General features: G+C 62.8%; 3 protein-coding genes across 3 annotated transcripts; 2 read left to right on the top strand and 1 right to left on the bottom strand.

Moving 5' to 3' along the window:
- Positions 1-5,824: 5,824 nt before the first annotated feature.
- On the top strand, positions 5,825-8,253 carry GPX4 (glutathione peroxidase 4). The gene is made up of 7 exons (XM_065873421.1): positions 5,825-5,923; positions 6,950-7,044; positions 7,123-7,267; positions 7,399-7,550; positions 7,665-7,689; positions 7,849-7,908; positions 7,981-8,253. The coding sequence occupies exons 1-7, from the start codon at positions 5,840-5,842 to the stop codon at positions 8,011-8,013; spliced, it is 594 nt and encodes a 197-aa protein (XP_065729493.1). The 5' UTR covers positions 5,825-5,839; the 3' UTR covers positions 8,014-8,253.
- A 1,795-nt stretch (positions 8,254-10,048) lies between these two features.
- SBNO2 (strawberry notch homolog 2) lies at positions 10,049-40,587 on the bottom strand. The gene is made up of 31 exons (XM_065873449.1): positions 40,468-40,587; positions 35,903-35,976; positions 35,217-35,325; positions 23,345-23,506; positions 22,097-22,180; positions 21,709-21,805; positions 21,231-21,385; positions 20,989-21,122; positions 20,818-20,908; positions 20,580-20,723; positions 18,957-19,074; positions 18,559-18,664; positions 17,987-18,140; positions 17,100-17,276; positions 16,516-16,613; positions 15,688-15,770; positions 14,591-14,782; positions 14,175-14,344; positions 13,495-13,626; positions 12,898-13,033; positions 12,711-12,823; positions 12,513-12,584; positions 12,293-12,401; positions 12,115-12,189; positions 11,881-12,024; positions 11,709-11,803; positions 11,544-11,636; positions 11,255-11,386; positions 10,961-11,037; positions 10,641-10,831; positions 10,049-10,527 (listed from the first exon to the last, which is right to left on the bottom strand). Exons 1-31 carry the CDS (start codon positions 40,585-40,587, stop codon positions 10,049-10,051), a joined length of 4,116 nt encoding a protein of 1,371 aa, XP_065729521.1.
- A 637-nt stretch (positions 40,588-41,224) lies between these two features.
- LOC136120468 (collagen, type I, alpha 1b-like) lies at positions 41,225-48,884 on the top strand. Its single transcript, XM_065873877.1, has 9 exons — positions 41,225-41,937; positions 43,238-43,385; positions 43,832-44,018; positions 44,843-45,472; positions 47,064-47,129; positions 47,744-47,867; positions 47,981-48,111; positions 48,208-48,345; positions 48,601-48,884. The coding sequence occupies exons 1-9, from the start codon at positions 41,225-41,227 to the stop codon at positions 48,882-48,884; spliced, it is 2,421 nt and encodes an 806-aa protein (XP_065729949.1).
- The last annotated feature ends 10,710 nt before the right edge of the window (positions 48,885-59,594 follow it).

The following is a 59,594-nucleotide window of genomic DNA, read 5'->3' as shown; positions in this document are numbered from 1 at the left end:
TGAGGCCTTGACTAGGTCAGGGGTCTGCTCAGCTCCCGGGGACCGTCGGGCGGCCTAAGAGGCGCTCCATGAGTGTTTGTGCGTCCAATTGTAGGGGGTTTTCTCAGTTGGCTCAGGGCTACGTACAACTTAATGCCCCCGAGCCTCAGTTTCCCCTCTGTACAATGGAAATAAAGTGTCCCCATTTTAGAGGGTTAGCTGGGGATCTAAGGAGATGGTCGTACTTGGGAGGAGCTTGGAATAGTTCCTGGTGCTTATGAAATGCTTCCACCTCTGTCTTCCCCCTCTCCTGTCCCGTGAGCCCCAGCCCAGCCCCTGCCTGGATACCCCAAAGCCCCCAAGACTGCATGTTTTTACAGTCCGCATCTGCCCCTGCCCCCGAGTTCGTACAGGAGGTTTGCCCACCCCTGCCGAGCCCAGTGCCTCTGCATTGGTAACTTCTCATTCAGTAATGCATTCATTCAATGATTCAATGTTTAATGAGCAACCACAGGGACAGTGAAAAAAACAGGCCAAGCACCCTTACATGCCAGGCAGAGACAGGACAGAAACAGTGAACATAATAAGTAAATAATAAAGTATGTTAGAAGGTGACAATGCTGTGGAAGAAGAAATATACCAGGCTGAGGGAGACGGGAGGTTTGCAGTCCCAAATGTGGTCAGGGAAGGGAATTCTCTGGCAGTCCAGTAGTTAGGACTCCGTGCTTTCAGTGCCGAGGGCCCAGGTTTAATCCCTGGTGGGGGAAACTAAGATCCCACAAGCCGCTCGGCCAGAAAAAAACAAGAAAAAAAAATGTGGTCAAGGAAGTTGCCAGCAAAAACCCAAAGGGTGAGAGGGTAGGAGCCGTGGGGATGTCTGGAGGAAAGTGTATCAGGCAGGGGTGCAGTGTGTGCAAAGGCCCTGAGGCTGGACCGTGCCTGGTTGTGTTGGCAGCAAGGAGGCCAGTGGTGGGGGAGGGGTGGGAGAAGAGGTCAGAGGTCAGGTGGGGCAGATCCTGGGAGGCCTTGCTGGTTGGGTTGAAAAGTTCAGGTTTGCAGCCATTTTCAGCATCTCCGCGGGGCAGAAGCAGGGAGACCAGGGAGGGGGCTGAGGAAGACCGTTCTGGCCAGAGATAGGTATGGCTCCAAGGGAAGGGTGAGCAGCAGGCAGGTCCAGGGTGTCCGGAGGGCAGTGCCCACAGGATCTGCAGGTGGACAGGATGTGGAGATGAGAGACGCAGAGGCGGGCAGAGGAGGGAGAGAGACTGGGGTGGGAAGGTGTGGGGCGGCTTGGGAGGGGGTCTTGGACATGGTCAGCTTGGGGTTCCCAGGGGACTCTAAGGGGAGACATCCAGGGGGCAGTGGGATACAAGTCTGGAACTCGGGATGAGCTTGGAGTGGAGACAGACGTGGGTGTTGTGGGTGTACAGCGGAGACAGGAGCTGGGAGCCTGGATGAGATCACTGAGCAGATCGAAGGCTAGGTGCGAGGCTTGCCTACTTTGTTCAGAGGCCAGGAGGAGGGGAGGAAAGAGCAGAAGGTAGAGTGGTGTGGCCACCTGGGCTCCAGTCCTGACTGTGTGACCCGGGCACATTACTTAACCTCTCTGTGCCTCGATGTCCCCCCCAACTTGTAGAACAGGGACAAGAACAGCACCCATGCATAGGTACGTGGCTGATGATTGCAGCGCTGGCAATACTTAAGTGCTTCTTAAATAGAATAGAGGGACTTCCCTGGCAGTGCAGCGGTTAAGAATCCGCCTGCCAACACAGGGACACAGGTTCGAGCAACTAAGCCCGTGCACCCCATCTGCTGAGCCTGAGCTCTAGAGCCCGTGAGCCACAAATACTGAAGCCTGTGCGTCTAGAGCCCATGCTCCGCAGCAAGAGAAGCCACCATGATGAGAAGCCCGCGCACTGCAACAAGAGTAGCCCCCGCTCGCTGCAACTAGAGAAAGCCCAGGCACAGCAACAAGACCCAACGCAACCAAATATAAATAAGTAAATAAACATTAAAAAAAAATAGAGGGTGGGTGGAAGCCAGGTGTCCAGGAGCCCAGTGAAGCAGCTGTTGGAAGGAGGAGGGACAGAGCAGCCGTCAAAGCAGATCTGAGGATTGAGCAGGGGATTGGCCAAGGGGACACTGTTTGTGACCGCAGAGGGCAGATCCAAGGATGGGGCCCGGCTGGGGAAGGCATTTATGAGAGGAAAGATATTGGAGATGTGGATGTAGCAAGGGGAACAGGGAGAGGGTCCAGAGTGGGTTTAAGACAGGACAAAGGGTGTCTGCCTAGGTGATGGGCAAGTCTGAGTGGGGGAGGGGGCAGAACTGCTGGAGGATCCAGAGGGTGGCCTAGATGGTAAGGGCGGAGGGCCCAGGTGCAAGTGACAGGGGACATTAGGTAGCCTTGCTGTTCTTGGGGGCAGGGAAGAGAGAGGAGAAAGAGCTCACAGTAGCAGGTGGGCCCAACCCCAAGGCCCATGACTCAGAATCCTGCCTGTGACCGTGTGGCCTCAGCAACAGCACATGGAGTGGCAACTTTATCCTTGGAACCTCGCCACCATGCAGCCCAACTGGAAGAGCCCAAGGTTCAGAAATCAGGCCACTGGGCTTCCCTGGTGGTGCAGTGGTTAAGAATCCCGCCAGTGCAGGGGACACAGGTTCGAGCCCTGGTCTGGGAAGATCCCACATGCCATGGAGCAACTAAGCCCGTGCGCCACAACTACTGAGCCTGCATGCTACAACTACTGAAGCCCGTGCCTAGAGCCCGTGCTCCGCAACAAGAGAAGCCACTGTACTGAGAAGCCCACACACCGCAACGAAGAGTAGCCCCTGCTCGCCACAACTAGAGAAAACCCGCGCACACCAACCAGGACCCAATGCAGCCATAAATAAATAAATAAAACAAATAACATTTTAAAAGAAGTTATATATGTATAACTGAATCACTTTGCTGTACAGCAGAAATTAACACAACTTTGTAAATCAACTATACTTCAATAAAATAAATGTTTAAACAAAAAAGAAATCAGAAAAAAGAAAGAAATCAGGCCACTACCCTCACACTCCTGAGTGGGGATGTGAGATGGACCAGTGGCTGTGGGAAAGTCTGGCAGATCCTCAGATAGTTACACAGAGTTACCATGTGACCCGGCAGTTCCACTCTGAGGTGCATACCCAGCAGAAATGAACACATATGCCCACACAAAAGCTTGTACAGCGTTACAAAGCCAAAAGGTGGAACAACCCATCAATGGACAAATGGATAAACGCAATATGGTCCATTCATATAATAGGATATTACTCCACATGAAAAGGAGAGAAGCACTGACTCACACTATAACGTGGATGAACCCTGAAAACATGATGTTCAGTGAGAGACATCAGACACAAGAGGCCACACAGTACATGATGTGAAACGTCTAGAACAGGCAAATCCACAAAGAGTGGATTCATGGTTGTCAGGGGCTGGGGGAGGGGGCTGGAGGAGACTGGTAATGGGGACAGGGGGTTACTTTTTGGGGTGCTGCATGATATAAGCCAGTCACAGAAAGTGAAGTACTGTCTGATTCCACTCATGTGAGGTCCCTAGAGAAGTCAAATTCATAGAGACAGGAGGTAGACGGTGGGGGCCGGGGGCTGGGGGGTTGACTACAAATGCGGATGGGGTTTCTTTCTGGGGTGATGAGAATGTTCTAGAATTAGATAGTGGTGATGGTTCCACAACGTTGTGAATATACTAGAAATGACTTAATTGTACACTTTGGTTAAAATGGTGAATTTATGTTATGTGGATTTTAACTCAATTAAAAAAATTTTTTATTCTAAAAAGAAATCAGGCCCTGGTTCCGGAAAGGCCTCTGGCTGGTAAGCAACTCAGTGTCCCCACTGGGGGACACAGGCACTTTGGTCACCACAGGGGAGCCTCACTGGAGCCTTGAGACTTCCCCAGGATTCCACTGCTCCTCTGTAAAGTGGGGAAAGTGTGGAAAAGCGGTGAAACCCAGGCACAAATCTCAGAGCAAGTGGGACCGCAGTGGGCAGCTCATCCTGCCCAGTTCTGCTCTTATTTTAACTGGCCTGAAGTCAGGAATGGGCTGAGGCCTTGCTCCATCTCTCCCCCTCGGTGGGCTCCAAGGGGAGGGAAGGTCGCCCTGAGCTGTTTTTCTGGAAACCCTCAAGTAATTAGCCAGCCGGTAGCCATCTTCACGACAAAGTTACAGATACCAGCTGAAGGGAAACTGGGAACAGCTGAGGCTTCCCAAGGGCCACTCAGACTCACCAGGGTGGCCTGACACCCAGTGCTGCCAGGGGGCAGAAGTGAGGGGAGGGGGTTTCCTGAGAAGTGAGGCACCCAGTTGAGATAATGGGAGCTCCCAGCCAAGAAACGACTTCAGAAGTCGTCGGCCCCTCGTGACGAGGCTGAGAGGGAGAAGCACGTGAAGGCTATTGGGCAAGGAAGGAATGTAGCAACCTGGTCCCAGGGATCCTGTCCCCTTTGCCACCAAACTCGGCCATCTAAGCCCTGGGTTGGCCTGGGTTGGGGCAGAGGGAGGGGGCTCATTTTCTCCCCCAAAGGACCCCAGCCCCGAAAGTCCTGCCCCCAAGGCCTCTGCAGAAACGTTCACCGGGAGGGTCCAAGAAGGAGAGAGAAGTTCACGGGCAGCACAACACCCTCCTGGCCGCAGGTCAACGTCCAGCCACGGCTGGGGGTGGGGGCAGCCAGGCCGGTGTGGAATTCTGTGACTCAGGTCCCAAGAATGGGGTGGGTCTGGGCGGTGGCCAAACGCCTAAGCCTCGAGTGGAAATGAGCTTGGAACCAAACCAGCGGGAGCCCCATCCAGAACCGCACGCTGTGTCACGTTGCAAATGACAACAGATCCCTCTGGGCTGGCGCTTTCCTTGCTAAGCACACACCTGCGCGTCCTCCAGGAGAAAGGGGGGCGGGACCACAGGGTAAACTGCTAACGGCCCTCCCCACGGCTCACGTGTCACTTATATAAGCAGCTAAGGCGGCGTTGTCCAAGGGCGGCGACACTCGGCTCTGTGCTGACGGCGCACCCTGCAGCAGGGACGCCGCCGTCCGGGGCTGTCGCCTTAGGTGACCCCCCAGGCCCTCGCAGCGACACCGCAGCCCCAGTGGGGAGGTCTCCGACACCCAGCGTGGTTTTATTTACATTAAAAACAAAAACCACGGGCTTCCCTGGTGGCGCAGCGGTTGAGAGTCAGCCTGCCGATGCAGGGGACACGGGTTCGTGCCCCGGTCCGGGAAGATCCCACGTGCCGCGGAGCGGCTGTGCCCGTGAGCCATGGCCGCTGAGCCTGCGCGTCCGGAGCCTGTTGCTCCGCAACGGGAGAGGGCACAACAGTGAGAGGCCCGCGTACCGCAAAAAAAACCCCCAAAATACCAAAACAAAAAAACAGTTTTCAATGAGCTGGGGCGAGTTTTCTGAGAGTTCGAGCCAGCCCACCCACCCCTCCCCCACCCCTCCTCCTCCCCCCCGCCACGGGTTTCCAGTAGTATCTCAAGTTGTCGGGCATCCCTCAGTGCAGATAACTGTTCGCAAGCCTTCACCGCACCGCTGGCGTCTACGTTGCCACCCGCCCGCCGATGAGCATGCGCAGTCACAGCGACGAAAACCGCCGTCGGGCCACGGACCCGCCCAGCCAGCCCCCCCCCCCACCCCGGCCCCGTATTGGCTGGCGCAGGCACGCGTATGCAGAGCCGACGCATCCAACCAATGAGGGCGCTGGAAGGCGTGGCCTAGGGCAGGGAAGCGAGGCGCGCCGGCGCGCGTCCATTGGTCGGCTCGGCGAGGGGAGGAGCGCTGCCTCCCGGGGAGCCCCCGCTGCCGCCGCGATGAGTTTCAACCGCCTGTGTCGTCTGCTGAAGCCGACGCTTCTTTGCGGGGCCCTGGCCGTGCCCGGCCTGGCCAGCACCATGGTGAGCGCGGCGCCACTGGCCGTTGGGCGGGCGCGCGGCCTGCCTTACGGCGCGCGGGGCCGCGGCGACCTTGGACGTGGGGCGCCGGCCTCGGGCGCGCGGACAGCGCTCGGCGCCCCGTCCGCGGCCGTCGGGGCCGTGGGTAGCGCGCGGGCCGGGGTCACGGTCCGAGTCTCGGTGGGGGGCGGGGGCCGCGTCCGGGGGAGCCTGGGACAGGGCTGGGCGGTCGGGACCCCCGGGTGGGCGCCCCAGACGCACAGAAGCTGCAGCGTCGGGACAGCTGGGGGAGGCGTCGTTGGCCACTGGAGCCCCGCCTGCGGCCCGGAGAGCGGGGGTGTCCGACGGGGTGGAAATCCGGGATCACGCGCCACGGGGCGTCACTGCCCCTCCCCCGCCCTGCACGCCCCGGGGCCCCTCGCGGTGGCGTCACAGAGGAGCGGCCCAGCGCCCTTGGCTACCGACCCTTTGTCCTCTGGGCGCGGCGCTCGGTGGCCACAGGTGCGGCCGGAGACTGGCGGGCATGGGACGCGCAGCCGCCGGCTCCCCGGGTCGTCGCAGGCAGCGACGCCGGTTGCTGGCCAGGCGGCGGCGCCGAGACCCCCGGAGGCGGAGGGCTCGAAAGTGCTGTCGCAGGAGGGCGCGCCCCCGGCTTCCGCCGACTCCCAAGAGCCCTGGGCAGGTGGGGGCCCGCGGCCGGGGAAAGAGGCAGCGGCAGCGAGTTCCAAGACCTGGTGCGCGCGGGGCCCCCACACCCGCGGGCGGCGTCCCCACCCGCTGGGGTGCCTGGCGGGGTTCCGAACACTTCCTGGGTCTCAGTGTCTACGGTCAAATGTGCCCTGCTGTGAAGGGGAGCGTGCGCCTTTGAGGAGGTGGAGCCTCCCCTTTTACTTGCCCCAGGACTCCGGTTTTCCTCCCTCGGCGAGCTGGGCGGGCGAGCTGGGCGGGCGAGCTGGGCGGGCGGGCCGGGCGGCCGCGGGCTCCAGGCCCCGAGGTCCGCCGGCCACTCGTTATGCCCTTGCCTTGCAGTGCGCGTCCCGCGATGACTGGCGCAGTGCTCGCTCCATGCACGAATTCTCAGCTAAGGACATCGACGGGCACATGGTTAACCTGGACAAGTACCGGTGGGTACCTGCCCACTTGGTGGAGGGAGCAAGGGGGAAGGTCGCGGCCATGACCTGACCGCCTTGTCCTGCCTCCAGGGGCTACGTGTGCATCATCACCAATGTGGCCTCGCAATGAGGCAAGACGGAGGTAAACTACACTCAGCTGGTCGACCTGCACGCCCGATTCGCTGAGCGTGGTTTACGGATCCTGGCCTTCCCTTGCAACCAGTTCGGGAAGCAGGTGCGTCATAGCTGGCCCTGGATGTCCCTGTGTCCCTGTGTGCAGGCGTGGGGAGAGAGACTCTCTGTGGAAGCGGGAGCCAAAGGGGTACAGGCTCCTCCCTACTCACCCCAGCACCCCTGTCTGCACAGGAGCCAGGGAGTAACGCCGAGATCAAAGAGTTCGCTGCTGGCCATAACGTCAAATTCGACATGTTCAGCAAGATCTGTGTGAATGGGGATGATGCCCACCCACTGTGGAAGTGGATGAAAGTCCAGCCCAAGGGGAGGGGCATGCTGGGAAAGTGAGTTGGGGGCCGAGGCGGGGAGCGGGGGGGGGGGTCAGGATGGCTCCCCAGGGGCAATGGGGGGTCTGCAGCTGCCACGGGGTTCCTCACGATCTCACGCTTCTTTTCTAGTGCCATCAAATGGAACTTCACCAAGGTAAGGCATGCTGGGGGCCTGGGGGACGGGGACAGACCCAGCCACAGCTGGGCTGCTTCGAGGGTCCCTGGCCCTGACCTAAATGGGGCGGCGCATGGGGACTGCTGGCTCGCCCCAGCCCCATGGTGGTCTCGGGTCCTGACACGGCCTCCCCCGCAGTTCCTCATTGACAAGAACGGCTGTGTGGTGAAGCGGTACGGTCCCATGGAAGAGCCCCTGGTAGGTGTCTGTTGGGGAGCCTGCCCGGGAGGGCCCTGGGAAGAGGCGGCCCTGACCCCCTTTCCCCCGCAGGTGATAGAGAAGGACCTGCCGTGCTACCTCTAGCTCCACAAGTGTGCTCCCCCGACCCGAGCCTGCCGCCTGTGCCCCTCGGAGCCTTCCACCCGGCGTCCATGATGGTCTGCCTGAAAACCAGCCCCTGGTGGGGCAGACCCGAGAACCCGGCGTGCACCCCTGCCGGAGGAAGGTTCCTCGGCCCGGCTCACGGCTCGGCAACCCCACCCCCTGCTGCCTTGTGGGAATAAAACACACAATACAAATTGACTTGCTTGTTGCTTTTGCTTACTTGGCGGGTGGGGGGTGTCTTGTCCCAGGCCCCTCTGGGCTCAGGTGCAGGTGTAGTCAGCTTCCCAGGCTGGGGGGCGGGGGATGTGGGAGGTGGAGTTCCCTCGTGGTTCAGAGGGCTGCACCTGCCCTGCTGCCCCAGCTGCTAATCTCCTCAGCCCAGCCAGGGCAGAGCTGATCCTGGCGGAGATGCCGCCTCCTGACTGGCCCACTGCTCTAGGCCCGCGGGGGGCCTCGGTCTCCTCCAGAGTACCCAGGTGGGAGGGTCAGGCGACCTGGGCCTTGTGGGCCTGCCTACTGGAGGCCCATTGCACCTGAGCTGGGCGTCGGGCCCAGCTGGGCACCAAGCCCGCCTCGCGGTGAGGACGCGGAGTCTGCACCAGGCCTGCCCACGGGCTTCACCTGGCAGAGGGAGCCCCCCCCAGGAGGACTGGTGGGCACAGCCTGCCTGCCTGCACCTCAGGAGAGCCATCCTGGTGAGAGTTGGGGGGGGCACAGCTGTAGAGTGGCTGAGCCGCTCTACCAGGGCCTGCTTCTACCAGGGCCTCCCGACTCCTACCCACCAGTCCGCCTCCTGGCTGGGGGCAGCCCCCTCCCACTTCCGGGCCAGAGGCCGGGCATGCTCCCCACAGCTTCCAGGAAGGGCCTGGCGTCCAGTCCTGCCTTCCCGACTGGGTCCAGCTCTTGGGCTCTCCTGTCCCCAGGCTGCCCCGCCTGCCTCAACCAACAAACACCCCGAGGAAGACCTGGAAAGAAACCAAGGCAGAGCCCGCAGTCCTGAACACGGGGTTCTGAACAACGAGCCCAGGCGGCTCACGTCTCGGTGGGCAGGAGGCAGCAGTGTCTGCTCCAAGACGCCTGGGGCCTGGTACGGCCAGTGCAGAGGCAGCTGGCCTGCTATCCTGGTGCCAGGACCATGCAGCGGACAAACAGCCTCCTGGGGCGGGTGTCTCCCCGAGCCTGGCCCCGGTCATCCAGAAGGCCAGGCGCTGTGGGTGGGGTGAGGCAGCAGAGGGAGCGCCAGCAGCCTCCCCAGACCACCGTACGGCCCCTCCCCGCCGTCCCTGCAGGCCAGAGCAGCAGACAGCCTGGGAAGTAGTGAAAAGGCACATATATTTAAAAAAGATCTCTTTACATATATACACTTGAATTCATTATAAATACACATAGAAACCAGGGGGCCACCCACCAGCTCCGCAGGAGATTCCAGGCCCTGGGAGAGGTGGCTGGGCAATAATTTAGGGCACAGAGAGCAGGGAGGGGGTTGCATATATTAATAGAAGATCTGCCCCACGGAGCCCCCCAGAGGCGGTGGGGCCCTGAGCACCTGGGGTTTCCTGAGTTTCCAGCTCTTGGGGCCACCCAGTTTTGTGGATTTCAGGGCTGACCGGGCCTGGTAAGGTGGGTGGGGTGGGAGCCCCAACCCCGGCCTGGAAGGGGGCAGCAGAGGACAGAGGCACAGAGGAGGCCCCCCACCCCCAGGCCCTGCCTGGCCCCTGAGTGTCCTGAGTGGGGCCTGCGCATGGCCACTGCCCACCAGGCAGGGCTTGGAGGGCACCCCCAGGGCCGGCAGCGTCTCGAGCGTCTGCCCAGGCACCGGTGGGAAGGCACTGCAGTGGAGGCCTCGGGAGGCCGGACGAAGGGACCCTGGCCCCGCCTCAAAGGGCTCCGGGCCCCGCCTGCTCCTCTCAGTAGTCCGCAGGGCTCTTGGCCCTGCTCACCACCTGCTTCCCCGGTGTAGACAGGGCGCCTATTATAGATAAATAAGTTTCGTGCGGGAAGGATGCCCCGGGGCCTAGGAGTTGGGGAAGGGGGGGCTGAACTGGATGACGCTCTGCCGCTCGGCGCCCCCGCTGCCCTCCGGCGCGCCTGCTGCCCCGCCGCCGGCGCCCAGCAGGCCGGGGGGCTCAGGGGGCGGCGCGGCATTGAGGGAGCGCAGCATATCCTCCAGCACCTCCTTGAAGTTGATGTCGCAACCCTGGTGCAGGAGCGCCGCGGGGTCAGCCGGGGCGTCGGGGACACCCAGCAGCAGGCCGCCGGGGCCGGGGGCCGGGGCCGGGAAGGCGAAGGGCGAGGGTGGCGGGAAGGCCTGAGCCGGTGGACTGTACGTGAGGTCCAGGACCTCGCCGGGGCCGCAGGGCAGCGCGAGCGGGCGTGGGGCAGGCGGCAGCGCGGGGAGACCCCGGGCGCGCGCCTGCTTGCGCTTCACATCGGCGTCCATGAGCTGCAGCTCCTGCAGGACGCGGCGCACACAGGCCTCGGGGATCTTGATGCCTGCGGGGTGGGGGCGGGGCCGGCGGTCAGGGCCCGAGGGGCGGGGCGGGGCGCGGCGCCCCCCTCCCGGCGGGACACCCCCCTCCCCCACCCCGCCTGCGCCCACCGCTCACCAACTTGCTTCTTCTTGTCCTTGGTCTTGAGGCGCACGATCTGCAGGTAGCTGCTGCTGGTGACGTCGGCCATGACGGCGGCGATGCGACCCCACACGCGCAGCAGGGCCCCGCACAGCATGTAGTGGTGTCGCAGCCTCAGGCCCTGCGCGCAGTCCTTGCCCTCCTGCACCAGCCGGCAGTGCCGGTTCCTGCGCGGGGACCACGGCTCAGACCAGCTGTGGCATGGGCGTGGGCGAGCCCCCCACAACACCCCCCCACTCCCCCCGAGCCCCCCCCAACACCCCCCCCACTCCCCCCAGGCTGCCCTGGGCCCTCACCATGTGGTGTGGCTGCAGTGAGTCAGCGAGAAGGTGTAGCTGCTCTCCCAGTGCTCTCTGGCCTCCTCCGCTGTCACCTGTGGACACAGCCGGTTGAGCCCCTGGACCGCGGCCTGTCCATGCCCCCCAGCGCGCAGGTGGGGAACAGGAGGTCCGAAGGCCCCAGGCCCGCTCATCCTGCACCTGGCGGCCAGGGCAGCGGAGCATGGAGGTGGAGGGCCAGCCTGGGGGCTGCAGAAGACGGGCGCACCGCGGGGCACAGTGGGGGCGCACTGCGGGGCCGTCGGGGCCTACCCGGTGAAACCTCCGGCACAGGCTGTCTAAGGTCTCCAGCTGGCTCTGCCTCCCGATGTTGGGCTTGTACACGGTGAAGAGCTTGCCGCGGTTCTGCTGGGCCAGCAGGCAGCTGGGCTTGTTGCCGCGGACCTGGGTGGGGGTGTGCGTGAGGCTGGGGCTGCGCCGCACGTGCTGGGCAGGGGTCCCCACGGTGTGCGGGCCCGCGCAGCCCGCCGCCCTCCCCTCCCGGCCCACCAGCCAGGGTCCTGCCCGTGGGGGTGCGCCGGGGGCTTGCTGGGGGGCCCACCTTGTAGGAGAGGTAGAAGCCGTCGTGGGTGCCCATCAGCTCCAGCGACCGGGCATAGGCCTCCTCCCACTTCAGGCCGCGGTCCACGCTGATCTGCGGACACGCAGGCATCAGGGGGGGTGGGGGTGAGGGGAGGGGGCGGGGCGGGCGGGTGCAGCCGCTCACCTTGTAGAAGACCACCTGCCCATCCTGCGGGTGCCCGGGGGCCAGGAACACCTGCTGGCTCTCCTCGTAGATCTCGTCAATGCCAGGGGCCAGGTCTGGGGAGGGCAAGCGGGGTCAGCGGCTGGTCTGGGGGCCCGGGCCCGGGGGGAAGGGCATCCCCAGCGGGGCTCACCCAGGATGCCCATGTCGTATTTGCCCTCCTTCTTGTCGGCGGCGATGAGGTGGTCGAAGGTGTCGGAGAAGTACTGGAAGAGCGTGTTCTGCTTGTGCACCTCCAGCCCCAGGATGCGGTTGAGGAACTTGCTGATGGAGCAGTCTGCTGGTGACAGGGTGCCTCAGGCTTCGTCCAGCCGGCCCTCCCTGTCCACCCACCCGGGAGGTGCGGGGCCGGGGGCGTGGGACTCACCCTTCTCCACGTCCAGGCAGCCGGACCGGGACTCGCGCCCGCCGATGCCGACAGACAGCAGCCCCTGCTTCATGTCTGTGGGGAGGGAGAGCCTCGCACACCTGCCCGCCCCAGCCCATGGGGCCTTCCCCTCATGACCCGTGTCCCCCTGCGGTGTGGGGAGAGTCCACCAACTCACCACGGAAGAAGGCGGCGTCCCCTCCAGGGTAGCCCTGGGGCAGCGGCACCTTGCTCTCTGTCTGGCTTAGGATGGTGGTGAGGACGCAGCTGAGCGCCCGGGCGCCGTACTGTGGGGAGGGGTGAGGGCCGCGGGCCGGGTCAGAGGCTGGGGCACCCCAGGTCTCGGGGTCCTGGCACCCCGAGGACCCTCCTCTCCTGGGCTCTCCCACCTCGGGTACCTTGTTCTCAAAGTTGTACTTGCTCAGGTCACGGGACTCGGTGGCTCGGCGGTCCCCGTGGGTCAGAGCCCCCTGCCCGGGATGGGGGAAGTGGTCACACGTTGCCCACGTGGTGCTCCTCCCTGCGCCCTCCGCCCTCCCCAGGGAGCCTCCCCACCCAGTCCCACACCCAGCCCCCGCCTCCGCCCACAGGCTCACCAGGCTCTCCAGCCTCTTGGCCACGATGGAGGCAAACCTGCGCTCCCCGGCCAGCTCTGAGATGAGGAAGATGTACTCGGGCGCGGAGACCTGGTTGGAGCGGTGGGTCCGGCCTGGAGGCAGAGAGGGCTTTTAGGGACCAGGCAGGCCCGGGGGTGGGGGCGGCCTGGGGCGGGGCGGGGCTCACCAAACTGCTGGATGGCCCGGTCGGCGCTCCAGGGCAGCTCCAGCGTCATGTGCACCCGGCGCCGCTGGTTCGGTACCCGGCGGTCGGCTTGGAGGGAGATGCCGGAGCTGGAGGCCTCCGAGATGATGGCCACAAGCTAGAGGGACGTGGACGGGGACAGGTCTGTGGGGCGGCAGGGCGGGCAGCCCGCTCCTCCTCGCCCCGCACCCCGCGTGCCCTGGCTCAACCGGCTGCACCTGGGGGGACCCACACAGGAAGTTCAGACGTGTGTGTCCGTGAAGGTGTCTCCGAAGGCTTAGAATGGAATCTGGACCATCCCGGGTCACCCCTGGAGGGTCTGCCTGCCCTGTGGACATCAGCTCCCACGGGGCAGCCCAGAGAAGCGGTGGGCCAGGCACCGACACCGGGCGCGTGGGACTCAGGCTGAAGGCGGGGCTGGCCGGGGGGCGCTGTGGGGGTCCCACACAGGCACAGGAGCACAGCACACACACCCACACACAGCTGGTGGTCCTCCAGCCAGCCGCTCGGGACCCCTGTGCCTCCCAGCCCATGCGCAGGTGCACAGGGGTGCCCTCCAGGCACAGCCCCGCACCCCACCTTCTCTCCGCTCATGAAGCGCTCCTTCTCCCTGAGGTTCACGTGGTCGATGGAGAGGCCCTGCTCCGCCCGGGACTCGAAGGCCACCGTCCCGTCGGACCTGGACACCACGCGGCCCTTCCTGCCAGTCATCTGTGGCCGTGGTGGGGGCGAGGGGACAGGCTGTCAGCCGCTGTGGTCGCCCAGGGGCTGGTCCCCGTGGGCCTCAGTTTCCCTGTCCCCCCACCTGGGACCCTGGCGCTCTTGGGTGTGTGTGGCAGGGGGCTGCCAGGACCCGGCCTCTTGCCAGGCTCGGGTGCCCACGGGGCCATCAGCAGGAATGTTAACTGCCATCTTCCTAAGATTTTTTATGGCAACCCAGCCACCTGAGCCAAGATGAAACTGAGGTGGCACCAGAGGGACGTCCCAGGAAAGAGCCACAGGAGCACAGGGGGAAAGAAGGACGGGAGCGGGGACAGGGTGGGGGATGGGGTCGGGGATCAGGCCTGGGAGCCCTGGCCCAGGGGGGCGTGCGGGGGAGGTGGGCGTGGGGGGAGGTGGGCATGGAGCTGGGCGGCAGTGGCTGAAGGGGTAGTGCAGGACACGGGACGCTGGACCCAGCAGCTGCAGCACCGCCCCCCCCCTCCACCCCGGTTCCACCGCCACCGCCAAGCTGGCCACCAGGGAGCACCAGAGCTCACCTCCGCCACGCACTCCGGACCCCCGAGCTGGTCAATGAGCTCGTCCAGGGTGTTGACGGGCAGCTCCCGGCCTAGCACCTGCACCTTGGCCAGCAGGTCCTGCTTCAGCCGCTCCACCCGCTCCAGGACACCGGGGCCGTGCAGGTCCCGCGGTGGGGGACACAGGGGGCCTGTGGGGTCAGACGGTCAAGGGGGACTGTCCAGGCTGCCTGCCCACGGCCCTGTTCCCAGCCCTGGCCCTTGAGGATGACGGGGGCCTCTGGGGAGCGGGGCTGAGCCAGGGGCCCAGAACCTTCTCCCTAAGCCCCACCAGCCCTTGCCAGCCGCGCGCCCCGACCCCCGCACTCGGAGCCTGAGAAGCAGGAACGTGGGGGGAGGACCTGGGGGGAGGGCATGGGGGTGGCCGCGGCCCTCACCGCGGTCATCGGCTGGGAGCCCGATGGCGTCCACGATGACCACGTCATCGTCCATCAGGGACTCGGGGGAGGAGTGGAAGTCGCTGTCCAGGCCGCCGTCCGACTCCGTGCTGCTGTCGTCACTGACGCGGATCACGCCCGCTGCGTCACACGCCAGCCTGGGCACCTTGGCCCCACGGCCCCGCGGCCGCCCTGCAGGAGAGCAGCCAGGGGTCACTGCCACCTGGCCCTGCGCCTTTGTCCTGGCGGCACGGTCTGGGGACAGGCCCGGGTACCAGGATGGTCAGGGCTCAGGGCCAGAGCCCCCTGCTCCATACACCTTTGGCAGGTCTGGGCTCTGCTGGTGGCCAGGGCACAGCGTAAAGGGGCACCTCTAACATCCCTGCCAGACTTCCTGACACGGCAGTGTGTCCTCGGGTGGTGCCTGGGGAGGCCACACGCCCACCCTCACAGGGCGGCCCTGGGTGGGTCGGCCAGAAGATGAGCCCAGGCCCTGATGGGGTGATGGTCCAGGGGCCTACGTAACTAAGCTACCATCCAGGACACCCAGGAGGCCGGTCCCAGCAAGTGGGAGGAGCAAGACTGGGCCCCCAAGGCTGGCTGTGTACCCTCAGGTAAGTTGCTTGGCCTCTCTGAGCCCTACTTCCCCCCCTTGGCGTAGATGCTCAGCCTGTGCCTAGAACAGCGGGCAGTGCATGCCAGAAGGTGCTATGAGGCCACTCCCCAATCCCGGGGTGCTTTTAAGGGCTCCATCCTAGTCCCTGGACCAGTGTGGTTCTGGCCTCCGGTTCACTTTCACCTGGAGAGCGCGAGGCCCCACCTTCTGGAGGTGAGGCTAGAGGCCGTGGGGATGCGCTAGCCACACCCCCATCCTGCAGCGCTGGGGTTTTTAGCTGACTGAGCAAGCTGCCCTGGAGGGTTGGGGAGGGCATCAGGGGTCAGGCCACGTGGCTGTGCAGCCAGCAGCAGAGGGGGCAGCGGGAGTGACAGCCTGACCCAGATCAAGGCTCAGAAAGGAGGGAGGCCGGAGGGAGGCGGCAGGAGCAAGGGAGGAGGCCACAAGGCGCCTGAGGTCCAGGCGGGCGGCAGGCGCTTACTTTTTCGCTTACTGCCCGGTCCTCTCTCTCGCTTCCTCTTGGTTGAAGGAAAGTGCTTCTGAATTAGCGACAGAAAGACGCCTCTGAAAGTGAGAAGCAGAGTTTATTTTCGCTGGGAGACCTGGAGGGGTTGGGTCCCGTGTGTGGGTTTGCTCTGGTGGGGACACCCAGCGCCAGGGGGCCCCGCGGGTGGGTCTGGGTGCAGGGGCTCAGAGAAGGCGCGTGGGAGGGGAAAGGAGCTGCAAGGACAGGGGGGCGGGGGTCCCACGTGGTGGGCAATGGACGGAGCGTGGGTGGGAAGCTGGGTGGGGCTCCCGCTGTCAAAGGGCCCACAGCTCTGCCCACACGCGATGACGGGCCGAGGGGGAGGCTCCCAGGATGGGGTCCCAGGGGAAGGGAGGTGATGCTGGGCTGAGGGGGAGGGGCCAGGATGAGGTGAGCCAGGCAAGGGGCCTCGTGCTGGGACCCTCACCCAGGGTGGGAAGGGAGGCCAGGGGCTTTGGGGACCAGCAAGGCCAGTCCCTAAAATCAGTGTCGTCCTTGAAACGGCACGGTTCCCACGTTGGGGGGGGTGGGTGCAGGCACCGTGAAGCCTCATTCTAAAGCCCTGGGACCCTCGGCCAGCGCCCTCCGAGTCCTGGGGTCCCCACGGTTACCCTTTCTGGCTTTACGATGCGAGATGGACCTAAGGTCACTTAGGACCGGGGCGCTCCCTAGGCTGGGAATACAGGCAGGGCCAGGCCACAGGTCGGCCCCAGGGTGGGTCGCACAGGGAGGGGTCCCCAGCATAGCCCCCACCCTCCCCACCGGGCCGCAGGCATCACTCACTCGGCAGCGGACACGAAGCCATCAAGCTGGCCCTCCTTCTCGCCCAGCACCTCCCGGGTACGCGCCTCACCCGTGGACTGCAGCCCAATAACCACGCACTGCGGGGGTGGGTGGTGGTGAGCAGAGGCCTGCCCACCAGCCCCGGAGTGCGGGCCCCAGAGGGGCCCCCAGGGAAGCCCCAGGCCCCACACCGGCCCTGTCCCAGCAGCCGAAACCCAGGGCGGGCCTCAGTCTCTCCCTCCTCCCACCCCCGTGTCCCTTGGGCTGCCAGGCCCCAACAAGCCCAGATCCACCTGGAAAGTCCACCTGGCAGCCCACAGCCAGCCTCAGCTCCCGGACCCCCACCCCCATCCTCTGCCCTGTTCTTTCTTGGGACTCGCCAGCCCAGCCTGCACACGGGGAGCCTGGGGCAAGGCGGGACCAGAACCTTCCGGGCCTCAGCATTGCCCTCACCAGCCCCATCCTTGCGGGTTCAGCCCAGCCACACGCGATCCTTTGCAATCGTGAGGCTGACACGGCGTGCCGGGTTCTGCCCACTCACCCCTGACACAGGGAGGCAGGGGGCCCGGCACAGCCCAGCTCACCTTGTCCCTGGCCAGCTCCTCCCGGGCCAGCTCCACCAGCCGGCGCACCTTGGCGGCAACACATAGGTACTTGAAGAAGCGCTGGTGGGCCGACCAGAACTGGCCCCACAGGGACTTGCGTGACTCCAGGCCGATCCAGTCGGCTGCCTGCTGGAACACGCCCAGGGCCTCGGCCCACTGAAATGACACACCTGGCTGAGCTCACTACCACCGTCTCTGCCCGGACCCCGGCTGCCCCCGCCCCGTGGAAATGTGGGCCAGGGAAGGGGGGCTGCAAGTAGAGCAACGAGGAGACCCTGGCAATAGCCGGACGGTCGGAAATGTTAAGAAACAACAAGTGTGATGCTGGTGAGACCGTGGTGGAATGGCGCTCGTGCAGCCCGGGGGCGGGTGGACACCGCCTCCCGAGGCAGCAGGGATACCCTCCCTGCCAGCTCCCTGCCAGTGGCCTCTGACTCTCCACACTTCAGACCAGGGTCTCGCTGGGGCGGTCCTGCCCCCAGGGGACACCGGGCCATGTCTGGGGCATCTGTGGCTGTCACACGCATCGAGCAGGTGGGTCCAGGGAGGTGCTCCCACCCCGCAGCGCCCAGGACGGCCCCACGGAGAGAGACAGAAAATGGCCACCAGCTCTGGGTTCTGTCCTGGGGGCAACGTGCTCACGAAATCGTGGGGAGGGGAGGCGGGGATGCGGGCGTACAGTCCGTACAGAATCCCCAACTTGAACAGGATCAAGATGCTGGGCTCCTGCCAAAGACCGAGGCGGGCGGGCCAGGTGCTCCCTCCTGTCCAGTCTGACTAATCCCTGTGGTGTCTTAAGGGCAGACGCTGAAGGTGACGGGGCGTAACTCCAAGGGGACATGCAGGCTGTCCACTCAGAGGCTCACCAGCAGGGCCGCCCGGTTGTAGATGTGCTCGAAGGCCGGGGCCAGCGGGATCTCTTCGATGCGGAAGGTGACGCCAGAGAAGCTGAGCTGGCGTGCGATGTACATGCCGCTGACCTTCATGTCCATGGCCACGATCTCCATGGCGCCCACACCCCTGCAGGTAAACACAGGCTGCCTGGGCAACGGCCTGGGACCACATGCTAGGTCCCACCCAGGGACAGAGCAACCCGGGGAGGGGCTGTCACCCAGCACTGAGCCCTGGAGAGCGAGGAAGGGCCAGGTGCATGGAGCAGAGAGCACTTGCAAAGGCCCTGTGGTCACCAAGGGCCTGGTGGGCCTTGGAAACAGACAGAAGGTAGTCTGCCTGGACCAAGGAGGGGCCTGCACAGGAGCAGGAAAAGTGGGGAGGAGGCCCTTTCCCCCCGAGACCGATGGGAAGTACTAGGCAGAGGAAGGATAGGATTTGCATTTTAAGATCTCTCTGGCTGCCAGAGGAGCATGGGCAGGGGTGAGGGTGACACCTGGCCCCCGCTCCCATCATGTGGGGGATGGGCACGGGGTAAAGCGCGCACCTCTTCTCGATGGCATGCAGAAATTCCTCGAAGGTCCGGAAGGGTGTGCCCTCGCCCCAGATACCCAGGCGGCTCATGTAGATCATGTTCCGGGGCTCAGAGGCACCTGGGGGAAGGGGGAGCCACCGTCAGCTCCTCCGACCTGGGAAGGTCGGGGGCCTCAGGTGTGGCCCCGGAAATGGCACGAGGGCCAGGAATGGGGACCTGAGGCTCTCGGGAAAGTGCCCACGGCCAGCTGGCATAAGGGAGGCCCCTGACAGGGGTTGGTGTCTGAGAACAGGGCCTGGCAGGAGCTGGGCTGCAGACCAGACGCCCCCCCCCCCCCCCCCCCGACTCTCTCCCACACACAGCTGCGCCAGGGCAGGCATCGCTCGCTCATCGATGACTAGGCCCCTTACCTGTGGCGCTGGCGTAGACCACCCTGGCCAGGGGCAGCTTGTTCTGCAGGTCCAGCACGGCCTTGCCCATCTTGGTGGAGCTGGCGTTCTTGGCTTTGTGGCACTCGTCAAACACAATCTGGGGTGGGCGTGGGTTAAGGACTGTTCTGGAAGGCGGGCCGTCCCACAGACCCACCAGAACACCCTAGGTGGTCCCTTCCTGGTTGGGGGGAACTCCGGAAGGTGCCTGGGGGGATCTGGCCACAGGGTGGGGTCCTTGGGGTGTGTGAGGCCACCAAAGCCAGAGGGAAACAGCCTCTAGGCCCCGAACAATGTGGACAGGAATTGGAAGACACAGAAAGTTCTTAATGTTTTCAGGGGAAAAAGCACAAGTTACAGACAAGTATGTCTGTCACGAACCTACCTGAAAGGCAAGGTGTGAGTGCCACATGCACGCGCACGTGTCCACACGTAGGTACAGGGGTTCGACGGAGGATCAGCGGAAACGTGAGTGAGGTTAGCCCGATGCCATCAGGCAGCCCCCGAGGTGTAGCATCAGTAACCCTGCTGCTGCTTCTGGCTCATGGGAGCTCTGAACAGACTATGCCTCGTGAACAGAGGGCCCACAGGCCTTGTCTCATCAGAGGGAGCGAGGGGAGCTTCGGGAAAGTGCACTCACCCCACTTCTGAGAACAAGGGTGAATCCCAGGGAGATAGAGCCCGAGGGTCCTCTAAGGGCCCCTGCAGAAATCCACAGGGGAAGCTGTGGCCCATGTGTGTGTGTGTGTGTGTGTGTGTGTGTGTGTGGAGGGGGGGAGCAGCTGGGGAGAAGGCCGAGGGGGCTTGGCCTGAAGGCTGTTACTGGTAAGAGGAATGTGTGAAACAAGAAAACGTTAACACCAGACACACATCAGACTCTAGCTTATAGTCCCCTATACTTCTTTTTCCTACAGCTTGATGGACATTCCTTTTTTTTTTTTTTTTGGCCACACCAGGCAGCTTGCGGAATCTCAGTTCCCCGACCAGGTATCAAACCCGTGCCCCCTGCATCGGAAGCAGGGAGTCCTAACCACTGGACCACCAGGGCAGTCCCTGGTGGACTTTCCTATGCTTTGTTTCCTACTGTTTGGTGGGAGCAAAAAGAAAGTGATCTCAGGCTGAAAAGCAAAGGAGGGAGACGCCTGGGGCTTCGGCCCAGTCAGGAAGGGCCTGGGACCCACAGCAGCTGGCAGAGCTAGAGCAGCGGGGCCTCTGGCCTAGCTGTGCTCTGGCTCTCCTGGACTGCCTCCCGCCCCGCCCCGACGGAGCCTGGGTGGGACCAGCTTGGGGGCCGGACAAGGACGGGGGAGGAAGTGCTCTGCGCCCCCAGACCTCCGGCCCCGCCGCCCGCGGTGTCGCAGCAAACACCACCCCGACCCTGTGGTTATGGGTCTGGCCGGCTGGAGCCAGGAGGCTGAGCCAGACGGCCAGGGGCGGGTAACAGCTGTCCCTGAGGGCGAGCCTGCGCCACCAGGCCCTCCCTTCCGGGAATTCCTCCCGCGCTTCCGCACCCTCCAGGACCAAGGCCTCCCGGCCCCCTGCACTCGGCTCCGCCCCTCCCGCCCCCCTGCGCTCGGCCCCGCCCCCGCATCACGGCCAGGATACCACGCCATCGAAGGCCTCCCCACACCACTCCAGGATCTGCCGGATGCGCGTGCGGTGCTGCCCGCCTGCCTGGCTCTCCCCGATCAGGGCGGAGTAGGTGGCAAAGAGGACGCCCTCTGAGGTAGTGTTGTCGCCGTACTTGATCTGGGGAGAGGGCCAGGCATCGGTGCGCGCCGGGACATAGCCACGCCCGCACTCCGGGACCCCCTACCAGGCGGGGGGGCTGCGGGCTACCCACCTTGCTCAGCGCGTGCACCGCGATGCCAGGGGCGGCGATGTCCCGAAGGTCGCGCTCCGCATCGTACTTGAGATCATTGGAGACGCTGAACCTGCGGGTGCGGGCCAGCAGGCTTCAGGAACCCCCTGCCCACCTGCCGGCCCACCCCATGCCCAGGGAGGGACAGCTCACCACAAGGCCTTCTTTCTGCCCCGCAGGTAGTTCTCCAGGATGATGCCGGCCACCGTGCGGCCCTTGCCCACACCCGCGCCATCGCCGATAAGGAAGCCCGCGCGCTGCCCACCGGGGAGCAGGACCTCGTGTTGCTGCGGGGGTGGGGGAGGAGACGGGGGTCAGCATGCGGCAGGGTCTGGGTGGGCACTGAGACCCCCCCCCACGCCGGACGCAGACCTGCTGGGAGACCCTGGGATCACCTGGCAGGCGTAGGTGATGGCCTCTAGCTGCAAGGCGGAAAGGGCTCCGCTGTCGGAGGAGGCCAGGGCGAGGGCGTAGGTGATGTCCGGCGGCGGAACGCTGGACAGAGTGCTGGTCTCCACCACGCGGTCCGGGTGCTGCTTCCCAAGCTTGGCTAGAGGGGCATGGGGGCGGTGGGGCAGGTCAGGGGCGTGGTCTGGACAGGGTTGGGGGCGTGGCCCATCGATGCATAGCAGGAAGGCGGCTGACCTCTCCACTGCCCCCTCCGCCTATGTGCCCAGTGAGGAGCACAACCCCGATTACAGAACCGCCCCTCCGGAGCCCGCCCACAGCTCCCACACCTGCCTTGGCAGTCTAAGGGGCCCTGGGACCTTCAGGGACCCCGGAGATGGGCACCCCTGGCCGGAGGACGCAGACCCCGTGAGGCTGTGCAGCCCGGTGATCGCTGCTGGGGGTCTTCTCCCACAGCACACTCACACTTGGACGGCACGTAGTCGGCGTAGGTCTCCGCGTGGCCCAGCTCCTCCGCCTCATCCTCCTCAGCTTCGTCGTCCTCCTCGGGGTGACTCTGAGACTGAGGGCAAGGTGCTGTCGTGCTGGGGACGGTACTGTCCCCTGCACCACGCCAGCCTCCCTGCCCGGATCAGGAGCCTGGTCCACCAGCCAGCCCAGTGACTTGGGGCAATAGGGAGAGGTCCCCCCTCCTCGCATGACGCCTCCCTGGGACCTCAGTTTCCCCACCTGTATAATGGGCAGACCATGCTTCTAAGCCGGCCCAGGGCCCGCATACAGCAGGTGCCTGAGTGAGTGGCCCTCCCTGATCCCCAGGAGGGATGGGCAGGGGTAGGGAAGGGGCCTGGCTCACCTGGTAGCTGACGAGAAGTGGGGTGCTGGAGAGAGAGGACACAGGGTCCTCAAGGCCTGTAAATGGCCCGCTGGGCAGGAACAGCTGGAGGGGAGAGGCAGGGAGAGTAGGCATGAGACTGCAGGCCACAGGTAGGGAGGAAGTGCCTCTATGGGCCCCCCGGCCTCCAGGGGGGGTCGCCTTGTGGTCCTCAAGCCCCTCAGCTGGCCACCGGCCTCCTTCCTGTTGCCCGCCCATCTAGATCTGATAGATACGTAAGTACTTGGGATACATAAAGTGCTAGATAAATAGGTACTAGGAATGCAACGTGAAACACGATAAATAGAATTTGCACTGCTGTATGTTATATATGAAAGTTCTTAAAGTAAACCCTAGGGGTTCTCGGCACAAGGAAAAAATACGGTTTTTACTTCTCTAATTTTTTTTTTTTTGGGCACACTGTGCGGCTTGTGGGGTCTTAGTTCCCTGACCAGGGACTGAATTCATGCCCTCAGCACTGAAAGTGCCGAGTCCTGACCACTGGACCGCCAGGGAATCCCCTCTATTTCTTTAATTCTGTATCTATATGAGACTATGGAGGTTCACTGACTTGTCATCATTTCACGATGTATGCAAGTCAAATCACCATTCTGTACGTGCACTTTAAACTTACTGCTGTATGTCAATCACATCTCAATAAAACTGGCAGGAAAAAAAACACAAAGTTTTTTTTGAAACGAAAATGAAATGGAAGTGAGGTACAGGGAGGTCTGAAACCTACTCTCAATTCCCTCTCCCTTTTTTTTTTTTTGAATTAACGAAAACAAACAAACAGCTGCAGACGCAGGTTCCTGGAAGGCTGACTCAGGTTCCCGCAGGCAGGGCTGGCCACAGCAGCAGTGGGCGTGGCGTTTCAGCTGCCCGCCCCGGGCCTCAGGTTCCTGGGAGGCTGGGAACCGGTAGGAGGGCCCTGGCGAGGCGAGGACGGGCCTGGGTCGCCTGCCGCACCTACTCTGGGCGCTTCGTATCCCCCTGCCAGCCCCAGACTGGGCCCAGACCCTTCCCAAGGGCCCGGGGGTTTCATGGGCACTGAACCCGTCAGGGCATCTAGGCATATGCCCACCGGTGTCCACTAGTGTATGCCGGGCTCCCCGGAGCCCCTCTTCCCCCTGGGGAGCCCCTGCATCTTCTGGCCTACATGGGAGACATGAGCACCCTCGAGCGACACCCTCCTCCGTGTCTGTTCGGCCGAGGATGGGGCACACTGACCTTGTCGTGGGTGGAGGGGCCAGTGCTCACGTCCCAGATGGTGGGCACCTGGCTGAGGCTGTCGGCGGGCAGGAAGTCAGGTGTGTCTGCGATGTCCGAGAGGGAGTCCACGGACGAGGAGAAGATGGAGGCATTGGAGAGGTCATCGAGGTACGAGGAGTCCTGCAAGACAGGCCGGGTGAGGGCAGCTGTGAGGCCCAGCCACACGGTGGATGCTGCTCTACCACAGAAAGGGGTGACGCACTGACACTCGCTACAGCGTGGATGGACCCTGAGAACACGACGCCCAGTGAGAGAAGCCAGACACAGAAGGACCCACGGTGTGTGATTCCACTGATGGGAAACGTCCAGAACAGGCAGGTCCAAAGGGACAGAGAGGGGGTTCCTGGTTGTCAGGGACTGGGGAGGGTGTGGGATGACTGCTGATGGGGACGGGGCTTCTCTTTGGGGCCATGAGAATGTTCTGGAACTAAACAGAGGTGATGGTTGCCCGACTCTGTGAATGCACTGGAAACACCGAATGATGCAATTCAAATGGGTCAGTTTTACAATATGTGAACTGTATCAACAAAGCTGTTTGAAAAGAAAAAAGGAAGAAGGCAAGTGGAGGTGAGAGAAACCAGACCCCACAGGCTCTGCGCTGGACTCTACTCAGGGGACACCGGGAGAAGGTGACGGACACCCCGTGCCTGCCCTGGCCCATCCCCATGGAGGGGGTGACACCGGTGTAGGGATGCCAGGACGCACGGACCGCCACAGCTTCAGGAGACATCTGCTGCTGTGGAGGTTACAGTTTCTAAACCTAAATTTAAAGGGAATCGGGGGACTTTCCTGGTGGTCCAGTGGTAGAAAATCCGCCTTCCAATGCAGGGGACGGGGCTTCGATCCCTGGGTGGGGAACTGAGCCCGCACGCCACAACTAGAGACAGAAAACCAGCACATCACAACTAGAGAGAAGCCTGCGTGCCGCAACGAAGACCCAATGCAGCCAAAATAAATAAATAAAGGGAATCAGGTGCAGCGCCGGGGGGTCCCGTACCGGCCTCGCTCCCTCCCAGCCCTGGTCGCAGGCATGGAGCTCCTGAGTGTGCCTGGCCTGTGCTGGACGTGGGGACATGCAGAGACAGCCCCTTGGGGCTTCTGGACCAGGGTCCCCTGCAGTGCCCCGCTGGGTCACGGTGCCCACGCCGCCTGCCACCTGGGGAGGGCAGTGCAGCACAGCCCCCTGTGCCCAGAGCTGGGGAAGGTGCAGGCCCCCCACCTCCCTTAGCCCCTCCAGGCTCAGATGTGGGGCAGCCCTCGGAGGTAACCCCCCACCCCCGCCTTCCTGCCATGGGTGGAGCCAGGTGGGCTGTGGCCTCAGCGGGCCCATCAACAGGAGCATTTCCCAAGCAGGGCAGGGGCCAAGGAGGAGAGAGAGCGGCCCTCTGGGAGCCCCCAGCCGGGCGGGCTGGGACAGAGGGTGTGGTGTCCCACTAACCAGTGAGAGAAAGCCAGGAGGGTGGGCAGGGCTGACCAGTGGGGGTCTCGGGGCTCCAGGGGCTCAGATCAGTGGACTCTGGGGAGGAAGGGGGGGCCTGGGCCTAGGGTCCACCCGATGTGACCAGCTCGGGCCTGGAGGCCACAGCTGAGCTGGCTTCTGGGGGTGGAGGGCAGGTCTCCGCAGTCCCAGGTCACCGAGAACAGGTCCCTGATCTCAGCCAGTTCCCAGTCCTGCCCCACAGCCCCTCAAGGGCCGTGTTTCTGGGGCTCCCCTCCGACTGATCTGCATGGGAATCAGCCCCCCACGCCCTGGGGTGCGGGGACCTCCAGGCAACACTGTCCAGCTTCCCCAGGACCCCGTGCTCAGATGCTGGTGCGTGCACAGCCCCCAACAGGCAGGCTTGAGAGCACTGTGAGAAAAGGACAGCGGGCCTGGCAGGAAGGGGTGGGGCCCGCTCAGCTGGTATAAGGCTGGGGGCCCCCTGTGGACGCCTCCCACTGCCTGGGGTGCCCTGGCTCTGGCGGTTTGCAAGGAGGGCGCTCTGCCCGCCAGGCCCCTCCTGGCCCCTGCCCCCTGGCCACACGCAGTCTGGCCCCACGGAAGGGGGGCAGACCCCAACCTCCCCCCACCGCCTGCAGCTGCAGGACCTGGCGACTGGGCAAGTCCAGGCGAGGAGATGGGGGCGTGGCAGACAGTGCCTAGCAGGACCAGCTCAGGCCCGGGCAGCAGCCTGGGAAGAAGCAGAAGGGGGATGCCAACCCCAGAGCAGGGAACAGGTGCTCCATAATGCTCCTTGGGGCACGCTGCACCCCCATGCGAGAGCCTGGCGACTCAACAGGCCAGAGCATCCATCTCGGGGGACACTGAGGCGGCGGCAGTGGGTCTGGCTCTGCTGACCCTGAGGCCTGCTCCCTACCCCAACCCCGGTCGGCTGGGGTCAGAGGTGGCACATCCCGAGTCTGGTGGACAATGCCAGGGAAGGGTGGGCTGCAGAAGCTGGCTGCCCAGACCCCATGAAGTGACATGGAGTAGTGACCCCCAGAGACTCCAAAGGCTGGCTGGGGTGGGGTCCGCGTACAGTCGGGGACAGCTGTCTTTGCTAAAGTCCCTCTGGGACCAGCGTGGCCCTCCCAGCGAGCGCCGCCGAGCCTGGTCAGGGTGACGATGACCCTGGAGCCCTGAGAGGTGGGCCTGCTTCCCAAAGGTGAAACAGTCACTGGGCAGCGGGCAGGGAGCCGGGCGGGACCTCAGGGGCCAGCCCCGAAGATGGCAGAGGCAGGGGCTGAAAGGGGCGCTCGGGGGCCACCCTGTGTGAGGGCTGAGCACGGAGACCCTTCCCAGGAGGACAGCGCGCAGGTGAAGAAACCCCCCGTGGAGGAGCCAGGAGGTCAGGTCAAGTTCAGCAGCAGGGACCCCTGGGGTGATGGTTGAGAAGGGCACCTCCCCTCCGAGGTCTCCCCCGGGGAACCCATGGCCCCAGTGCGACCACGAGAAAACACCGGACAAACCCAAACTGCGGAAGTCCTGCAGGAGTCCTAGGCTGGGCTCCCCACGACTGCCCAGGGCCCCAGCCCACCCCAGGAGAGCGGGCGACACCGGCACAGCCTGGGGGCCCTGGTGCCACAGTGTTGCTGGGGCAGAGGCGACTTGGGGAAGCGTGGACTCTGGGGCCCTGAGGACGACGTATGAACACGGGCCCATCAGCTGGGACGTGGGCGGCGCCAAGGGGCTGGTCGTGGGCACACGGGGTCCCTCTGAACTGATTCACAGTGTCTGTAAATCTAAAACTGCTCTAAAAAATATAATTTATTAAGAAAGTGGGTGCTCTCTCCCCAGTCTGTGGACACCGTCTCCACCAGACGCCCTGATGGGCAGCTGGCATCGTCTGGGGGCCCCTGGATCCTTGGGGGCAAAGGGAGGTGGGCCTCACTTGGGTTCCCAGGGGGTGGGGGTGGGGCTCCCGAGGTCCCTCTCCCTCCCCCTCCCCACCGTGGAGGGCGGGTGGCTGGATGGGAGTGAGAGTGGACCCCCCTGGTGGGCTGCCTGCCAGTGTTGGGACCTGACTCCCGGCAGCCACAGGAGACCTCCAAGATGACCCAAACCCAGAATCACCTTCCCTGGGTCCCCAGGGCCCAGTCAGGGTAGGGCCGCAGCTCCCAGGCCCTCACCAGAGCCCCCAACCCGGCAGCCTGTGTCCACCCCTCCCCGGGCTCACCTCCCGACCTGCGCCCCACCTGGAACTCCTCCGGGATCCCAGGCCCCCCTGCCCCCATTCTTCCCACTGCAGGCCCCAATGCGGGGGAGCTGGCTGGTTACCCCGACAGTTCTGGGGGGCCAGGAGGGCACAGGGTCGCCCACCGTGCTTACTGCCTCTCAGCATGTCGGGGACCCTGGACCAGCGAGGAGCTGCCCATGCAGTGACCCCCCCACCTCATCTCTGCCACCGCCCAGCAAGGCTGGGACAGGATGGCCCCCAGACTGGACCCGGCTCTGGGTCTGCTCAGCACCCCCTCCCAGCCAGGAAAGTGACCCCAGAAACACTCTTCGGACACAGGTCCTCTCACTGGCCCTGGGCAGGGGCCCTGAGGAGGGACAGCGGGACAGAGAGACGGAGGGATGGGGACCGATCCTACCTGTCCAATCAGAGCCCGTCTCAAACCATGCCCCACAGAGACACTGCCACCATCCCAGGACACGGAGCACCCACAAGACTCCAGGTGGGACGGCTCCAGCCCCCTGCAGCCCCCTGCCCTCCCTGGCTGTCCCCACATTCCACGTGGCTCTGCTCGGAAAACTCCAGCGGGGTCATCCTCGCTGCCAAAAACAGACGGAGCAGGCTGGGGGAGCCCTCCCCCCCGCCCCCAGCCCGGCTGTTCCGGGCGGTTCCCACGGGCCCTCCCAGCCCGGCCCCCCTCGCAAGGCAGGAGCCCAGGGTTACCTTGCCGAGGGCTGCAAACTGCAGCCAGAAGCGCAGCTGGGACATGGTGGCCGCCGGGTCCCGAGAAAGCGGTGGGAGCAGCTGCCTCATGACCACGGGCGGCTCAGCCCGCCGGCCCTCAGCCCTCAGCCCGCCCGGCCGCATTTGCATGTTGGTTTAGTCACCGCCTGCGCCTACTTCCCCTAAGGCCGGCTGACTTTCAGGAAATGATGCCTGCCTGGTAAGTCAGGACGATTACTGGCAAAGCGCAGAGAATTACTGAACGGGGCGGAATCTACCACAGACGGCTGTCAACAACGCCCGCGGGCTGCCACTGGCTCGCCCCCTGCCGGCCCCGGGCGCTCTCCTGGCCATGGCCTCAGTTTCCCCCAGACCACTGTCCCCCCAAAGCACGTGCCCAGCTGGGCCTGGCAGGGACCACGGCTGCCCCTGGGATACCCACAGCATGACTCGAAGTTCAGAGGCCCCTGCATCGCAGGGAGGAAACCTAGGCTGGCTGCCCCTTCCGTGCCCCCCACGCCCTCCTGGGCCTGCCCTCAGCTCCTCAGCCTGGACCTTCACTGTCCCAGAGCCCGCCTCCAGTGCCTCACAGGGCCCGCCCCAGGGCCTTTGCCTGTGCTGTGGCCACACCTGGAGGGCCGTCCCCATGGGGCCCCAGGCCCCGCCCTGCTCTTCCTCCTCCAGCCTTGGCAAGCGGCCTGGCTGTGCCCGAAACGCTGCTCTTCCCTGTTGCGTCAGCCCCTGCAACCTGCAGCCCAGAACAGAGGGCAGGACGCAGACAGGGCCAGTGGCGGGGGGCACAAAGCCCTGAGGCCTGGTGCTCGTCCTGCTTGTTTCTTTCCATCACCCCCATCCCAGGACGGTTCTGTGCAGATCCGCGGCCGAGAGGAGCAAGCGGGCCCGTGGGCCTCCCTGCGGCTGCCCAGCACCCCAGAGCTCTGACTGGGGAGGGTCCCTGGGGTCAGGGAGACCTCTGCCCAATGCTGCAGCCCTCACCTGTCTCCAGCCCACAGCCGGCGGAGGAAGTGGGGGGAACATGGCCAGCGGCCACTGCCACAGGTGAGGAATGTGCACAAATGGCAACAAGGGGAGGAAGGACACGCAAACTGTCAGGCAACGAGGAAACGCAACCCGAAACCAGCGGGACACACTTCACACCCGCCCCCGACGGCTGGACCCACAAAGCCAGCAGGGACCAGTGTGGGGAGGAGCTGGAGAAATCAGAGCCCCTACACGGCCGGTGGGGGTGCGAAATGGGGCAGCGTCCTCGGAAAACAGTCACAGTCACCCCATGACCCTGATTCCACTGCCAGGTGCCCACCAGAGGCAACGGAGACATACGTCCACAGCAGCCAAAGGTGGACACAACCCAAGTGTCCACCAGCGGATGACGGATAAACACCACATGGTCCCTCCACACACGGGAGCATCACTCAACCATGCAAAGGGGTGAAGCCCTGACACTCACAACAACGTGGACGGACCCTGAGAACACGATGCTCAGTGAGAGAAGCCAGACACAGAAGGACACACAGTGTGAGTCCACTGATGGGAAACGTCCAGGACAGGCAGACCCACAGACACAGAGAGTGGGTTCCTGGTTGTCAGGGGCTGGGAAGGAGGTGAGGGAGTGACTGCTGATGGGGATGGGGCTTCCTTTTGGGGTGATGGAACGTTCTGGAATTACATAAAGGTGGTGGTTGTAAAACTCTGTGAATACACTTTAGAAGGATGAATTTTAAGGTGTGTGATTTTGTCTCAATTTTGAAAAGAATTACTAGGAAACGGACATGAAAAGAAAACCCACAAAGGACAAGCACAAACTTTTTGTGATTAGGTTTCAGCAGCAGGAAACTGGTCAGGCTGCCAGCAGTTTCTAAACTCGGACTCTCTGCCCCCTGTATCTCATCACCAGATGGCTGGTCGGCCCTGTCGGGCCAGCGCGTCCGATCCGTGGGGCTGCCCGGCCAACAGGACGCTTGCTGGTCCCTAGGCTGCCCCCGGGCTGGCCACAGAGGGGTGGGCGCGGCCCATGTCGGGACCTCCTTTGGAAATGGGGTCACTGCAGATGTAGTCGGCTAAGATGTGGTCGCACTGGAGCAGGGCAGGCCCTAAGCCGACGGCCAGTGCCCTTACAAGAGGGAGGTCTGGACACAGACAGGAGAAGACCACGTGGAGACGGAGGAAGAGGTGGGGTGACACAGCCACAAGCCCAGGAGGCCTGGGGCCCCAGGAGCTGTGAGAAGCATGATGGACCCTCCCCTGGAGCCTGCGGAGGGAGTGCGGACCCCAGGGCGGGGGACCTTGGCCGTGGCCCCGCGTGACCCAGGGGCTTCCCACGGGAAGTGGCCCCCCACCGCGCCCTGCCAGCGCCAGAAATCGCTAGGAGCCTGCTGGCGGGGTAGGCCAAGCCTCTGACCCTGTGGAAATCTGTTCGCGGAGCAGAGGATGTCGCCGACCCCTCTCCGTGTGGGGAGCTGCCCAGAGTTTGCAAAGCACTTTTCTGAGCTGTGACCTCATCCTGCTTCCCAGAAGCCTGGGCTGGCAGACGGAAAGTGTCCTTATCGGGTGGACGCGGGGCCCACCTGAGATGCCTGGAGGGACCCTCAGGGCGCACACCTGCCCTGCCAACTGCGACTGTGTGAGGGGGTCTCAGCCCACCAGAAAGAGCCCTCCCCCTCCCCGGGGCCTGGCTGAGACGTGAGGGTCCAGGGGGCCTTGGGAGGAGGGGTCAGGGCAGCACCTGATCCCGGGGGCTGCAGCGGGGCTCGGCACTGGGGGGCAGTGAAGGAGGGCGGAGCAGCCACCCCTGCAGCCAGGACCCCAGAGAAACCAGGGTGGGGAGAACCCAGAGGAAGGCCTGGAGGGGCAGGGGCAGCAAGAGCTGGAGGCACAAGGCCTCGGGGGGCATTTGGAAGGCTGGGCACCCCCCCAACCCCGACTCTAACAAGGCCCCAAACAGCCCTCCTAGCGAGAGTCAACCACACCTGGAACACACGCTCACACTGAAGTCTACACGCACGTCCACACCAGCATGATTTACGGCAGCCGAGAGGTGGAAATGACCCAAATGTCCATCGATGGACAAACACATATACACACGTGTCCCCCGACACACGGGGACGTCCTTCGGCCACGCAAAGGGGTGAAGCACGGACACTCGCTACCACGTGGACAGACCCTGAGGACACGATGCTCAGTGAGAGAAGCCAGACGCAGAAGGACACACAGTGCGTGATTCCACTGACGGGAAACGTCCAGAACAGGCCGATCCACAGACACAGAGAGGGGACTTGTGGTGTCGGGATGGGGGAGGGGGAAGGGTGACTGCTAAGGGGGATGGGGTTTCTTTTGGGGGATGGAAGGTTCTGGACTTTGGACAAAGGTGATGTCTGCACAACACTGTGAATGCACAAAAGCTGCTGAACCATACGAAATGCAAGTCACATTCCAATTAAGAAATAAAAGCCACACGTCCACACCCCCCAACACGTACCATACCCTGCAGTGGGAGACCCCACGTGGGGCCCCTCAAGGTGTAAGGGGTATAAGGGCCTGAGCAGCTCTGTGTCAACCTGAGGGCGGGAAGGACAGTGCACAGTGGGGGGACCCAGAGGAAGCTGCCTCACCAGGGGTCAAGGTCAACCCATCAGCAACGAAACGCATCAACAAGGCCTTGAAGACAACGTGCCGTGTTTGTGGGCCTCCTGCCAGGGACGCAGACCCCCTCCCAGTGTGGGGCACCCTACAGACACCTGGCCGGTTCTTTCGGAGCCTCAGCACACCCATGGGTGTACATGGGTGTGGTCACCAGTGTTGCCCCAGGGCTAATTTTTGCCCTGTGACGCTGGCCTCGGCTACGTAAGATGCTACGTGTAATGTGTAGGCAAGAGCGTCAGAGCTGAAATTTTCAGGTAATCCCTGGGGGCACTTCCCCTCCCACACTTGGAACCCAGGGCCCTGGCTCTGGGGGCTCAATGGGTGCCAGTCTGATGGCCAGGACTGTCTAGTGAAGCAGAGCTGCCCCAGAGCAGGGACCAGACTGGCTTCCCGCTTTCCCCAGGGCAGAGTCCCTCTGGCTAGAGATCCTTCCCAGGTACCTGGGAAATGGGGACCCCACACAGAGGCCGGCTCGACCCTCACCAAAGGTCCTGGCCTGGGCTGGCTTGTGTGCAGGGAACTGCTCCTGGCCCAAAACGGAAGTCGGGGAGAAGTTTTCTCCTGCTAGGCAGCAAGAGTCACACAACCCATCTCCTTTCTCTTTTCGTTTTGGCTGCTAGGAAACTCAGGGCTCAAGTTTAGTAACCAGGAGGTGTGTTAAGGCCTGTGGGATTCTATTCACTTCCTGCCCCCAGCCCAGGTCTGGATTCCCCATTCCAACTCCTTCTAATGTACAAACAGGAGTGAACGCTTCAACGGTGTGCCATGGGCCTCACGAAGGCTTCACATGGTGAAGCGGCTTAAAACAACACACATCTATTACTTTATGGTTTTGGAGGTCAGAAGTCTGAGATGGGTTGTCAGAGCCGGTTCCTACCAGAGGCTCCAGGGCAGCAGCGGTTCCCGCCTTTTCCAGCTTCTAGAGGCGCCGCATCCCTGGCTCACGGCCCCTCCTGCATCCTCACGGCCAGCAGCGCAGCATCTCCCGTCTCTCTCTGCCTCTGACCCTCCCGCCTCCCTCTCATAAGGACCTTGTGGACTTCTGTGGTGGCGCAGTGGTTAAGAATCCGCCTGCCAATGCAGGGGACACGGGTTCAAGCCCTGGTCCGAGAAGATCCCACATGCTGCGGAGCAACTAAGCCTGTGCACCACAGCTACTGAGCCTGCACTCTAGAGCCCATGAGCCACAACTACTGAGCCCACATGCCACAACTACTGAAGCCCGCGCACCTAGAGCCCGTGCTCTGCAACGAGAAGCCACCGCAATGAGAAGCCTGAGCACCGCAACAAAGAGTAGCCTCCACTTGCCGCAACTAGAGAAAGCCCGCGAACGAAGAGTAGCCTCCACTTGCCGCAACTAGAGAAAGCCCGCGCAGCAACAAAGACTCAACGCAACCAAACGTACGTTAATTAATTGAAAAAAATATATATATATATTTAAAATAAAAAGACCCTGTGATGACACTGGGTCCCCCAGGGAATCCAGGGTCACCCCCATCTCAGGGGCCTTAATTTAATCCCACCTGCAAAGTCACCTCTGCCCCGTGAGGCAACAGATCCACAGGTCCTGGGACCAGGACAGGGACGTCTTTGGGGCTGTCCCCGTGCCGGCCCCCGTGCGACGTCACTCAGTCTGAACCAGGAGCAGAGGTGGCTGTGGTGGACCCACCGGGCCAGGGCTCGGCTGGGAAGGGCCTTGAATGCCAGGCTCGCTCTGGACTCCATCCTGGCTTGGCCCACAGGCCCAGGGTCCAGGGGGAGGTGGAGGAGGCTGACCACAGGGCCTCAGACCCTCAGCCTGGCTGAACTGTGGTCTCACATCTGTCTGACTCCATGGTTGGCAATGAGGTGAGATTGCGTTTGAAGAAGGTTTCGCTGCTCTAAAGGGAGATCCGGGTCCAACTCGCCCCCAGCAAGGGCAGCTGGAGAGAGGGTGGGCTGCGGCCGCTCTCAGCGAGCATCTGTCAGGTGGATGAGCAACCTCCAACACGGGGCGCGCTTCCCCACCTGCAGCAAGGAGCTGACGCGGCGCCCCGGGGGCTGCTGGGCTCGGACGCCGCGTGGATCCCTCGCAGAGCTGGGGCAGCAGCGGGAGCGGGCGAGTGGGAGGCGGAGCAAGGCCAGGCGGGTGGCCGCAGGGGCCGCGACACCCCCAAAGGCTTCATCCACCCAGCAGGGACGCCCCAGCAGGGGAGCAAGTCTGGACGCGGAGCGGTGCCCAGGACACGGTGGACAGGAGGCCCGTCAGCCGCCAGCCCGCAGATGAGCCAGAGACATGGGGCCGTAGTGGGTGGGGAGAATGTCCTGGGCCGTCGGCCGGGCGCCCTGGATGCTGAACCCACTGGCCCTTCCTCTCCTGGAGGCCAAGAGTCTCCTCACGGGCTGGCGGCGGGCAGAGGAAACCACGTATGCCTCTGTAAAGGCAGGGAGGCTGCGTCCACGGGCCTCCTGTTCCTGCCCCACGGCCCTCGCCCTCACCCTGGGGTACTTAGGGCTCCCAAGGGGCAGGCTCTGCTCCCGTTGCCACGAGGCCCAGCCGTGTTGTTTCCGGGGTGGCCACAGAGGGTCACTGACAGGGCAGCTCAGGGCAGACGTCCAGGGTACGGTGTGGCGGGGCTGTGCCCCCCAGGCTCCAGGGTCCCCCACCTCCCCAGCGCCTGGGATCCACCTCCCCGGCCACGTGCCTGCCCCCGATCCTGGCCCCCGCAGCTGTAGCTCCACAGGGACCCCAGAGGGTTTAGGGCCACCCTAACTGGGAGGACCTCAGCTCCGTCTACCTAATCACACCTGCAAACACCTGACTGCCAAGTAGGGTCTTGTCCTGAGGTCTCGGGAGGACCTGGATTTGGGGGGATGCTGTCACCGCAGCACACACCCCTCGGTCCGGTTCTCTGCCCGGCCCTGCTGCTGTCCCAGTGAGTGTGGGCCGGTCTGAACGGCCCTGGCCTTGGTCCAAGTGAGTCCAGCAGGTCTGCACCGGCCCGTGTGTGTCGTGGCCTCCCTCGGCCTGTCACCTGGTGGGGCCCATAAGCCCCCACTTTACAGAAGGAAACTGAGGCTCAGGGGAGCTGAGCACCTGACACCCCACTCCCTGGTGGGCCCACGTGGATGCTTCCCTGAGTGCCGAGGCAGCCCAGACCCAGAGGCCAGCACAGAAGCTGCCAAGGGAAACTCGGCACCACTTGGCCCCTGTTGCCCCCACTTCCTGCCCCCGGGTTGGGGTCACCCCACGACATTGCTGGGATCTTTCCCGCAAACCCCCTCTGAGGCTCTCAGGTTCGACAGCTGCCGTGCACAACACAGGTGTGGGACCCACTTGTGAACCCTGCGGACAAGGCTACAAGGCGGGGTCCACCTGACTCCCTTGGGGCTGAGCTGCCTGGCGTCCCCCAAAAGATCGAGATCAGACTTCCTCCCTTCCTCCAACTTGAGGGGCTCACGTTCGTCAAGCGGCTACTGTTTCGGGGACACAAACGCTCACTATGCTGTTTCGACCTGATGGGGCGTCACTCCGGCCTGGGGTGGGGCGCCAGGAACGTGGACCCCGCCAAGGCGCTAGGGCACCAGATGGAGCAAGTGCAGGTCTGGGCGAGGCAATCGGATGCTCGAGATGTGGCCCCATAACCCGCAGACGAGCAGAAGCGCAGCTGGGCCCCCAGCCTCGGTTACGTGACCTCCGATCCGGCGCCCCCGTCTGCTGCGGGGAAGTCACACCAGCCCGTCCCCCAAACAAGCCCAGTCCCCCAGCACTGACACCCCACGCGGGGCATGGCCCAGCCGAGGTCTCCTACCTGAGGAAAGTCGCTGCTCTTTGGCGGGAAGCTGGGGGTGGCGGCTGCAGGACCATAGCTGGTGTCCACGCAGGGCTGGCCCACAATGAAGGAGGAGTTCATGAACTGGCTGGAGGCAGAGAAGGAAGCTGAGCCAGCAGGCGTGATGAGGGTGCTGCCTGCCCACCCCAGGTGCAGGACAGGCCGGCAGGAACAACTCCGGCGCCTCAGAAACTCTGCTCAGGAGGGGCCCACGCACCCATGTCTCGGGGCATGGCACCCCAGAAGAACCTCAAGGCTCTGGCTACGTGTGCTTCCGTGCCCTTTGCATGGGCCATTCCTTGGCCTGGTACCAGGAGTGCTCTCTTGGCAAACTCCTACTTACCCTTCAAAACCCAGCTTGCTGATGCCCTCCATGGGGAAGCTGTCCTCCCAGCTCCTTTCACCCCTGAAGTTTCTCACCACCACCTGGTGTCCCCCCCACAGTATAGCCCTTCCTGGCCCCCTCGTCCCCACTACCTCTGCCCTCTTCCCTGGAGAGTTCTCGCTAGACAGACCACAGCAGGTCAGTCTCAGCTCTCCCCATGCGGCCAGGGCCGGGCCCACAGCCCCCATGACTGAGAGCTCTAGTTTTCTTTAGCCCATGACAATGGGATTAGAAGGCATAGCGAAGCCCCCAGAAGGACACAGTGGGGCTGGGCACTTACTGGCTTTCGCTGGAGAAGGCTGGGTATGGCGTGGGCGAGAAGCTGTTCCACCAGGGGTAATGCAGCATGGCATTCTGAGACAGAGTGGCAGGCGTCAGGGGAGAGGACAGGAGGGCAGGGTCCCTGGCCCTCCCCGCCCCCCCACACCACTGCACTGCCCTGGGGCAGGCTCCAGAGAGCACTGAGCCCGCCTGCCCAGGGGCTTCCCAGCTGGGTCACCGGTGCCTCGGCTTCCCCGTGTGCACAGAAGAACCCACCCAGAGGGCTGTGGTGAAGAGGTAGGCTTTGGTCAGTACACAAGCAGGTCTGGGGAGCAGCCGGGGAGGGGATGGCGGGCATGGCTGTGACTCTGGACTGGCAGGGCCCCCAGAATCCCTGCAGGGCCTGGGGAGCCCAGGCTGGACGCCTGCATTCTAGAAAGTGGAGGAGGGGACCCTGTGTGAAGCAAGACAGTAAGAGTCCCTCGTGAGCCAGCACCCATAAGCGAGACGCGCAGCCTGCCAGCGGGTGGGTGGGGGAGGGGACAGGGGACTTCTCAGAGGGGCGGGGGCTGAGGTCAGGGTGAAGGGCTCCCACCAGCACCGTGGACAGCCCTGTCCCAAACAGACTCTCGCAGCCCAACCACTCCAGGCAGGTCTGAAGCCCAGCCTTCTCAGAGCTCCCAGAGGCCAAGCCCGTGTGGCCCAAGAGTGAGGCACAGGCAGGGGTTCTGCAGAACCTGCTTTAGGAAACACCAGGGGGAGGGAGGGTGGCTGGAAGGTGAGCCTGAGGTCAGCAGGGGCAGCATGTGCCAGGACTGGCTTGAGGGGTAGGGCTGTGGACACTCACACCCTCTGTAGAATCGGGGTGCTGCGTCCCTGCCCTAAACAGGCCGCTGGCCACATGAAGCTCCATCAGGGAGGCCCGCTGGCTGCAGTTGCCATGCCTGCTTGTGCCAGCCCTGGCCACACAAGGCCCGCCCCTCGGGACTCACTGACCTAGTACCGGCCCAGAACCAGCCTGGGGGGTCGGGACCGCCCCTCTCTACCAAGGGGGTTGCCAGCCCCACTTTCCATCACTGTGCCCCCAGCCCTGGGCTGCCCACAGGGCCCCGCCTGCTTCCCCACGGTCCAGCTCAGAGAAGAGGCATGAAGGAGATGTGGTGAGATGGTATCAACTGGTAGAGGCCCCTTGGCCTCCAGACTAGAGGCCAGTCCAGTCTGTAGTTTGGGCCCAGAAGGGGGCAGCTGGGGAGGAGGGGTCCAAGGGGCCCCTTGCTCACCAACCTTCTCCACCTGCACCCAGACTGGGCCTGGGGTGGTCCCTGTGGAGCTCCCAGACCAGGGGACCCCCAGGTCCTTGAGGAGTTTGAGGCCTCAAGCTGGGGAGGCCTCAGGCTGGGGAGGGTCCCTTATGACTTTGTCTACCCAGCACCCCAACCTCCTCCCCCAGCACCTTGCTCTGGCAAGGCTGCCAACCAAGGACATCCAGCCCCATCCCACAGGGGTGGTACAGCATGGCCAGCCAATCAGAGCCTTCCTTGGGATTTTACACTTGCAGCCAGAGGGGTGACTCCACCTTCCGAGGGCAGGCCTGTGGGACCAGATTGGTCCAAAGATGGGTCCCTACCCCAGCTAGCCAATCAGAGCCTGCCTGGAGACAGAGAGGCTGGCCCTCTTCTGGGAAGGAGCAGGCCCTGGGAGATTAGCCAGAAGCTTACTAGGCCATGTGCAAACTGATGAAGGAAGATGACATTCCTGCTAGGGCGGCAAGGGCGGCAAATAACATAGGGCTGCCAGATAAAAAACAGGAATTGGAATTTCTGATAAACAAAAGATAATTTTTAGTGTAAATACTGTATGGAACACACACATACTAAAACTTTGTGTTTATGTGAAACTTAAATTTCACCGGGCTCTATATTTTTATTTGCTAAATCTGGCCACCTTAGGGACACTGACAGTCCTGGGGGCATGTTCCTGCCAGGCAGTCCTGGGGCCACCTCCACTCCCCACCCGCTCCACCCTGGGATCCTCCTTACAAGCTTGGTTCGGCCAGGACACATGAGAGAAGTAAGGAGGACAGTGCCAACACTGATGCCCGCAGCCTACATGGGCTGCCCTGGCTTCTGGTCACTCTTGGGCCAGGCCCAGTGTGGCCTGAGGGGCAACCCCCACATTCGGTGGCACGAGAGGAACAGGCTCTGTGCACAGCCTGAGCCCTGGAGGGCACTGGGGAGCCTGCCCTGCTGGCTCTGACTGCCCGGAGTGGGGCTCGGAGCCAAGGTCGGGCTCCACGCGGCACCTCCCTTGTAAAAGGGTCTCTGTCTTGTTCCAAACATCCCTCCTCCAATTCCAGTATCTGAGCCCCTCTAGTCCACACAGGGTGTCCAGACAGAGCTCATGTCCTGGCCCTCAGTCAGCTTCCTGGGTCAACACCACGGGACGTGGCAGGAGCCCATTCCCTGTGGAACAGCTCCATCCTCTGCAAACCCGCCCAAGCTGGGGCTCGCTCTGACCCAGGAATTCTATTCCAGAAACACACCCCCAGGGACTCATCCAGGAGGGGGGAGGAAAATGCAGTGGCGCTATTTATAGCAGCAGAAAAAACTGGAGTCACCCCAAAGGCCCAACAACAGGAAAATAATTAGGCAAATGATGGGATGCTGAGGAGGAAGAACCCTGAGGCGTTATAAGAATGACAGGCGCGGGCTTCCCTGGTGGCGCAGTGGTTGAGAGTCCGCCTGCCGATGCAGGGGACGCGGGTTCGTGCCCTGGTCCGGGAAGATCCCACATGCTGCGGAGCGGCTGGGCCCGTGAGCCATGCAACGCAAGAGGCCACAGCAGTGAGACGCCCGTGTACCGCAAAAAAAAAAAAAAAAAAAAAAAAAAAAAAACACAACAACAAAGACAAGAATGACAGGCGCGTGCTCCGAGCCTGCAAAACAGGGCGACATAGCACCCAAGGAAGGAGCATGCTTTGTACCGCGTGTGGGATGGCACTGGGGCATCCGAGAGCCTCAGGGTGGGCGCGGGCGGGCAGAGGCTTGGAGGGAGGTGGGGGCTGAGGAGGGCAGGGGCCCCGTGGGTACAGGTGGCCTGGCACATGTGTGTCCGGGGCCCTGGCCGGAGGCTCTGGCCATCAGCCGAGGCTTGGAAGCTGCGGGTGGGTCTGCAGCTGTGACCCGCTTTTGCTCCCTCCCTGCCGAATGGCAAGGCCCGCTCAACGTGGCTTGGCACTGTGCTCTGCCCCGTTAGGGTGCCTTGTGGGCACAGCCAGGCACGGAGTGAGTTCTGGGTTTGCGCGCACCTCCCAGCCCCGTCTGATGCTACACTCTGGGGTCTGGGATGCCTCATGACAGCTCTGGACCCTCAACCTGGAGCTCCACTTGGGTCCTGAGGCCCAGGGCCCGGCTTCTCCCAACCCCAAGCTGGATCCTTGCTCTCTCTCCCCACGCAGGTGTGCGCGTCACTGCCGCAGCCCACGCGGCCCCCTGGTGCCCGCACCCCATCTGGTCTCCCCACCCGGCAGCTCGAGTCTCCACACAGAGAAACTTGGCTTCTTTTCTTTTCTGCAGGGAAAGAGCCCCTGTTTGGCTCTAGGCCTGACTCGCTGGAGGATTCTGGACACTTCTCTTCACGAGGCCTCTTGTACCTTTTGTGATATGAGGAGGCCTGGCCCCTAGGGTCGTTTTATCACTCGCGGTACTTTTATTGCAGTCATCAGAGCTCGGAAGCAAGCGAGATGTCCCTCAGTGGATGGAAGCAACCATGGGACATGCGGACGATGGAAAGTTGTTTAGCGCTAAAAAGAAATGGGCTGTGAAGCCAGGAAAAGTCTCAGAGGAACCCTAAATACACATCGCTAAGTGGAAGAAGCAGATCTGAAAAAGCTACACACTGTGATTCCAACTCTGGGACATTCTGGAAAAGGCAGGTCTCTGGAGCCAGGGGACGGATCAGCAATGCGGGGGTTGGGGGGAGGAGGGATGGACAGGTGGGGACCAGAGGGGTTTTAGGGCAGTGAAACTACGCTGTGTGACGCCGTAATGGTGGATGCGGGTCATCTGACATCTGTCAAAACCCACAGAACATCCAACACCAAGAGTGAACCGAATGTCACCATGGCCCTCAGGTAACGATGCTGGGTCAGCACCGGCTCCCAGGTTGGAACACAGCACACCCACGAGTGTGAGAATGTTAACAGTGGGGAAGTGGGGAGGGGAGAGGTGCACGGGAACTTGCTGTGCCATTTTCCTGTAAACCTAGAACTGCTTAAGAAATAAAGTCTCATTAAGTAAGAAGAAAGAAGTGATGAAGCAGAGCAGACGAGTGTGACCTGCCACAGTGGTCCAAGCCCTCGACGTCCCGCAGGTGAGGGCAGGTGAGGGCAGCCGCCTGGGCCGAGCGTCCCGAGGGCCAGCCGAGGCCTTGGCAGGAGAAACCTCACGGCTAACACGTGAGGGACTTGGGGGTGACGGGAGCCCCTGGAGGGTCCTGCCTCCAAACCTGGGGGCTGGGATATGGGCTTGAGGCACCAGAGAAGCGCCGAGGGGCCAGGAGGAGACCCTGAGGGCTGGGGCTCACCTGGACGCTGGGCCCGCACAGCGGGGTCTGCAGGGGCGGCGGGCTGTACAGGACGCTGCCGGCTGGTGGAGGCTCATGCGGAGGGAACTCCCCGTCCATGGTGGGCCCCACTGCCAGCATCGGGGGGCTCCACGAGCCGGGCCGCAGGGGCATCTATCTGGGCTTCTTGCTCCGTGGTGGTGGCATCATGACCTGGGGAAAGACACGCATGTCCTGAGGTTGCCCTCTGATCCCGACAGGGGAGGGCGCCCTCCAGGAACAGGGTCAGTAGGCTAGGGGGTGGCGGGACCCCGTAGATGTCCCCCCAGCCCCTCTGACTGCCCCATCCACGCAGGGGGCAAGCTGATGCTCCCAGCACCGCAGTGCTGCCGGGGTGGCCCTCCTGCTGTCCGGCCACCCCCTCCTGGGGACCCGGGCTGGGACCTCCAGGGTGAGGGCAACCCCTTCCGTGTGGCCAGGCCCCGCCGCTCTCCCGCCCTCGTTCTCAGGCCCCTGAATAATGTTGGCCGGGGGCTGCTCCCTCCACCCACAAAGTGGGCCTCGAGCCCTGGAAGCCCAGCATGAGCCGCGGGGGGGCGCACCCCCGGCTCTCTGTACCTAGCATGTCTGGCAGAGAGGAAGCCCGACCAGCCAGCAGCTCTGAGCTGGGGGGCCCACCGGGGCTGGGAAGCCCCATACCTCTGCAACCAGGTCAGGCTTGCTGAGGGTCTCCGGGTGGTCGGGGCCGAGCTGAGTGGGGAAGAGCCCCCAGACCCAGATGGGGCTAACGTCGCACAGGGTCCCCACTGAGAAGGAGGGCAGACACCCAGCCGGGAAAAGCTGCAGGGGCCAACCTAGCCCCACGCGATCCCCCCCATTCACACCCGCCTGTGGCCTGGGACCCCAGTCCCCAGGCCCCATTGCCCGCCTCGGAGAGCAGGGACCTCAGGCTGGCGGAGCACACCTTGGGAAGCAGCCCCAGGACGTTAATCACCCGGGGAGGCAGGAAGGGGAGGCGGCTGGCACTCCTGGCCAAGCCCAGAGTGAAGAAATCCTCGGGACTTCCAGTAATCACTGCCGCACACGGGCAGCTTGTGCAATCCCGTGGGGGCGGGGAGGGCCGCCTGCACCGGCTGAGCGGCCCGTGCGCGCCTCGCCCTGCGGCCCAGAAGGAAAGGGGCCCGGGGGCCGGGCCACAGCCCACAGCTGCGTCCAGCCCTTCAGGAAGGGAGCAGAGGCCGGGCCGCCCCGATCTGCTCAGGCCTTGGGCTCCAGCTGCTGGCCGGCCGCCAGTGCCACGGCCCCCAGCCTCCTGCAGGCCAGACCCGGCGGGAGGAGGAGGAATGCGAGGCTGCTCTGGGACCCACGGTCTCGGTCAGGCGGACGGTCAAAGCCCAGCTCCGCGGCTAAGGGTCGGAGAACCTCCCACAACTCGGGGCGCCTGAGCTCCTCTGAGCTTCGGTTTGGTCATCGGGAGGAGGGGCTGCTCGGGTATGAGCACAAGGCTCATCTGGCGCGCAGTGGAGCCCAGAGCCTCCGCGATCCCAAGCCACTCCAGTGACCGCTGCCTCCGTGGAGGCCCCGGGAAGCTCCTTGATTCGTGGGACCCCTCAGCGGATCCACCTGGGATGGAAGGCGGGCCGGCTCGCTGTGTCCCTTGGGTCACTTGTCTGCAGCAAGTGCAGGGCATGTGTCTCTGCCTGAGACCCCCACTAAGCCCACTGACACCCCTGCTGCCACAGCGTCCCTCTCTCGGCAGCCACACCCCGAGCACCACCGACCCCGTCCCACTCGCGGGCACTTCCAGGCTCTGCGGCTGCGGAGGGCAGGGCTGCTTTCTTGGGAAGCACCATCCAGAGCCCACGGCCAAAAAGCATGGGAGGGGGACCCCGGGCCGTCCCCAGGGTGCGCTGCGGCCGAGGAACCCCCCCGGCTGCAGGCCAGGCTTGCGCGGCCCCCGTTCTGAGCATCAGCCCCAGCAGGCTCAGGCCCCACGCCGTCACCTGCCATCCAGGGCATCACGTTCCCCCAGCAAGAGGTCTGTCCCCGCAGCGAGGGCTCCATGACTGGGTGGGAGTTCCTGTAACGGAGCCTGTACATCCTGTCCTCTCAAAGACATGGGGCAGGGGGCATGCCTTGGGGACCCCGCCAAGCAGGGGGTTCAGACCAGGACCCGGAGGGGGGTGTGGGGAGGGGAGCGATGTGCCTGCGAGTCAAGGCGTCTGCTGGGCACCATTATCCGGGATGGGGCAGGGGGGACGCGGTGGGTGGGAGTGAACGTGGTGCCACCTGGGGGTCGGCAGCTCCTCACGTGGTTAAACGGTCACCGTGGCAGCCAAAAGGTGGACACAGCCCAAGTGCCCACCAACAGATGATGGATAAACGCCATGTGGTCCCTCCACACACGGGGGCATCACGCAGCCACGCAAAGGGGTGAAGCCCTGACCCTCGCTACCACGTGGACGGACCCTGAGGACACGATGCTCAGTGAGAGAAGCCAGACACAGAAGGACACACAGGGTGTGATTCCACTGATGGGAAACGTCCAGGACAGGCAGCTCCACAGACAGACAGCAGTTGTCGGGGGCTGCGGAGGGGTCGACACTGTGCCCACCGCCATCCCCATGCCCCCAGGGCCACCCTTATGGTGTCCCTGTCCTTCGATGCCCAGGCCCAAGGTCATCTCCCCGCCCCCACCTCCACAGCCTTGGCTTCCTGCTCCCCCGTCCCACCAGTGCTGGCACAAACACAGTCCCCCCACCCACCCCCTCACTTTCTGACCTCTGCTAAGCAACCCCACCAGCCCCGCCCCGGCCCGGGCTCAAGACCCTGTCGCCAGCCCCAGAGCTGCAGAGGGTGACCTCGCCACGTCCCTGGGAGGCTTCCAGCCGCCCAGCATCGACCCCACCAGGCGGGGCCTTGGGGCTGAAGGAGGCCGGGTCAGAGTGTATTTTTAGACATGAGCCCCATGACACGTGCCGCGTGGGTGCCCACAGGGTGCTCTCGGGGAAGGGCCCACGCTTCACCCAGCTTTGAGCTGCAGGATTTCCTTTTGAGATCAGGTTTCGAATGAGTCATTGTAAAAGAGAAAGATCAAAGAATTGGTGGCCCAGACCAGACGATGGGGGGGTGGGGGGGCGGAATGTGGGAAGAGGCGAGATCTGGGACAGCCAGACCCCTAGGATGCGCCCGGCTGGCAGGTGACCGCAGCCACCCCTGCCTCTTGCCTGAGCCCACTTCACCCCATCACCCAGGGCAGGCCGCTGGGTCTCACCCACGATGCGTGCTACTGGCTCAGCCCCCCAAGCACCCTCAGAACCGGCCGCCTGGACCCCCTGCCGGGTGGTGCCTGGCCCCACTGGCCACTTGTTATCCGGCCCCCCAGGAACTGCGTCTCCAGGCATCAGGAACCTGCCGGCCTCCTCCAGGCCACAGGACGGCAGCCCTCTGGCCACCCCTCCACTGGGCTCTGAGCAACAGCCCTGGGATCCTGGGACGGGGGAAGAGTTGGGGGCTCGTGGGGACAGAGGCCCTGGTGGAATCGGGAGGCCTGGCCGACTGGGCTGAACGGGGTATCTGGGGGAGGGCCGGGGTGGGGAGCTCCCTCCTCGCCCTGCTGGTCAGAGCCAGCCTGGGGTCAGTCCCCAGTGGGGGCGCCTGGAGAGGCTCCGTGCTGAAGTCGGAGGGATGGAGGGACAGGGATGCTCGGGCAAGGGGATGGGGCCCTGTCCTGCGGGCACCGGCCACGCTCTGAGGTCCCACCTGGGCTGGCTGGCACCGCTCGACTGTGTCAGGACCCCCAGGAGGGCACGTGCCCCTGGACAGTCACCTCCATGGACAGGCCGGAAAGGGAGGGAAGCCTCAGGGGCCTCCCCACCAACTGACCAGGCCCGGTACTCGGGTGGGACGCATGGGGACACAGGGTCAGCTGGTGAGCGATGGGGGTACAGGGATTTGGTGGACAGAACCCAGCGTGCAGGAGGGAGGTGGTGGGACAGAGGAGGTGTGCTGCAGAGACTGGTGTCCCCCAAGTTCATGTCTACCAGGAACCTGGGAATAGGCCCTCATTTAGAAATAGGGTCTTCACAGATGAAATCAGTTAAGATGGGGTCGTACTGCAGTAGGGTGGCCCTAACGCAAAGACTGTGCTTTTATAAGAGGGAAATTTGGACACAGAGACACAGGGAGAAGCCACAGGAAGACAGAGGCAGAGGCCAGGGTGATGCGGCCACAGGCCTAGGATAGCTGGAGCCCCAGGAGCTGGAAGAGGCGGGAAGGATCCCCACCCCCCAGCCGCCCCCCACCCCAGCCTCTGGAGGGAGCACAGCCCTGCTGCACCTTGATCTCAGATGGCTGGCCTCCAGAGCCAGGAGAGGATAAATCTCTCTGGTTTAAGCCAAGTGTGCAGTCAGCTGTTACGGCCGCCCCTGGACGCTCGGACAGGATGGGGAGGCTTCCTTCGGCCGCTTCGTTCAGCAGAGCCAAGGAGCCACCCTGACACTGGGCTCTAATTCCTGCCACCCGGGGCTGGGCGCACCGCTGACCAGGGCAAGGCTGGCACCAAGCGTGCGATCCAGGACCTCCACGGGTTCCCAGGAGGCCTGTGGAACACAGCAGCCCTGGGATGCCAGCAGTGGGGAGGGCCCAGCCCCTGAGCACACGCCCATCGGGCGGGACGGGGAGCCCCACGGTCTGGAACAAGGAGGACGAGGTGGGCCCGCGGAGAAGGCCAGGGGTCCAACTTCCAGTTCTGCTGCCAGTGGGGGGAGGACCTGCAGGCTCCCCAGCCCCCACACTTCACTGCCAGCGGGTGGCTGCAGTGACAAGCAGTCTCTCGCAAAACCTCCCGGCCTACTGGGACACAGACCACCGCCCGCCGGCCCCCACCCCATCACGGGGCCCCGGCATCAGAGCCTCGGTCCCGGCCTGGTGCGGTCAACACCAGGCCGCACGGAGGAGGCCCTGGGGGCAGGGCAACCACAGCAGAGCCAGACCACAGGGGCGCCAGCCACAGGGCACACGCACGGTGACCCCGGACGCCAACCCAGGGACGGTGCCGCTACCCCAGGAGCCACCACGGGGGCAGGCACGTGCCTGAGGACAGGCCCCGGCCAGAAAAGCAGGTGGCGGGTGTCAGGGCTCCCCCCACGCATCTCAGACAGACCAGAGGCCAGGAGGGCAAGGCCGGCCATTAGGAGAAACTGCACCCCGGGATGCAGAACCGACCCCAGATCCAGGTGACAGAGCGATATTTGCTAAATGTTTATGCAGAAAAGGAGACCCTCAGGCTGAGTCCCAGAGGCACCAACCCGGGCTCACCTGCACTGGCTGTGTCCGTGCCCACAGACCCATCCGCGTGTGGGCACAGACGAGCCAGCCTGGGGTGCTCTGATGGCCCACGGCAGGGCGGGTGCTTCACAAAGCAACTCACACACCCAGAGCGGCCGCCCCAAATCTATAAGGACCTGTCGTTGCCTTACAGCCCTCAGAAGGACAGTCAGTGCCCCCGCCAGCCCTGAGGGCACAGCTTGGAGGCACGTAGCCCTTTGTATCCACCCGAGGGCCAAGTGGGGAATGGGGCTGAAGACCGGGAGCTTCCTTAGTCACAGCTGGGGATACTGTGCCTGGGTCTTGGGGCCCCGACCCCTGGTCCCCACTCCCAGGTGTGGTCCAGCCTTACCAGGGGAGAGCCCACAGGATGAAGCTCCAGCTGTGGTACCTACTGGCCCACCCTTGCTGCTGGCGGACCTTCCAACCTACGTCCACGTGGACATGTGTGGAGCGGCTGCCCACGGCGGCAGGGCATCTTCACGCAGGCTTCCTCCACTGGGAAGCGCGTGCTCAGGGCCTGTGATTACTCGTGGTCTTTAAAAGGCTTTAGAGGGGGCTTCCCTGGTGGCGCAGTGGTTGGGAATCAGGGGACACAGGTTCACGCCCCGGTCCGGGAAGATCCCACATGCCACGGAGCGGCTGGGCCCGTGAGCCATGGCCGCTGACCCTGCGCGTCCGGAGCCTGTGCTCTGCGACGGGAGAGGCCACAACAGTGAGAGGCCCGCATACCGCAAAAAAAAAAAAAAAAAGGCTTTAGAAGAACTTCCCTGGTGGCACAGTGGTTGGGAATCCACCTGCCAACGCAGGGAACACGGGTTCGATCCCTGGTCTGGGAAGATACCACATGCCACGGAGCAGCTAAGCCCATGCGCCACAACTACTGAGCCTGTGCTCTAGAGCCCGCGAGCCACAATTACTGAAGCCCGTACGCCTAGAGCCCGTGCTCCGCAAGAGAAGCCACTGCAATGAGAAGCCCGCGCGCCGCAACTAGAGAAAGCCCGCACACAGCAACGGAAGACCCAACACAGCCAAAAATAAAAAATAATTAAAATAAAATAAAAGGCTTTAGACACACTGAGCTTGTGGTCTCCTCTGACCCCCAGGTCTTCTTCCCCTGAGTGGATGTTAAAGCCAAATCTCAGCAGGCCCAACTTCCTAGTCCTTTGACACTGATGTGCCCCAGTCTGTCCAAGCTCTGTGGGGAGAAGGGTTTGTCCCTCCTGTTGCCTGCTGCTTGATGACAGGAGTGTCTCAGGCCAGCTGGCATGCCAGGTCTCTCTACCCAGCTCCTCAGAGAGTCTGGAGCGAGACAGTGGCTGGTGCTGCTCACAGCCAAGTCGCACTAGTCCCAGGTGAGTGGTCAGACCTGTCAGTACCCTCCTTGGGCTCCTTAGGTCCAGCCTGGTGCCAAGAACATCCTAAGAGACCTTTGCCCAAGCCAAAGGGCACCCGCCCCCAAATCACAGCAGATGGAGCCTATGTCCCTTTCTCCTGTCGAGATGAAGGACCACAAACTCAGGCCCTCTCCCAGGCCTGCAGGTCACAAGCCCAGGCGAGCTCGCTGGCCCTCGCCTCTGGGTCTCCGGAGGGCCGGCTTGGTGCTGATCCTGTCGGCAAGGTGGGGCTGCAGCCCAGCTTCAGCAGCAGCATATGGAGGCCCCTTGAGCTCCGACTCAGTCCCCTTCAGCCTCCATGGAGAAAGTCCTCTGCTTATAAGGACTGTGTGATGACACTGGGCCCCCCCGGGGAATCCAGGGTCCTCCCCATCTCAGGGCCCCTAATTTAATCCCACCAGCAAAGTGCCTTTGTGTGTGGGGTGACACGTCCGCAGGTCCCGGGGCCAGGACCGGGGCATCTCTGGGGCCGTTACTGAGCAGACTCCTGAACCCAGCTAGGACACAGCCCACGAGTGGACAGGCAGCCTGGTTGGCACTGGCCTGACCCTGTGCATGGTACCACCCCACAGGTGTTGGAGGTGGTGACGCCGCCAGGGAACCTCCTCAGGGCCACAAAGGGGCTGCGGGGCCTCCTCTGCGCAGGGATGCGGCCCGGGGCTTCCAGATGGGCTGGTTTTGCAAGGCGAGTGGCAGGTCTGGATTTTGGGGTGCAGTCCCAGCATGGGATGCCTTCCTCCTGGTGCCCACGGTGCTGGGGGCAGAGCTGCCAGACTCTCCAGTTACAACCCAGCTCCCCCCCAACCCAGGGTCCTCCTGAGCGCCACCCGACGCCCACCTGCAGGCTCACTTACCCTGAGCCCGGCGCCCAGGACGGTGGCTGGGCCTCTGGAGGGCCTGAATCTCACGGAACTGCCCCCAAATGCCCCGGCCCGCGGACGTACCCCAGGCAACACCAGAGGGCCCCCACGCCCTGTGGCACCATGGCCGGCCAAGGAGTGGGTGGTGGGGAGGGTCTCATGCCCCCACCGTGAAGCTTCCAGGGCCGAGCCCCGCCCCCAAGCCGTGCAGGCCACGCAGAGCTTTGCAGACACTCTGAGCGGCTCTGCTGGCGGCCCCTGCCGAGCTCCGAGCCCCCCAACGCCGCAGGGCTGCGACGTCCGGTCCGCGAGAGGTGAGGGCTGAGGGCTGAGGGGCCAATCCCTCAGGCTCGCCCTGCCCCCACCACTGCCCCAGCTCCTGCGCTAGCCTTTCCTCACGTACCTCAGGTGCTGGGGGACACCCGCTCCTGGCGCGTCCCGGCCAACTCCACGCAGGATTCTCACCCCATCTTCATCCGGCGATGAGTCACAGCCATACAGGCTCACTGCGCCAGCAGCCCCAGGACGTTCCCTCCTCCCGTCCTCCTCCATCCCGCTTCCTGTGTCAGCCTCTGACCCGGGGGCTGCAACTCCCACCCCGGCTCCCGGGAAATGCCAGGCGCCGGCCTTCCGGAATGTGGCCTGGCTCCCGCGCCAGCTGCGGACCTGGCAGCGAGGCCGGCGAGACCTCTTTCGGTTTCACTTGGGGACTGGCTGCAATGGGGACGGAGGCCAACCCAGAGGGAGGTACCTGCCCGCAGAGAGAGGGCGCAGCCGGGGGGCCAGGCCAGCGGGGGAAGGCGCCAGCGGGGAAGGCGGGGCGGTCGCCTGCCTGGAGGGAGCGGGTGCCTGAGGACCCAGGGAGGTGCGGGGTGACCGCTGCCCCCACTCCCGCCCCCCCCCCCCGCCCCCTGGCACACAGCGGGGCCAAGTTCAATGCCTTCCCTGGTGGTGTCCCTGCCTGCCGTGCGGGGGGACACCCTTTCTGCCCCGTGGGCTGCACGGGGGGGAGCGCCGAGCCGACCCGGGAGGGGACAAGTCACCTAACGGGTGAATGCAGGGTGGGGGGGGTGTCCTTGCCAATCAGGGGAACCTACAGGAGGGCCTGCCACCTCCTACAGGGCCAGGCTTCAGAGAGGGGCTCCCAGGCCTCCCACCACAGCCCAGGCACCAAGGCCCAGGCACCAAGGCCCAGACACCAGAGCCCACGTCCCCGCAAGACCGCTTCCTGCCGGTGGCAGTCAGGGCAGAGCTGGGGCTTGGGGGCTCCCAGGGGAGCCTCGTTCACCCACCATAAGATGGGCAGATGGCACCTCCCCTGCCCTCTTTGTGGGGCTGGGAGAAGACAGACCTCCACGCTCTGGGCCGGCTGACGCCCGCTCACCCCAGGCCGCAGCACTGGGCATCTGAAGGCTCACTCAGGCCCTGCTATCTCTCTTTTTTTTTAACACTTCTTTGTTTTATGGAGACGCGATTCATACGCCATACCTTCACCAATTTAAAGTGAACAATTCAGTGGCCTTTAGTACATCTAGACTTCTGCAACCACCACCTCCATCTAGTTTCAGAACATTCCGTCACCCCAAAAAGAAACCTCACTCCCATCAGCAGTCACCCCCACCCCTCCCCAGCCCCTGACAACCACTAACCCTGTCTCTCTGGATTGGATGTTTGCCACCAATGGAATCACACACTGTGTGTCCTTCTGTGTGTGGCTTCTCTCACTGTGCATCTTGTTCTCAAAGTCAGTCCCTGTCGCTGTACATAAACGACAGTCCTTAGCTCTGCCCCCCACCCCAGGGGGCTGGCAAGCCCAGAGCCTCAGAAATCGCCCTCACCTGAGTCACCTGCCTGAGGGCAGGGCGGCCCCACCTCCCAGTGAGGAAGCTGGTGGCTGTCACCATGGCAGGAAGATGAAGGAAGTTTGCTGTCCTCCCCAGCCCAGCTCAGGTCACCCATGTGGGACTGACCTGCCAGCAGCAGAGGAGAGGGTAGTTCCAAGGGACAGGGACTGGGGTTCCACTCAGGGGAGAGGGGGCCCACGGACACCAGGCCGCACCCAAGCTGGGCAGATGGGGAGATGGTGGGTGAGCAGGGCTGGCCAGGCCTGGACCGGGCCTGAGTGACCTCGCTCTCGGCTACTCCAGGCAGCCTTCCGTAACCAGCCCTCCCCGCATCTGAACACACGGCCCTTGGCTGTGGAAAAGTGGCTGGAGATGCTCCAAGCCTGCCCACTGACGGATCGCACATACTCAAGACACACACACACACACACGTATGCACAGTGCAACACGCATGCACACGTGTGCACGTGGCACTCACACGTGACGCATGCACACTCTGGCATGTGTGTGCACTGCTGCACACGGATCTGCACACATGCACTCGCACACGCGCACAGACACACACGCACCCCCTGGAACTGTGCTGACACCCTGGGGGCCTGTCTCCCCACTCTGTGTGTCAGCCTCCAGATGCCTCTTTTTGATGACAAGACCCCCCTGCACGGAGAACAAGCAGATCCCCGCCCCCGGCAGCCTCTGTAAAAGCCTCAAGGGTGGAGGCCGTCCTGGGAGGGAGGCGGCCTCTGGGGACTGGGCACAGTTGCCTCTTTATTCCCAGCCCAGCTGTTCACGTGGCCAGAGCCCTGTGCTGGGTCAGCGTTTCCGGCCCGGCCCCTGCTGGAGGGGTGTCTGAGACTTTGCTAGAACCAAGCTGGGCCAGCTGGGCTGGTCATGTTCCCAGTGGGGGCCAGCTCCGTTCCCCCACCCCACCCAGGTCGAGGTGGTCAGGCAGCCGGAGAGCACTGGCCCTGGGCTGCATACCTGAGGCCCACCCCACCTGGACTTCAAAGCCAACTGCCTCTTCTGTGCTGTGCCACGAGGCTCCCCTGGAAATCAGGCCCCTCATCTGGGCCCCGGGGCCCACCATCCTGCCGCCAAAGTGTAAACATCTCCCCAATGTGTGCGTGCACGTGTCCTGCGCGCGCGCACGCACACACACACACACACACACACACACACACACAGGGTGGGTCCGGCTCCAGGCAGGTGTGAGTAGACATCTCACAGAGTTAAACAAAGGGCCCTCCAGCCCTCCAAAATCCCAGAGAGCCTTCCCCTGGGTCCCCATTGGCTGTCCCTGGGGACACTGTCTCACACTCGCCAGGCTCCCCAGGGTCTGTCAGGTGTCTGCCTGAATCTCCCCGGCCCTGGGGTGTCCCAGGACCACCCTTCCCCAGACCACCCACCCAGGGTCCAAGCAGACAGCCCTGAACAGCCATTACCCATCTGTGGGGACTCCCCTGGGAAAATCCAGGGCGCTTGGAAGAAAAGGTGCAGTTGGGCTGATGGTGGCTTCTCCACACTGCCCAAGAGCCCCAGGTCTCAGCCCCAAGGACAGGAGCCCGCAGCTTCTCCTCTGTTCACAAGGGTCCCTGAGGGCAGAGCTCCCCACACAGCCAAGCACGAAGGGCCCAGGGCAGGGACGGGAAACACAGGGTCAGGTCCAGCCCTGGCCGCCCAGCCTGGAGGAAGGGCAGGCCTCACATCCACTGACTTGTCTGGAGTCTCACGCCTCTGACAGGTGGCCCTTTCTTCCCTCCGGGCTCTCCAGCCCCTGGGTACCAGCCCCAGATCCCTCAAACCTTTCGTACAGGGACAGACCCACCATGGTGGGCTCGGGGCTGGATCACCTGGCCCGGCAGCAGGTAGGCAGGTTCCCACCTAAAGTCCGTCCGACACCAGCCCCCTCGCCACACGTGGAACACTCACTCGCACCCCGCCACCCCCACCCCGCGACTGCCAGCAAGCTCCATCCCAGGCCACATCCAGGCCTGCCCCTCGTGCAAACAGATGGCAACAAACCTGGCCGGGCCAGGCAGTGGACAGGCAGAAAGGATGTCCAGGGCAGGAGGGACCGAGGCGCATTCTGGGAAGCAGAAGCCGAGGGGGGTCAGACACACTTCACACGCTCGGTTCTTTTTCCTTTTCCAGGACGTTAACAACACGATGCTATGAGACACTCCTGCCTGGCTGTCCACGCCTCTGCTCCCCCAACCCGGCCTCTCCCGGCCAGTGCTGGGGTGCTGGGAAGGGGCCTCACTGTCCCCATCCACCGTCACAGGCTGCTCCTCCACCCACTCCAAGCCCCGACAGCCCTCTGCCCACCACCTCTCCCGGCACATCCTTGGGGGCTGTTTCCAGTGCCAGCTCCAGAAGACACTCCCACCCAACACGCTCTGCCAGCTCAGCTAATACCAGCAAGGCCCCCATCCCAAGGCCACAGGATCCCACCCGTGGAAACACAGGGAACAACAGCCCCAGGGTGGAGAAGCCAGGACAGGAGGGGTCCTGGGAGAGGGGACACTGAGGAGGAAGAGCAGGAATCTGCAAGCAGCCTGGGGTCAGGGGTCACCCAGAAAAGGGGGGCTAAGGTAATGGAGCTGGAGAGTCACAAGAAGAGAGGGGTCGGGGAATGACGGAGGAGCAGTCGGGAGGGGGTCACCAACTGCAGGAGAGTCACAGAGAAGTGCGGGGTCAAGGGTCACCAAAGTAAAGTCCGGGGATCACCAAGACGGGAGGGGTCAGGGAATCGCCGAGGAGGGTGAGAGGAAAAGGCTGGGGAGTCGCCTGGGTTCAGGGTTCACGCCAAGGCGAGTGTCGGGCGGGGGTCACGGAGCAGCGCAAGGTCGAGGGTCGCCGAAGAGGACGCGGTTAGAGAGAGTTCACGACGGACGACGCGGTCGCAGGATCGCGGCGGAGGACGTTGTCGGGGGTCGCCCAGGAGGGCGGGGACACGCCACCGCGCTCCCCGCGCCCGCTGCCCCGGAACCCCGGAACCCCCGGCCCGGGGCGCTGGCGGCCGTGAGGTGCCAGGGCCCGCGCAGGCCGGGGAGCGCGGCTCAGCCGGGCGGGGACGGCGGGGACGGGCCGGGGGGTGGGGCCGGGCGCGCCTCACCTCGGACCCGGGTCCGGCCGGGCGCGGAGCCCGCGGCGCCTCCGTTCCTCCGAGCTTCGCCGCGGCAGCGCTCACTTCCGGGTTTCGGGCGCCATCTTGGGGGCCCCGCGCACTTCCGGTCATGCCGTGGGGCGGAGCCTCTGGTGGGCGGGGCCGTGGGCGGGGCCATCTCGCGACGGCCCCTGAGCCCCTTGAGGCCCTTCCGCCTTAGGGAGAGGCTCGGACTACATGGGTCCTGGATTTGAATCCCGTCCTGACTGTTACTGGCTACCCTCGCGAGCCTCAGTTTCCTCCTCTGTAGCATGAGGAATCACCCCCACCTGCAGGCCTTTGCACGGCTGTGCCCTCCCCTGGTGCACTCCGACCCTGACCTGTCAGCCATTGGGGCTCTTGGACAACCCAGATCTTGGCCTCGAAACCATCTGGAAGGGCCCTGGGTCCCCCAGTCATGCCCCCTCCCTTTATTGCCTCCCCACCGAAAGTAGTCTGCTCATGAATCTGTCTCCACCCCAGAATAGGAGTCCTGGGACCACCCCCCACCCCAGTGGGGAGCCTGACACAAGGGGTCTGATAAGCCCCAGGGGCCACCAGGAGAAAAAGCAGGATCCTCTCAGGCAGGGCCACGGGGTCTGGGTGGCTCCCCTCCTGGCTCCCTCCCTGTTAGGGCTTCTAGGGGCCTGATGCAGATGTTGCTGGGATTTGCCTTACTGCCAGGAACAGGGTGGGACTCAGCCCTGGCACAGACAAGCTGTGTTCCTGCGACTAGAGCCCACTGGGCCCACCACGGGGTGGGTCTGGTGGTTCAGGCGGAGCCAGGGCAGGAGGCACCATCCCCTCCCCAGCAGGATGTGCAGGAATGAAGACACCACCATATCCCTGGACCCACCTCACCACCAGCCAGAGGCCTCCTGTACCCCTTGAATTTAGAGATCACCTCTCCACTTGCTTATCTATTCAGTGAATTCTTATGGATGCTGCTACGTGCCTGGAGACAAATCCGGGGCCCCAGAGAGGACTCAGTTCTCAACCCCGCCCTCAAAAGCCCCCAGGCTAGGGGAAATAGGGCCAGGACCAGACACTTCCATCTGCAAGATCAAGCCTAGAGCCCAGGGAGGAGTACAGTGTCTGCCTAGGGCATCATGGAAGGAGGGGTTGAGGGAGTGTTGAATCTGGGGCTTTGAAGTTCAAGTAGGAGTTTGCCAGGCAGCTAAACTTAGGGAATTATTATTATTATTATTTTGGCCACACTGTGCAGCATGTGGGATCTTAGTTCCCCAACCAGGGATCAAACCCGCACCCGCCGCATTGGAAGCACGAGCCTTAACCACTGGACCACCAGGGAAGTCCCAAGAAGGGCAAATTATAAGCTGTTCAAAGCCCTGGTCTGTATAAAATCTGTTTGCCCTAAAAAATTCAGGCCAAGGACCCCTATGCCCCAACCCACAAGCACAAGGGAGGAGATGGGGAAACTGAGACCCAGAGAGAAGTGATTTATCCAGAGCGAGCTTCACTTTGGCATGTGTAGTTTTTGGCAATTGGGTTATAACCTTGACTTTGGAACTATTTTTTACAGCTAATGAGAAGAAATCAAATTGAGCAACAGAGACTTAAGCTTTGAAAGGTAAATAAACTGATTTACAGGGTATCTGGTGGCATTTACCTGTTTCCACTTACACAGCACCAGCCACACAATTTGCAGGGCCCAGTGAAACGTGAAAACGCAGGACCCCTTGTTCAAAAAGCATTAAGAACTTCAAGTTGGAGACCGCAGAGCATTCAACTGAGCAGAGCACCACCGCCACCGCCCCAGCGCCAGGCCTGGGCAAGGTCCTGGGTCACACGCCCCCGAAGCGGGCCCTGTTCCCACTGTGGCCCTCTGGGGTCGGGACCGGTATTACCTATGTTTTGCTGGTGGGGGAAGTGAGGCACAGAAGTGTTTCGCAGCTGGCCCAGGTCAGGGAGCAAGCTGCAGGGAGGCGTGGACTCGACCTCCACCACGTCCACCTCGGGTAAACACAGGGTCTCTATGGGTAACTCTGCCTGAAATGGGGGCAGTTTGCCCAGGCCGGGGTGGGTCCAGCCATCTCAGCATGGAGGAAACTGCCAAGTCTGGGGATGTCTAGGGAATTAGTCAGATTTGGGGATTTCCAGGGAATCGCAAGAGGAGGCCTGGGAGAGCAGAAAGGATGCAGCTCTGGAACTCGAGGCATGGCTCTGGGCTGGGTTCTGTGTGACCCCTGAAAAGTGAGTTAACTTCTCTGTGTCTCCGTTTCCCACGGATAATAGTATCTATCTCCAAGGCTGTTCAGACAGCTAAATGAACAGTGCCTAGTATTAAGCCATTATGAATATTTCCAGGTGAACATCTGGATCTGGTCACCTAAGTGAACACTCAATAGTCAGAAATGCCCAAGGCTCCTCGTCCGGTGAGGACAGGGCTCACAGAAGGCCACAGGTCTTTCTGGTGAAGCACTGTTTGAGGTCAAAGAGCCTCCTCTTCAAGCCCTCCCTCTGCCCCCGCCCCACGCAGGGGCCCCCTAACTGTACCCCAGGCACGTTGACCAGGCTCGAGGAAGTAGGGTCACCAGATAAAATGCAGGACACCCACTTAAATGTGAATTTCAGGTAATTTTTTAATGCAAGTATATCCCAGGCAATATTTGGGATATACTTATACTAAAGAAGTAGCCTCCATGTATCTGAAATTCACATCTAACTGGTTTGGGAGCCCAGTGTTTTTATCGGTGAAATTAAGGGACCCGACATGGGGAGACCACAGAGAGAAATGGGGCCCATGAGCCAAGCCAGGAGGGGGCCAGGCGAGCAGCTCCCTCTCTCCGAGCCTTGGTGTTCCCGCCTGCTAAATGGGCAAGATGCTAGCACCAACATACAGGCAAGCTTACTGTGCAGGTCATTATTTTAAAGAGCAGAAAACTTCAGATTGACAGAGGTCAGATCCCTGGGGGCTTCCTTGTGAGTCAGGAGATTCTTGGGCTAACCATCAGTTAGGAGAAACCCCCTCACCCACCCGCCAGCCTCTGTTTCCCTCCTGGGAAGGACTCCTGGGCCAGGCCCATCCAGGGAGGAGGAACCCTGGGGGATCGGGCAGGTGACGCGGGGCAGGTGGGCCCTGCCTGGCCCATCCAGCCAGCGGGGGCAGAGACTAGCCACTTCCTGTTTCTCCACGTTCTGGAAAGCCCCGGCGTTCCCGGGCCACGGAGCACCTCCTCCCTCCCTGTTCCTCAGGGCCTGGGTCCCTCACCACTTCTCCTTTCCACACCCACTTCCCCCCCCCCCACCCCCGGCTCAGCGGGTTGGGTTCTCACCTACCCCACCCCTCCCCTCTCCCCCTCCTCCCCCTCTTTTCCCATCCCTTCTCCCACTCCCCTCTTTTCTCTCCTTCTCAAGTCCCAGTCAGGCCTCCCCAGGGTGTGGAAGAGAAAACTGAGGCAGAGGCAGCAAGGTCCCACAAGCCACGTCTGTGCCCTCCCCAGCCTGCCTCTGTCTCTGGTCACTTTCCTTCTTTTTTGCCCCCTCTCTCTCTGTCTTTCTGTCTGTCTCTGTCGCTGTCCCCACCTCTATCTCCGGCTCTCACTAGTCCTCCAGCCTAGAGCCTATTCTGTCCAGTCCAGCCACCACGCCCTCCCTGTACCCGGCCCACCTGCCACTTGCCCGGAGGTGTCCTCAGGTGGCGCCGGCTGGCGGGTTCCAGGGCCCTACGGCTCCCTCCTGCCTGGCCTGAGCCCAGAGCGGGATCCTGCCAGGCCTGGGCAGGGCTGCCTCTGAGCCAGAGCCACTTCAGGGACCAGCAAACCTGTCTAACGGGTTTGAGATCCGCCCCAGACAGGCCTTCCCGCCTCTGCACAGAGTCTGGGACACAAGGGCAGCAGGGGTTAAATGTGACACCTGACTAGGAACCCCACCCCGGGGGGGGGGGGGGGGGGGCGGGGGACAGGCAGCGAGGCTGGGAAGGGAGAGGTAGCATGGTGGGGGGCGTGGAAAGCTAGGACAAGGCCTTTATCCTGGGGACACTAGGGAGCTATTGAAGGTTATGGAGCAATGGCGTGGTATGGTCAGGGTGGGGCTGGAGGTCACTCCATCTGCCACATATGTTGGACAGGGTGGCACAGAGGGGCCACCTCTCCAAAGCTCATCTGGTGGAAAGATGGAGACTGGAGGAGGTGCAGCTGCTGTCCCAAAGCCAAAGGAGCCAAACTTTGAATTTCTTTTTATCAAAGGCCAGCAGTGAGCTAGGCCTGAGCTGGAGCGGGGTGAGGACCCTCAGGATGTGCCCTCACCCCCAACCCCACTTCAGAGGGAGACTCGGCTTGGTTTTATCCCCAGGGCAGTAGGAAAATAGGGAGGATTTAGAGCACCAGCAGAAAGGCAGCTAGGGCAAGGGTGGGCATAGGAAGGGGAGAGGGCCCCGGGAGGGAGGTGGGTGGGCTGCCGCAGGGGACAGAGACGAGGCTGACCGCAAGTTTGAGGCCACATGTGCATCCATTAAACATTTGTCATCCTGGGCCAGGCACAATGGATGGAACAGAGAGCAGGGCACACCCGTTATGCTCCTGGGTCACAAGGGAACAGGACACCCTTGCAGCACAGGGCACGGCTATGCTGGCCTTTCCTGGCAAGTCCTTGCAACACAAGGGCCAGAGGAGGGTCTGAGCAGGTGGACCAAACCTCTCCGTGCCCCGGCCCATCCTCTCGGGTGTAGACCACAGCCAGCCCTGCACACTGATGTCACCTGCGCTGGAACTTCCTGAACCTTCACCTTGGATCTGCCCGGACCCATGGGGAAATTCCAAACCAGCCGGGGCCGAGCTGACTCACGTCCAGGCCCCAGTGGCACGTGAGCGGCCAGGCTCCTGAGGGGCACTGGGGGCATTTGTAAAACTTTGTGGAATCCCACCCTCCTGCATCCCCTAAGTTGAGGGAGAAGCCAAACTCCCCAGCCCTGGGTCAGGTGTCCCCATCAGAATCTGCAGGGTGAGGCCAGGAATCTGGGTTCCAATGGGTGAGAATTGGGGGATGGCTATTGGAGCTGGTCTGGGGTGTTTGTCCTTCTCTGATGGTCGTGTCATGTCCCCAGGGCTGCAAAAATGACCAGCAGAATGGAGTGGAGGTCCAGCAGCAGACCATGAGGTTAACACTTCCTGGGTTCAAACCCAGCTCTGCCAGTGGCTGGGTCACCCCAGGCAGGTTACTTAATCTCTACATGCTTCAGTTTCCCCACCTATAAAATGGGAAAAATCACGGTACCTCCCTTGGAGGGTTTTTGTGAGAATTTGTCATGAACCAGTATGAGCTTGGGGACTTTATGGTAAAAATTGTTTAAAAAAACAAACTCACAGCAACACGATTCCTCACAGTCAAGAAATGGAAACAAACCCAATGTACTTCAGCTGATGAATGGATACACATGATGTGTCCCTCCACACACGGGACCATCACTCAGCCCTGAAAAGGGGTGAAGCCCCGACACTCGCTACAACGTGGACGGACCGTGAGAACACGATGCTCAGTGAGAGAAGCCAGACACAGAAGGACACACAGGGTGTGATTCCACTGATGGGAAACGTCCAGAACGGGCAGATCCACAGACACAGAGCGTGGGTTCATGGTTTTGGGGGCTGGGAAGGCGGGTGGGGGTGGGTGCTATTGGGCACTTGATGTTTTTAGGGGGTGATGACAATATTTTGAAACTAGAGAGAGATGATGATTGTACAAGGTGAATGTGCTAAAAGCCACTGTCCTGTACACTTTATTTTTTATTTATTTATTTTAAAAAATTTATTTATTTATTTTTGGCTGTGTTGGGTCTTCATTGCTGCGTGCGGGCTTTCCTCTAGTTGGGGCGATCAGCGGCTACTCTTTGTTGCAGTGCGCGGGTTTCTCATTGCACTGGCTTCCCTTGTTTCGGAGCACGGGCTCTAGGTACGCAGGCTTCAGTAGTTGTGGCACGAAGCCTCAGTAGTTGTGGTTCGCGGGCTGTAGAGTGCAGGCTCAGTAGTTGCGGTGCAGGGGCTTAGTTGCTCCGCGGCACGTGGGATCTTCCCGGACTAGGGCTCGAACCCATGTCCATGGGGCTTTCCTGGTGGCGCAGTGGTTAAGAATCCGCCTGCCAATGCAGGGGACATGGGTTTGAGCCCTGGTCCGGGAAGATCCCACATGCCACAGAGCAACTAAACCCTTGTGCTGCAACTACTGAGCCTGCACTCTAGAGCCCACAAGCCACAACTACTGAGCCCGCGTGCCACAACTACTGAAGGCCAGGTGCCTAGAGCCTATGCTCCACAGCAAGAGAAGCCACCGCAATGAGAAGCCTGTGCACTGCAAAGAAGAGTAGCCCCTCCTCGCTGCAGCTAGAGAAAGCCCGTGCCCATCAATGAGGACTCAACGCAGCTAAAAATAAATTAAATAAATAAATAACATTAAAAAAAAAATCCTTCATTGTATGTCATGCGAATTTCACCAAAATTTAAAAAAAAGAAGAAGAAGCAAAAGGCAATCAAAGGGGTGATAGATGTCACAGCCAGGTGGTCATCAAATCCTAAACTAAAGTTGCATTCAAATCCCAGTAAGGCCTCCAAAAAAACAA

Source organism: Phocoena phocoena, chromosome 3 (assembly GCF_963924675.1).
Source record: "Phocoena phocoena chromosome 3, mPhoPho1.1, whole genome shotgun sequence".
NCBI lineage: Eukaryota > Metazoa > Chordata > Mammalia > Artiodactyla > Phocoenidae > Phocoena > Phocoena phocoena.
Note: the sequence above shows the minus strand (reverse complement) of the source record. Positions and strands in the feature narration are given on the sequence as shown.

What these genes read in the sequence shown, in the direction of transcription:
- SBNO2 (XM_065873449.1), bottom strand. Translation starts at nt 40,587, where the DNA reads ATGCTGGCAGTGGGGCCCACCATGGACGGGGAGTTCCCTCCGCATGAG. An exon ending in CCGGGCCATCCAGCAGTTTG is followed by an intron (nt 12,824 to 12,897) that starts GTGAGCCCCGCC and finishes CTCTGCCTCCAG; the next exon opens with GCCGGACCCACCGCTCCAAC. An exon ending in CCAAGAGGCTGGAGAGCCTG is followed by an intron (nt 12,585 to 12,710) that starts GTGAGCCTGTGG and finishes CATCCCGGGCAG; the next exon opens with GGGGCTCTGACCCACGGGGA.
- LOC136120468 (XM_065873877.1), top strand. Translation starts at nt 41,225, where the DNA reads ATGGGGCTAACGTCGCACAGGGTCCCCACTGAGAAGGAGGGCAGACAC. An exon ending in TTGGGGCTGAAGGAGGCCGG is followed by an intron (nt 43,386 to 43,831) that starts GTCAGAGTGTAT and finishes CCGGCCCCCCAG; the next exon opens with GAACTGCGTCTCCAGGCATC. An exon ending in CCAAGTCGCACTAGTCCCAG is followed by an intron (nt 47,130 to 47,743) that starts GTGAGTGGTCAG and finishes ACCACCCCACAG; the next exon opens with GTGTTGGAGGTGGTGACGCC.